The sequence below is a fragment of the Xenopus laevis genome, chromosome 4S (assembly GCF_017654675.1).
Source record: "Xenopus laevis strain J_2021 chromosome 4S, Xenopus_laevis_v10.1, whole genome shotgun sequence".
In the NCBI taxonomy this organism is placed as follows: domain Eukaryota; kingdom Metazoa; phylum Chordata; class Amphibia; order Anura; family Pipidae; genus Xenopus; species Xenopus laevis.
The window spans coordinates 102,179,937-102,252,025 of record NC_054378.1 but is presented as its reverse complement, the minus strand read 5'-3'; the positions used below and the strand labels follow the sequence as shown (position 1 = coordinate 102,252,025).

The following is a 72,089-nucleotide window of genomic DNA, read 5'->3' as shown; positions in this document are numbered from 1 at the left end:
GTAGAAGCAGAACCAGTCTTTTAATTGGATCATGTAACGTAACAAGTATAGTTTGTTTGCTATGTTTGTGTGCAGCATGAATCATACAATCACAGGGGGCGGCCCATATTTTTTAAAATTTCTGATTACCCAATGGCACATAATACTAAAAAAGTAGATTATTATGAAAATGGTTTATTTACATGAAGCAGGGTTTTACACTTGAGCTGTTTTATGCAATATCTTTTTATAGAGACCTACATTGTTTGAGGGGTATAGTTTTCCTTTAAAGGTTTCTTCACATTGCCTTGTTTGTCTGGACACTTTGGTTATTGACACCCTTAGTGGCTTTAGATTACATGCCCCTCCCTATAAACTAGAACTAGAAAATGCTAGTTTTATATTAAGGGATAATAGACTGAATATAGGGCTTAAAGAAGAAAAATACATATTTATTGGGGAAAAGGCAGACAAAAGCTTTTCTGAATCAACGGAAAGCAATGAATATCTCTGCTGGACAACCTTGTCTTCTGTAGCCCTAGTCTTAGTGGTCATTTTGTTTTGGGAAGCCTTTGAACATCATAGAACAACATAAAAGACAAAAGGGCTCATTTAGCAATGCAAGTGCAGTGTGCAAAGTACCGGTACATCTGAAGGCACCAATTTTTTTACCCACAATGTAGTATCCCCCCCCCACAATTCCAGTGTATTTGCAGCATCAAAACTACATCTGTGCTCAATTCTTTAGTCAAAGCTACACTTGTGGGTCGTAAATGACCCACAAATACTGTAAAAATGTACATAATTACGCTGTCTATAGGCTCACAGGCCCCCACAGGGCAAAATGCAACTGACCTGTTTTTGGCACTTCTGAGAATCATGCAGCTTTACATTTATTATATGGGACAAGGATTCTCAACCTTTGGCACTCCAGTGGTCACAGAATTGAAGGTCCTAACTGCATCCTGGATGCTGAGAAATATTCACTAAGATTCGTTGTTGCACCAGCGTCCGCTTCGCCGCACTTCGCCAGGCGTGTTTTCGCCAGCGCTACGCAAATTCACTAAAACCCGAAGTTGCGCTCAGGGGAAGCATAAGGTTGCGAAGTTGCTCTAGCGTTAATTAGCCAAGCAAAGCAAAGTTACGCTAGCGATGCTTAATTTGCATACGGCGCCAAATTGAAGTTACAATGGAGGTATATGTAGCAGCACTACACAAGCCTGGGAAACCTTCAAAACAACAAATAAAATTTTTATTTTGCCCTACACATGTGCCCACTGTATAGTTAAGGTGCCATGAGTTAGGAAATGTAGGGGGGGAAGGAGGGTAGCCCCAAAAAAAATTTCGATCTTTTTCAGCCTATCACCCATAAAAAAAGAAAAAACCCCAGCGTTTTTTGGGACTTAGAAAATGTTTTTACTTTTTTTAAAGCAATCCCTATCTACTCTATTGCAGTTCGCCTGGTCTGAGGTGGCGAAGTAAGTCTGGCGTAAAAGGTAGCGTTCACAATAATTTGCGCGTCAGTGAATTTGCATAGTTATGTCTGTTGCGCAAATTCGCCAGGCGTAAGGGTGAGAAGTAGCACTAGCGAATTTACACCATCGTCCGTTACTGAATCGGCGAATTAACGAAAATGCGTTACGGTGGCGCATTCACGCTAGCGTTAGCCGCTTCGTCGTTTAGTGAATTTGCCCCTGAGAGTGGTGGTTCTACAACTGCTAGGGGTAGCGATAGAAAATTAATAGTTATGGGCGAATTTCTCCTGTTTCGCTTCACCGAAAAATTCGCAAATTTCCCATAAAATTCCTGCAACTGCGAAAAATTTGTGAAACGCGAATTTTGACGCCGGCAACAATTCTGATGCCAGCGACAATTCCAACGCTGCCGACAATTCTGATGCCCATTACAGTCAATGGGTGTCTAGCATGAAAAAAAAATTAAAAAAAGTTGTCGCCGGTGTCAGAACATGGAAATTCGCCGTGAATTAGAGCCTCGCGAATAAATTCGGCCATCGCTAAAAATGAATTTTTCGGTCATACTGTAGCAAGCTGAGTTCTGCATGAGAATATCATGTATATACAGAGGATATTCTCTTAGTCAATGTGCCAATATAGTATACTGGTTGTGGGTGCGTGTTTGTGCTTGTGTGATGTATTTGTGGGAGATAAACTAATTCCTATTCTCTCTGGGCAATGGCACTTATTTGCGGATAATGAAGCAAAACCTCTGAAACAATGTGAGGAGAAACTGGTAGCTGGTTAGTGCAGCTCATTGCCTCCAACTTGGAGAAGTAGTGGATATTCAGTTATACCTGCGAGCAAAAATTAATTCAGTAGAAGATATATGATAAATCAAATACTATTTAACCTTTAGATGTAGAATGTAGAACAGCCAAAGATTCTTCATGTGACCTACAGTATATATTCATTTTCAAAATCTTAGCTCTACTTCTACTTAGTAATAGCATTCTCTGCAGTACCATTCAAATAATGTCCCACACTTTTCTGTTCAAAGCTCTTTATAGAGTGGGGGTATCTCAGTTTGAATCCTACTTGGGTCTTTTTCTGCAAACCTGTGTCGAGCATAGACCCACTTCTTCATCCTACATTTTCCATCTGCTGTCAGCCCCCTGGGGTCATTGCTGTCAGTCCTCCTCCCTCTCAATCCTAATGCTCTCCCTAACCCCAAAATTGTTTTAAATGGAGTTGGCTTGTAGCAGTGAAGAGACCAGACAACTGAAGATTACAGGCAGAATGGATGACAATATGAGTTCACATAAATATATTCCAATGTGGACAATGTGGAACAATGGAAATGCTGAAAGTCCTAATATTCACACCATGCCCCAAGAACAATCATTAACCTAAGATCCCGGGTCAGTGCTCTGAATTCTCCTTCAGTATTGTACTGGTCTAGATATCCTTTCTCCCAGTTGCTCAGGCCAGATCCCACTGGTTGATATGGAAGGCAAGGGAAGATAATGATGTATGCTTTTTTTTTTCTTTTTTTTTTACCACATGGTAAAATTCTGTTAAAATTCTAGCACAGATGTGAAAAATTTTCCAGAAAGACTGTAATGGACAAAATAGCTTGATCATCCGTCTTTAGGAACCATCCTCAAATCCACTAAAAATCAATTTTATTTTTTTAATTTTGCCTGCAATACGATTTTATGCTCAATGTACAGGGTTTGAGCAAAATGAATGTGTTTGACTCACTAACAAATTTCACAGTTACCATTTGGTTCTGGCCATACAGTCAGGACCTCTTGTCAAAGCGTGTCCAACCTGACCTCTCTATCCAGCCACTGAGCAAAGGGATAATAAATATCACTAGTGATTCACTAACACTGACAAGAGTGAATTGAGGAAGAGTAATGAAGAGATTTTATAAAGATACCTGGGAGGCGGTGGGGACTGCTGCATGCTGTCTTCTTCCGGGTGCGCATCCATTCGGTGTGCATGAAAATTTAAATATTTAAAGGGGCCACAACCTGATTTGTTTGCCCAGTGTAGGTTTATTTTCAGATAGTTCCTGGGTGTGTTTCTTGTCTAGTTTTCATATTCTTGACTTGTGCCTGACCTTTGCTATTTCACTGCCTGTACCAACCTTTGCCTGTTATAGACCATTCTTCTGGATTCTGACTTTGTACTGTGTTACTGTTTGGTTTGACCCCAGGCTTGTGTCCTAACTACTCTCCTAGTTCCTGATTCTGTACTTCACTGTCCCATAGGAATTGCCCCGGACCTGTTCCACGACTACTCTTATGCTTTCCCCATGCTTCCTGTCACACGTTGAAGTTCCCTTTTCTGCCCAGAACGCTCTCCTTGGTTCTCTCACATTAAAGAGGCCACAACCTGATTCCTTTGCCCAACATAGGTCTATTTTCAGATAGTTCCTGGGTGTGCTTCTTGTCTAGTTTTCCTGTTCTTGACTTGTACCTGACCCAGAACTCTCTCCTTGGTTCTCTCACATTAAGACCTGGCAGCATCCCAGTAGTGGAGGGCTGTTGTAGGCAGAAGCGTGAGCCGAGACCAGGGCATTAGGGTTATTTCTGTATTTTGGGATACCATAGGTAACATTACGTTGGGACAAGCAATCCTGCCAAGCCTCCTCCAGCATCTCTGAGAACAGATAACAACTGGTGGTTCCCACTCCAGCTTCTGCCCTGGGAAGAACACCGCTTCCTACACCCCTGAGTAACACTATGGTGGAACCCAAGGTCCCATTCCCTGACAAGTTCAATAGGGACTTGTAAGCTACATTTTGGGTTCGTACCCAACTCCTTTTCCATTGAGGAGTCTAGGGTAAATTTCATTATTACCCTACTCCAGGGGGACATTCAGCTATGGGCATTTAGCTAACCACCTTCAGATTCAGCCCGTTTTTCTCTCTCTCTGCCTTCTTCAAGTCCATGGCTACTACGTATCTATGTTGACCCTGATCATAACGCCTCTGTTAATTCTACAATCCATAATTTTAGGTAGGGCAAACAGTGGGTCGAGGAGTATTGTACTGAATTCCACTGATGGGTGGTAGATATGGGCTGGAATGATACTGCCTTACACAGCAAGTTCAGGGTGGTGCTTTCTAATATATGTCCCGTGTTTCTCTTTGATCTGCTGCATTAAACTGCCAGAAAAAGATACAAAGTTTCTAACTTAATTGTACAACTTAAAGGGTAATTAAAATTCATTAACAAAACTGTAATAACACATAAAAACCAAGAAATGTGTTCAAACGTTCATAATCTGCCAAATTTTGTAAAATGGGGATGGTAATTAGGTCACATTAGGTAATTCTGTGTGGTCACAAAAATGGGTGTGGTCAAAAAAATGTTTCGATGTGCTACACGCTGCAAATCTTTCTGTCCCTCTTTCTGTTTCCAACATGTTGGGAGGTATGAAAGCTTTACAGCCAAGAAAATCGAGCAATGGCTTTATACAAATACTTTTATACATTCTGTGTTGATTCGTACACATAGCAAATCATTGATGCACAGTTTTGGGTCTATCTTTCCTTGATTATTTTTTATAATGAACATTTTGTCTTTGCACAAAATGTCTTACAGTCTGGTGGACCCACATGGGTTGGAGGCAATGCATTACAGAACATATTTTCCCTACACTCACTACACAGTACTGACTACACACACACACAAGTTCATGTCTAGTTGTGAGAAATCTGATGCACACTTACAGCTGTACAGATGCTGATAGGCTGGTGTGAGAATGATGAGCAGCGTGTGGCAGGATCCAGGGAGTTCATTGATCTGTGGGTCTTTAATTAAATGCCTTTTAGGCAGAGAGCAGAAAGAGCAGTCAGGGAAGAGAGGAGACAATAAAGGGAGAGACTGTACGCAGTAAGAGAGACAAAAGAAAATAAAAACAATGTATAGGGAAACATGAGAAACACAAAATGAGAACATATGGACTGTACCTGGAGGGATAGTTAGAAACATAAAGACATGAATGGAATACAGAGAGGCAGAAGAACAACATTAATGAGAGTTTAGAGGAGGACTGGTAGTGAAAAGACAACATTGTAAATGTAGGAATATGTTAAAGAAAAAGAAGGAAAGGACTAAAAATGGGAAGCAATGTGCCACGCTGGAGAGGAAGGTGAACATACTGGGGGAAATAAGGAAAACCCCTATTTTTAAATGAGTCCAGAAACTGAAAAATAGCTAGCAGATGGCAAAGGGCATCTCTCACTAATTTTTTATTATATATGGTGTGTGTGTGTTTGCACAAGCTCACTGCTAACAAGGAACAAGGTAGAGGGTAGAGACAGCAAGACCACATCCATCAACTAACCCTATGCCATTAGGGTTATAATGTTCATGCAAATTCTGGTGTTAGGAAAGTGTTCTTTGATTTGTATTTAAACTTCATTCCTCTTGACACTATAAAGGTCTAAAAATGCCATGATTAGTAACAGTGATCCCCAACAAGTGGCTTGTGAGCAACATGTTGATCATCAACTCCTTGTCTGTTGCTCCCAGGGGTCTCAAAGCAGGTGCTTATTTTTTAATTTCAGATTTTAAGGCAAGTTTTGGTTGTATAAAAAACACCAGATGTACCGGATAAGTTAATGTCTCTGAAGACAGCACGAGTGGAGGAAATTTCTGAACCAAGGAACACTTTCCTAACACCAGAATTTGCATGAACGTAGGAGACTGTGTAAACATATTGTAAACAAATTGTTCCATGTGAGGCAGAGGGTAAACTTTCTCTACAAATCTGGCCTATGAGGCACCATGAAAAGGCACAACACAGCAAACTGACCTAGTGGAATCACAACTGAGGCTATTTATTCAGCTTTGCTGCTTGTCTTTTTTAGTACATTTCCAATACATCTTCAGAGATCTGATAACCCTACATAATAATGCAGAACAACTGTAAGGCAGAACAAAGGGAAACAGGAAATCTCAGCCATCTCTAAATAATGCCATCAGGAGAAGGAAAAAGAAAAAGTAGACAGAGGTACAGTGAAAATAAGATACAGATCTAGGGCCTCCAGAGACATTTATTTTATTTAGTGTTATAGATCTATACTTATCTCTCATTAGGCTGATGGCACATGAAGCGAGATAGAGCTTAACTATCTCAGTGGGACTTGGACCTACGGTTCAAATGATTGTCACTTGAAAATGCTGACTTCTGCCACTGAATTGAATAAGGGTCAATTCTGAGAGTTTGATCCCCCCTACCCTGCAAAGATGGAAATCACACGGGTGACAAAAAGACCCCAAATCCCCCCATTGTTGCCCATACACAGCTCTCCCTTTTCTGTTCACATTTCTACTGCACTTGCTTTTGTCCTTCAGCCTACCATTCCCTCTTCCCCCGCACTGTCTCTTTCTTCTCTTTAACAGTCTAACAGTTTCCTTCTCATTCACGGGAAAACGGGATTTTCCACCTAATCCTATTACCCCCTGTGATTCCACAGAGTATCATTAAAAGCGCTCAGCACATCAGGGGAGAGCAGGGGGCAAACCTGTCAGTGGATTTACAAGAACACAAGGAGCCCGGGGAGGGAGGGCTGTGGAAGAAGGGAGGGCTATTATTAATAATATGAACATATTAGCTGAACCTCAGAGCAGCACAGGACAAAGGGTTGGATATCAAGTATATCACAAATATACAATGCACAATATGTCCATGATCACAGACATATAATGTGTTAAAGACTGATGCGTGTGAAGCTGGCAAATCATTAGTATCCTTCTCACAATCTCCTGCTCCAAGGCCTCTGGCTTTGCTTTTCTAGCGAGTGAGCTGCCACCTCTGGGGGGTTTATTAATGGTATGATGTGATCCCCACATATGGAACAGCAACAGCACCCGTCACATCAGCGTCCAAGCCTGGAGCAACCACGCAGCTGCATATCAGATGCATATCAGCTGCATATAATGGGCTGCACAAAGAATTATACAGCTACTCCTGTCTCTGCATCATTAGCAATTGGGCATGTTTCATTCTGATGGGGTAGTAGCTATTTTTATCTCTTTTTCGTTGCCTGCAGATTGTATGCTGATGTCAAAAAGCCCTTTAGGGCTCTTACAGATGAGCGTTTTTACCTGTGCTCCCCTGCGTTCCGTTTTTCTGCGTTCAGCCGCAGGGGAGCGCAGGAATAGACGCATTACATTTTAAGAAGAGCTACCCTTCAAGTTGGGGGTCTGTGGGGTCACATTCTTTAAAATCCAGCCTGTCATTAAACTATAACTCCCCAAATCCATCTGATTCTTGGAGTTAACTGGGGATTGAATGCCCTTATCAAGAAAGGAACCAGTACAAGATTATAGGGGTCATTTACGATCACAAGTGCAATTGCTATTGTGCACAATTCCCTGCGGCATTTTGCCCTGCGTTCCCCTGTGCGTAATTTTCCTGCATTCAACCACTGGGGAGCCCAGGAAGAAATGCAGCTTGTTCTCTCTTAGCACACTACACTGACACAAGCGCATTCAAGCACTGAACGCAGGTGGAGCAAATCATGTTGGGTTCTATCTGCATTCAGGCCTGTAAGGAAGAGTCAGCTGCGTTTCATTCTGCACTCTCCTGTGGTGGAACATGGGAAAAATAAGTGCAGGGGAACAGAGGGCTAAATGTTCATGTGTAAAGGCCCTTATGGTTCTTGCATCATAAGGCGATCATTTTACTGCTGCCATATAGTTCCTTACTCCTTTTCCAAAAGGAGCTCAGCTGCCCCTATAGACACAGATGAACTGTGGAGCTATTGCCATCTCTGAACTCTGAGCATCCTGCACAATTATGCCAAAAGAATAGGGTGCACATTACTTGCTCCTTGAACCAAGCAGATTTAGAAAACTCTTTGCAATAAAGTGTGGGTGCAAATGGCCCAATTTGAATGCATCGGCTGCAATTGTGTCTGGCACATCTCCCCTTGGTGACTGCAAAGACATGATAAAATGCTGCATAGTGGACGTCCAGATGTAAATGATCCCTTATACTGTATGTGCCTCCCTCTATCCTACAGCTTCTGAAACCCAGTGCAGCTCGACAGCTGCATAGTGAATATACACTTGCCTGATACAATGTGATAAATAGCTGATACCTACCCGCTGCTCTCACGAACTTGCCTTCTGTCCTACAGTATCAATACTTTTAATTATTGCTTTACAATTCTGCGTTGTCGATTGTTCTTGTATAACACTGGAGAATATATTAGCACTTGGGGGAAAGAAGAAAATAATAACAGATAATAATGGCATGCAAGGCTGGGTAGGAGAAAGTGTGTGTGTGTCTGTGTGTGTCTGTGAGTGAGTGTGTGTGTCTGTGTAGAAGCACGAGAGAGGGAGAGAAATGACACATTTGGCAGAGGGAAAATGTGAAAGATACAGAGAGAGAAGGTGAGAAGGCAGAAATTAAAATAGGCAATAATTCACTCCCACCCACGCTTCTTACAGTTCCAAAGCACTGCATTCCATTATGCAGATTCTGACCTCAATAAATCCAGACCCCGTTGCTGTACCCCAAATACTACCAGATTCCCCGGGACCCCTAAACAGCCTGCCAGTGTGACTCAGACACAGAACATGATTCCCAGCCAGATGAGGGAAATTCTTCTATCGATCTGCATGCAAAGGCAGTTGTCAGAAGACTGAGGCAGCTTGTGTACTCTTCTCCTTAATGCCTGAACCCCAACCCTGGCCCTGAAAGGGTTCAAATGCTCATTCTGAAAAGCCTTTTCAACTGGGTGCCATTATGGGAGAGCGTCGCTGTGCAGCACTGCAGTGTTGGTTTTTTATTGTTCATTCCTCTTTTAACTCACTAACTATAATGGGCATAATGGTATATAATGCAGCTTGCGGCATTGTTACTCCACTTAGCACTATTGGCGCAAAAGGAATCACAGCCTCTCTGTAAAGAGAAAGCTGAGCAGGATGGATCCAACTGCAGGCAATCTGCACAGCTTTCTCTCTCTGTCTCTTTGCTTTATTAGAGCACACAGAACAGCTGCTACATGGAAATGTGTCTGACCTCTTGATGCAGCGGAATCCAGAAGGCTTCAGTGTGTGTAGATTCCCTGATGATGATGTCCATGTCCAGTGGCAGCCATTGGGGCTGTGAGCATCTGTAGTTTGGCAACAGCTGGGAGACCCAATATGATAGCAAGGCCAGTGGTGCAGACTGAATTGGGCTTCTTGCCAAAATCCTAGATAATCTCAGCATTTGCCAGATCTATAGCAAAATAAGACGTGTATCCATGCCCTTTGTATGTAACTGGTGACTTAGAGGGTAACCTTTCTGCACAGGGGCTTTTCTGCCATGAGGCGCATCAGGCAGAAGTTACCAGGCGCGGAAAAAAGCTTCTAGTGCAGAGAGCAATTTCACTCTCTGTGCTAACGATACAGCCCCGTCTGGACCCCCTCCAGTAATGTAAAGGTAGCAGCATCGTAAATGCCACATCAGGTGGCTTAAATACCAGAAACCCCCCTGCCTTGCAGTGCTGGGGTCCTGGGTGCTAATGGGCAAGGACTTCTGCATGTTCTCACCAAGTCCCCATGTCTACCGGGGGTTTAAAACTGATAAAACTGATAGAGAGACCTTTGATTGCAAGCTCCAGCAGGGCAGGAACTGATGTGAATGATAAATAATCTCTGTGAAGGGCTGCATAAGGGCAGAGACACGCTCAGAATCGGGGAGATTAGTCGCCCAGTAACAAATCTCCACTTCTTCGGGACGACTAATTCCCCAAACTGCCTCCCTCTGGTTAGAATGTAAATCACTGGCGGGATGGCAATCGGTGCTCTTCGTTTTCTGAAGTTGCCCGAAGTTGCCTCACGAAGAAACTTTAGGCGACTTCTGAGAATAAAGTCCTCCGAATAAATCGAAGAACCAGACAACTAAATCTCCCCAAATCTAAGGGTGTGTCTCTGCCCTAAATGTGTTGACGCTATATAAATTACACATAATAAAAATAATCTGTCACTGTAGTATGCACGCGGGCACTATGGGAAATGTAAACATTCAAAATAAGACAGGCTTTCATTAGGAAACCATACATAGCTTTACTGGCATTTAGAAACTAAAAGGGGTCATTTATGTCTGCAAATGCAGTTAACAAAGTGCAACTTCAAGCAAAATTGCCATGTTTTTTCCCCTAGAATGCAGAGTTTCTTTTCCCCAGAATTTCAGCCATGTTGCCATTGCCAAGGGTGTTTGACAGAGATTTGTAAAAATTAACCAAACTGTGCAAATCAGATGCAATTATTCGGAAGTTCACCTGGTTTGGTTTGGATTTGGTGTTCAGCGTGCGAGTGACGTCTGTGCCCAATTCTGTAGGCACAAATGCACTGCTCCTATTGATGATCAGCACAAAGGAAACTCTGGAGCTACCAGATTGTCAGTAGGTGTCAATAGCCCCTGGATTTTCCTAAATTTCAGTTTGGGATGGAAGGCAGGAAGGACTGAGCGCCCCTGAGTGCGACGTACGGAAATGAAAAGAACACATTTTTGTAAAGTATGCAAGGGTAACGAAGGGTGCCCGGGACTATGGGGAGGTACTGGGAGCAGAGGGAATCCTGGGAATTGCTACATGGGATGGAAGGATTGGTTGATGGCACTAAGGGGGGGCTGTTATAAAAAGGGAAAGCTGCTTACCCTCCTCCTCTTGTGACATCACGGGCACCTGGAGCGCTGTGCAGGCAGCAGCGTGTCTGGTCTCTGGTCCCTAATTGCTGATTATCCCACCCATTGCACTGTTACACTTATAATGTTACATTTATTTATAAAAAAAAAAACTGTATTGTCTTCCATATTGTTAAGAATATGTTATATTAAAATATATTATATTATATATTATTATTGTCACAGCTGTTGGCGGCTAATTGTTTTTGGTCCTTGCCATTTGGGTATGGCCAGTAGGTTTTTCACTTTACATGCCCCCGCAGCTGCGGTGGCTGGCATCTGTGGTAACCTGGGCTTGGTATAACATGGCAAGGACAGGGTTATCGTTTTTTTGGCAATATGGTTTTAATAAAAGCTGTGGCCGACCTTCACCCACGAAAAGGAAAAACGGAGTCTTGTGTTTTATTTAAATGTTAGCTCACAAGCGACTGCCTCCCACAGTCCCTTTAATGAATGTGGTTTAACGCATTACTCATTGTTAGGGCCGGCCTTATGCTGATTGGGCCGATTGAGTGCAATTGGGCCCAGCGCCAATGGGGGCTCCGCACCCTGGCTGGAACCCAGTACAGCCCCATTTATTTTTAAACATGGTTGATCCGATATGGTCCATGCTTGCGCACCGCGGTACGGACGTGATGCAGACTGCAGGAACAGCAGTGACTGAACTATCAGGGGTGCAGCTGTACCAGGGCCCATGCCCCTGCACCCCCGATGGGACACGCATCCCAGGAAAGTAGTTAGGTAATCAGATTCCGTGTTCTCTGTTCTCTGGGTGCCGGGCCCTGCGCTGCACCCCTGCCCCCACTAACTGTCAGCTTTGTAGAGGCAGAGAGAGCTGTTTCAACATGGCTCTTCTGCCAAATGGCGTTCCAGGATCCAGCCAAGAGGCGGCCATACCTGTACTTGCAGCAGCAAGCAGGTATTGGGGCTCAAGTGCTGTGCACATAAGGGATTTCTACAGAAATAGTGTCTTTAAAAACAGAATAGAAATAGTAAGTGTGGCAGTGTCTCCTTCCAGCTGCTTTTCATTTAGGTAACCCTCTCCTTGATTTGATGCCCATGCTCATATATTTAAAAATAGTTTTATCCCCCTTTTTACTGACTCTGCTGGATTTAGTTCTTTTTCTGAAAATCAATGTAAAAAGAGGTTGAAGAAACAGCGCCTTATATCCTATCTAAGCAGCACCTATATAATGTGGGTCCACTGGTCCACTTGTCAGGTAAAAATATTCAAAAGGGGGGGAATAGGTGCGCTAAAACATATAAAAAAGAAATCCCAATGATAATTTGTAGTTCCTTGTCAGGTCCACCTAGCAGACTAGCAGATGACATTTATATTAAGGCAGTACAGAAAGCAACTTTCAAAGAACACCCCTTCTATTTTTAGAAGTGTATATTGAAATGTCACATACAGGTATTCGTTTTTGCCTCATTTCCCTGTGTTAAATCCAGTGCAATGTATTTGAGATCTAGTTGTCTTTGATGCATACAACATTATACATTTACATATTTTTCATGGCTGCATAGTTACTAATTCTAATTCAAGTCTATTCATGTTATCCAAAAACGTGTATATATTTATGTGCTGTATTCATATACTGTTTCCTAATTAAGCAAATAGTTGTCCCCTGGAAATGCCCCCAAGTGAAAGAGCGCAAGTTGTTGTCAAATTGCTTGACAGTTTATGTATATATTTCTTATATTTCTGTGTATGTGGAAAATTGGCCCTACTTTTATGGATCCAGAGAACACTAACACAAATTCATGGATAATCGGATTATTAACATTTCCCTTCAGATATTTCACTCTCTGGCACAACTGTTTAATTCTGCAGGATTTGTCGGTGTCTGGGATAAGTAAGTACACAGTTAAACCTTTTTTTAAACAGGTGTTATGGTTTCAAATGCACACAAATGCCTCTTCAATCGTTATATGTATTTTGTATATCCTATATAATAAAGTTGAAGTGTCTCTGCGTCCAGTCCCTGTGTCCGTGGGATTGCGCTACTGCGCATGTGCCCCACGGACCGTCTTTGGCGAATGTTTGACTACATATGTTCTAGCGCCCATTAATTTAACGGGCTTAATGTCTAGTATATTTATATACTTTTATATAATAAAATGCAGGGCATGCACATTATTTACAGCCCTGAATATGATTATGATTGCAAAGTATGGTTATTATAGCTTTCATTTGTCCATATACAGGTATGGGTTCCCACTATCCATAAAGCTCTGAATTATGAAATGGCCCATATTTATCAAAATAATCCAAATTTTTGAAAAACAATTTCCTTTTTCTCTGTGATAATAAAACCGTAGCTTGTACTTGACCCAGACTACAATAGAATTAATCCTTATTGGAGACAAAAGCAGCCTAATGATAGACTTAAGGTAAGAAGGTCCAAATTGTGGAAAGATCCATTATCCAAAAACCCGCAGATCCCAAGTATTCTGGATAACAGGTCCATTACCTCTATTGCCATATAATAATCCATTAGTGGGGTATAAGATGTGGCATCCCAGGGAGCAAAGTTCCAGAGAGGTACAGACAGATGTGAATTGGCCAACAGTTGGCACTGTAAATGTGAATCCATGTTTTATTTACAAATGTGTTGACTGTAGATGATAGGCCACTTTCACAATCAGACCAAGCATCACTTCTGTGCCTCCCACTCACTTTCTCTCCCAGGGAGAAGTCTCTAAAAACACTTGGACAAGGAGAAATGACTGCCTGTTCATTCAAATGTTTAATTTCTTCATAGGAATAGCATCTGGTTTCTAGAATCGATAATCTAGGAAGGCAGAAAATATATTTATTGATGGAAAGTTATAAATGGCAGTGTCAGAGGCAACATTCAGCTCTAGCAAATGGAGAAATATCCCTTTCACTTGGTATTTAGAAGATTATAGATAAAAGGTGGCATATGGGAATGGGTGGCATATTTGTCCAAGAGATTTGGTGAAAGGCAACCGCTCTGGTTGCCTTTCACCAAATCTGTTATAAGGTGAATGGTAGTAAAACTAGGTGGCTTCGTTCACAGAATATTTTATAACTAATTCAATAGGGTGGAGAAACCTCAATGTGAATTTAGAAATTTGAATAAAGGATTCAAAAAATCCCACGGTGACGGGCATGATCATGCCACACACCTATGGCAGGACATTAACATACAAACACAAAGAAAGGAAAGAGGAAAGAAAAGACAAAGAATGATTCCTGAATTTCTTTAAGCAGCACTATATGAGTTCTTATTAACCAACCGATCAATAGATTTTCAGATAATTAATTCTGTCATAGAAGATCTTTTTCACGGCACATCAATGGACTCCTAATGTAGGCTATTGCCCGGGCAATTTTCCTTAATAGTGGTCTTAATAGTTTTAATTTATAAATGACTGTTTGGAATCATCTATTCTAAAGAACTATTTATCAGTGTGAAGCTTAAAATGTCAGAGAGTGCAATGCTGACCCCTATTTTTCCCCACAATGCTTCCAACAGAAAGCTGAATATTTAAAGTTTGTAGTGGTATTGGCAATAATTTATACATTCAATATGTTCATTTATTAGTGTTTAAATGTTAGTATTACATTTTAGGGGTATTTTCTCACTATTTTCTGAAAACCACTCTGACCAAACCCGCACGGATTTCACCCCTATTTATTAACACATTTTCACGAAAAATATCTTATGTGGAAAAAGACTCGATAAAATTGTGAAAAAAATAAAAAAATTCCAGATTTGTCTCCTAAAGCTGTGACTTTTTTGGATTTGACGCCTGGAAATTGTGACTTTTTCAGATTTGACACCCGAAAACTGCAACTTTTTCAGATTTGACACCCAAAAAAATCTTCAGATTATTGAACGAAACCCGACGCAGATCAGGATATCTTCAAAATGGGACACCTGCCATTGACTTCTACTGTACATGAACTTGGCAGGTCTGAGCTGGTGTTATTTTAACCATTGGGGTTTGATAAATCTTGAAAGATTATAAAGGTTTTTTTTCTTCGAAAAAATGGTGTTTTCACCTTTAAAAGTCTGACCAGGAAAAATCGGATTTAATAAATAATCCCCTTAGTTTTACATGCCACTGCACTGAGAGCAACAGTATTTTATTTTTCATGGAAGAGGGAGGTAAATTCAGGAAAGAGCTTGGGATCTGGCAGGATGGGGCTTTGGTAAAAAGTGGAGTAAATTCTTATTGCAATCTGTGATTGAGGAAGGGAGCACGTAAGTATATTATGATCAAATAAGGGCAGATTTTCATGTTATACAGACAGGAAAACCTGCTTCCAATATAAACTTGCTTGGGTGTAATCCATTGGTTTAAGGCAAATGTTAATTTAAAGATATTTAAAGTAGGTGTATCCAGATGAGAAGAAACGATTAACTAAGCCAAGCAACAAAGATAAAAATCCTTCAGACTCTTAGGGGCCTACTTCCTAAAATTCAATTTCTGTTTTTTTCATGAATCAATTTTTTTCTCTAGAACTTTGTTTTTTTTAATTTCTCTAAAACTCTAAAAAAATTAAATTTATTGAGTGGAAAAAGCATGAAAAACTCTAATACAAAAACTCGCCAAGTAAAAGCAGTTGAGGTCCTACAGAAGTCAATGGGATCTGCGTTGATCCTGCTGTTTTTGATTTGGATCAGGTGATAGATTACATGGCAATCATGGTTTTAGAGAAAATGAGTTTATTAAAACCTCTAAAATCACTTGAATGAGAATGATGAAGAAACACGTGGTGATTCATGATAAATGGGTCTCCCAGGAACCTTTTTTTTTTACATATATCATAACATTGTCTATACATGCTATTTATAATTTTGCCATAAAGGTATGTGCCTGATGCTTTTACATCACCTGTCTGATCACCTCCCCTGAGGCTGAGCAATTTAAAACAAAAAGTAGGGGAGCGCAGGTTTGAGTGCTCGTCAGGATGAGCCCTTAGACCTCCCACCTATTTCTTGAGCACTTTACGGGTATGTAGTAATTTTTTCCCTAGCTTTTACCATTTTACATTTAGTTCAGATTGATCACCAGTGGCAACTATTACATTTTATTTAAATAGAGAATTATCTCACCTTTTTCCACTGAAACCTATGCAGTGACATATGTTGCTATTTGCACCTTGCCCCTTTAATCTGATAAATGAGGCGTGAGATTTAGATATCTACATGCCAGTTCCACCTACAGAGAAGGGACATGGGTGGATGAATCTTTCATTTTGGAGTGATTGCAGTCTAAGGTCAGCTGATACAAATTAATTCTCTGCAATGATTACATTATTTTACAAGTTAGGGATGCTTTTAAATATGTCATTTGGTAGATTTAATAAATATTAAATATTTGTCCCTATATTACTTTGTATTTCATGTGTTATGTGGTTGCACTTGTGCATTTTGTTTTTTTCTGATTTCTTTCACATGTACTCACCTCTGAGACACTCCAAAAGGGAAAGCCCAACCTTACCATATCATTTGGTCAAAGTTTAAGGGCAATTTGGGAGTATTGATGCGTCTACACAGGGCTGAACAATAAACCCAACCTGTGCTAATATCAAGTCCATAAAGCAGAAAGCACAGGAGTAGGATAAGCAATAGAGAAAGACAGTGGAAAGTCTTGCCAGAAGGCTTAAAATATTTTTCTTTATAACATAGCAATATAATTGCCAGCAAACTTTTTATGACACCAATGGTGATCTCTGGGTTTTTGTCTTGTGAATTCCCAGGGAAGAATCTGTAGGGGATCAGACAAATCCTTCCCCTGTCTTTCTGTCTGTGACATCATCCAGCACAGTTACAGGCTGGAGAGCCATCCGACTGGCTGGGCACAATCTCCTGCCTGTGGATAACAAGAGAGCTGAGAGAAAGCAAACGAAGAGGCAGAACTTGCTGCTAAGTGCTCTTTATTGCACACAACATGTTTTGGGCCCAGAGCCCTTTATCAAGTGTACAAATCATTATGTGAACAAACTTTTAAGGTGTAAAACAGGAAGTGAGATCATAAAACATCGTATGTCAATCAACCGTGGTGCGGTTGATTGACGCCTTGCTGAGATTGAGAGCATAGCTGCCAGTCCCCCAGTCACTCTGTTACATTGTCCTGCCTGTGGATATTTTGGCTACTGTGTGTTTCCCCAGGGTGAGGACAGGTCTTGCTTGTGTACCTGCCACGTGGAAGCGGCTACTACTTTCAAAGGGAAAGGTACCTTGGGGCAGGTAGTGCTACCTAGGGACATAAGAGCTCTTGGGGAAGGGACATTGAACTGACCAAAGTGATTTTGCATTTATCCACCCAGTGTGGGACTGTGGCATTGAAAAACTGTGCCAGGGGTTGATAGTCCACACAGGTTCCCCAGACTAAAAGCTATATTGTGTGATTTGCATTTACAGTTTACCTAAAGTTTATATTTGTTTTATTGAAACTGTGAGATTTATTTTTCCTAGTGGAAATACCCTGAGGTGTGCTCCTTAGTGTTCCCTGGTGTAGGCACTGCACTGTAAATCCCAGTTCCCAGTACTTTTGATATGCAAAAAGGACTCAGGGCCCTGGATTGTCAAGGAATAATTGCTATTCAAAGGAGAAAGAAAGGCTTCGTGTACTTGGGGGTGCCAAATGTTAGGCACCCCCAAGTGATTGTGCTGACTTACCTGAAACCCCGGACCGGTGCTCCTATCAGCAGCAAAAACTGCACAGGCCCGGGGTTATACTGTGAAAACCACGGAGTGATCCTCTTCTGTCTATCTCTTTCTTTATGCGGTTGCGCATGCGCAGTAGAACGAAAAGTCGAACTTTAACTAAAAAGTCATCTATTTCGTTTAACTGTGCATGCGTTTGCCCTGGGAAATTTGAAGAAAGAAGCAGCCAGTGTTTTGGCTCATCTTTATTTTAAAGGGGTGGTTCACCTTTAAGATATCTTTTAAAATTGTATTGAATGGCTAACTTTAGCAACTTCAATTTAATTTTTATAGTTTTTTTTTAATTATTTGGCTTCTTCTTCTGACTCTTTCCAGCTTTCAAATGGGGGTCAATAACCCCATACTTTGTCAGCTCACTGCTAGTCTTAAAAAACTCAAATACCAAGTGTGATCACTTTCATAAGAAATTTATTGCAAATATAGAAATAGATTTTTTTCCATCCATCACTCTTTTTTTTTAATCGTCTGTAACAATTACGTGCCACTTAAACAAAATATGGAAAGACAGCAAACCAGAGGACTTTCCGATTCCTCATTGTCCTCACAGCACAGGGGACAACTGCTTTGGCTGATATCTATAAGGTCAGATATACAGATACAACAAGAATGGGGGGCATGCCACCCATTGCTGACACAGCTTTAGTATGATTTACCTCAAAGCCTAAGGCCTTTTTTCCTTTCTTGTGCACCTCAGAGACAGAACTTTTACCAATTATTTTTCATACATGCCTGCACCAGGCCAGAATGTTTGATCCTGATTTAACTAATGCTAATTCCAAATAATAAAAGAAAAAAGGATGAATAGTAGAATGTGTGCAATATGTACTACCACCTTAAAGTTTGTGATCATCACACATACATGATAAATAATATATCCAGAATGCTCAGGACCTGGGGTTTTCCGTATAATGGATCTTTCCATTAAGTCCAGGATCGGACTGGGCCAGACTCGATCCTTGACGGCTCTCCCCCAGGCCGCAGATCTCCCTCCCCTGACACGATGATGGCACTTTTAATTTATGCCCGTTTAGGGGAGGGGGTAGGGTGGGTGGAGGTTGCCCTATAGCAGAGTGCAGGCTGTGCAGTGGAGGCCCCATTGGGGGTGCAGGGACCCTTGGGATGGCAGCCCTGGTGGGCCCTGCACCCACCAGTCTGACCCTACTTAAGTCTACTAGAAAATTACGTAAACATTAAATAAACCCAATAGGCTGATTTTGCTTCCAAAAAGGATTAATTATATCTTAGTTTGGATCAAGTACAAGGTATTTTATTATTACAGAGTAAAAGGAAATTGGGATTATTTAGATCTACGGGAGATGGCCTGGAGCTTAATTGATTTCCGAATAATGTATCCCATATTTAGAAATTTCTTTAATAACCTAAACATGGTTTTCAAGTCATGTGATTGCCCAGACTAAATTCAGAAATATTAGTTAGTTGTGTTAAGCCCAAGAACACTGGCAAATATGGTATTGGTCAATGCACATTCCTGGCACTATGCTTTACCATATCCTCTGCAATTACATACATTTCAAAAACATGTCAAGGCTGTACTATATCCAGCACAATAGCACTGCCATTTAAAGCCAAATACTGTATATCCTTGTAGTAGGCTCACAGCCCCTCTATTTGGGTGTTTTAGCAGTAGAAGTCACATTGTTCTGCAGGGAGGCAGGCCAAATGTCTATAGATTTGTAAAACACTTTGCAGAGAAAAAAACTCATTAGTGGTATAACAGGGCCATGGTATGTGAATTGATCAATGCAATCCTGTTTTTTTGTGTGTTTGCAGAAATGTTGACCAGATCAATAGCAATTCCTTTATATTTAAATATTATTCCAAATGTTCCCACAACCTCCTTATTTAAGGATCACTGGAATAGTTTGGATAAAGTGATATAAAAATAGCATTACTAAATTACCATTGTCTCAGTATTATGCCTTTGTTCATTACAAACCGATGCTTTCAGTAACTCAGCAGTGCCTTAACCTTTTTCTTTGGAAGGTGGGGTTATTGGGACTGAAATAGCGTGTAAGATAACAATTACTCTTCTTTTACCGTAAGATAACAATTACTCTTGTTTTACCATGGGCTGTTTTTTTTGCTAGTTATATATAGGCCACGGGGGTACCAAACACAATATTTCTTTGACAAAGAACCTCAAGGTCTTGCTTGAGGATATCACTGCTTAGTTATTGTATAAGATTTCAAATTGGCTGCTCTAAAAATCATTGAACATTATAAATAATGTAATAGCACGTTGTGTCCTTGGCCTTATACACAGCCTCACAGGTATTTAGCTTGGACATAGTGGTTTTAAATTGTCCTTATCAACAAAAATTCTGTAAATTATCCAGAAAGCTTTAAATTACAGAATGGTCATCTCCCGTAGACTCCATTTTATCCAAACAATCCACATTTTTTAAATGATTTCCTTTTTCTCTGGAATAATAAAACAGTACCTTGTATTGATCCAAATTAACATATAATTAATTCTTATTGGAGGCAAAACCAGCCTATTGGGTTTATTTAATGTTTACATAATTTTCTAGTAGACTTAAGGTATGAAGATCCAAATTATGGAAAGATCTGTCATCTGGAAAACCCCAGGTCCCGAGCATTCTGGATAACAGGTCCTATACCTGTATATCATTTCAAGAGAGGTTGCTTAAGAGTCAGCATAACTACATGGAAAACCAGTAGTGATGGGTGAATCTGACCCGTGCGAAAACATTTTTCACCCATTGGTGTCTATGGACTTCTTTTTTGTGGTGAAAGCTGGCGAAAAATTTAGTTCATCAATGAAAAAAAAGTCTTTTGTACACAGTACTGTGAATGGTTTTATAATTCAGTATAGTTTGCTTCAGGTGGATCTCATGTGAAGAGTTACCAGAGCCTTTGGTATGAATAATACAGCAGCTAGTATGGCTCACTGGGTAAAGCAGTTATAGCTAGTATTGAGGTTCTTATTAATACAGCTAAAACCCCAAATTATGTTGGGGAACCAGTCATGTGACCCAAAGAACCTGTTTGCACTTCAATTCTAATTATCATTTATTTTCAGTAAAAAAGAAGATATAACAAAACTACCAAACCCAATGTTAGCCTATGGGGAAGGTCCCCATAGGCTTGGCTATGTTTTTTTGGTCGAAGGATAATCCTTCGATCGTTGGATTGAAATCCTTCGATCGTTCGATGGCAGTATTTGCGCAAAATCCTTCAACTTCGATATTCGAAGTCAAAGGATTTTCATTCCCAGTCGAATATCGAGGGTTAATTAACCCTCGATATTCGACCCTTGATGAATTTGCCCCTTGGTGTTTCTTTCCTATTTGTGTGGAACAAAAACTTTTGTCCCAACTGATAAAGACAACTGTGTATTTATCACTGTAAATCCTTGCCCTGTTCCCTATGTATTCGAGCCATGTCATATACTGTATATTACCCCTGACCCTACAGAAAACATCTAAATGCTTTAAATGGTAATTTGTACCAGTGTATACTATTGCATCTTGGCCCTGTAAATAACAGGCATGTTGTGCCAAATGCTACTTTTAATGAGTTTATTCCGGCATTCCTAGATACAAGAGATGAGAGCCTTGTTGTTTTAAACACTCATGGGTACTAATGACGCTATACATACCAGCTGGGTCATTGTGAATGCTGGCACAAACCAATCTATGGCAGTGCCCCTGACCCCATAGATACCAGCCAATGTTCAGCAGACAGGATATTTTCCACACTTTACATTTCAACAAGCTCTTTAAAAAGAGAACTCTGCCAAGTGCTTTTTTTTATCATTGTGTTTTGTTCGTTTCATTTTTTTTTTTTACACTAATGCATGCAAAAACAAAATACAATTTCTGCTTCCTCTCTTGAAAATCATTGGAAAAAAATATTGTGTACAGGTCCCATAAACGTTACCAGTCTCTCCCATCCCACCCTTACCACCCACAATAGGAGAAAACAAAACAAGAACTAGGAAACAGACCTTGTCTCCGAAAATCATAGCGTAAAAGAAAAAGTATCTTTGTAGCTTTCATAAACTAATTAAAAACTGAAATTGCTGTTAGTTACAGGGCTGTCTTTAGTGGTGGTGGGGTCCTAATATTTCTATAAAACATGACTACCCTACAGATCAACCTCCTGCCAGTAGGTGTACCTGCCAGAGAAACAGAGGGTGCAACTACAAGGTGGAGCCTTCAGGAAGACCTGCATTGTTGCAGTCAGAATCCATTGGAACCTGGCAGTACTTTGGGGTCCATGGCTCAGCTAATGGCCTAGGGGATAAGAGGTTGGCGCCTGCCTTCTGCCCTGCCTTCTACTGTTGTTTAACTAAGGTCTTTGGCTGATGTTAGATGCTGGGAGTTGATGGTCAAAAATAGATTGTAACTGCACATTGGTTATACTTAATACTAGTTGTTACTGCCACTATGCTGCAGTTACAACCGACTCCCCCAATACCATCCAATATAGACACTCGGATAATGGCATCCCATTTCCCTTGCCTCACTATTCACACTATTCACACTATTCCATACCTGCAGCTCCTTCTCCAAAAATCCTCTTGACTTACTCAGGTAACGCCCCTTCAAACATTATACTTGGGCCTCCTTTCTTTTCTGTTCTGGATCCCAAAAAAATTGGTCATGGGCCATTGCCTTATCTCAAAACCCTTAAAGACAGCTCTGATTTGTTAACCTCTACAACGTCCCTTTAGCTATATAGATTATTAATCAACAGACAATTCAGAGGTTGAAGTATTATACCCATGCACATAAATTTTATAGAGGATACACATCGCAAGCTGACTTCACACAGAGTCCTACAGTTTAGAAGTCTTTGTAGAGGACTGTGGGATAATAAAAAATGTTCTGAGTATTTTGACACTAAATATGCCTGCTGGTATCCAGGAGGCAGTCAACCTCTCAAGGTGCTTACTCTTTGCTAACTTGTACATGTCCCCTTACCAGGAGCATGGGGAGGGAAGCAATGTTAAGAGACCGACTTCTAAACATTAAATAAGAAAGGGATTTTGTTGTTAGGCAATAAGGCACAGATGAGATTGTGTTGTATTTATTCTATAATGGTTTGAAATATACGTTACAATATTAGTGTTGGTTGGTTTGGAAGATAAGCATTGATGCAACAGGATCATATTGGCAAACTCTAGAGTTTTAGAGGAAAAAAGGCCACACCGTAAATCTTAGAGACAGTTCTGAACTTCCTTCATTGCTGTATATTAATCACTATTTAACGTGGAACTGTTCAAAGGTTCAATTTCGAGTAACCCATGCCAACCAGGAAAAAGCATTTGCTACTCTGATTGCTATAGGTTGCTAGAAATGGAGAAACGTCTGCACATTATATGATTCTACTGCCAAGTAACTGACTGCAAACTCTTAAAAAACTAGAGGGTCCCTCGGCACAGTATCCCTACACTGAGAGCAATATGATGTTTAAGGTTACAAAGCAAAGAGTTAATACACTGTGAAGAACAGCATAATGTATTTTCTGTCCTTGTTCCATATTGGGAAGTTACACAAAAGCGATTGTCAATCTGTGGCTAAAAACACCCAAAATCCCAACAGCTACAGTTGAAAATCACTGTTGTGCAGTCCAGTACCATGGACAAGAGCAGATGGGTATAAAATGACTGCCCCCTCCCTTAATGCAATTAACACAATGTGGTGAGGATCTGGGCACATAAAGGCCCCTACTTGGCAGCAGCAGTGACATAAAGAACAGAAAGATGCATCTCTCCCAGTACCAAACTGGCAGAGCTCAAGCATTGTACTATAATTGTTCCTATCCCCCTGTGATTATTGTCGAAAGCACAGACAGCATATGAAGAATGTCAGATTCACTCTTTAGTTAGCTGGGAATACCTACAGATGTTGTCCGTGTGATAAATTGCTGGATCAGCTCTCTTTCCAAGCAGGCACAGAGAAGAGGCACGAGTTGCCATTTAAGGTAAAAGCCACATAATTGTATGTATAAAATGAAATTCAGAGGTTGCACTGTATCCTTTCTTGCCTCTGGCTCTTGTTTCTTTTTAGCTCATTTTTTTCCTTTTCTTTACCTTTTTCTGTTAGGTTTGGGAACAGAGCCACATCTGAGGTGGATCACAAGTTAATTCCCCTGCGGCAGCAGGATTTATAGTGAGTTCTTACAGGTAAAGTAAACTAACCTCTGCTTTAATGTGCAGCTCAGGCTACGGCTTTACTAACTATGGTGTTTCAGCTGTACATGCTGTTCGGCAAAATAAATATATATACCTTCAGCAGACGTGCACAAATTTAAAGGGCCATTACGCCTTCTTGGTTTATTGTCTTTGTGCCTTTGTCTAATGGAATATTTAGAGCTAAAAGCATATTTCCTTTCCTTTAGCTTTATATCCCCAATAGCTTCCTAAAAGGTGTTGCTGGCTCAGCTTTCAGTTTATTGCTGGTATGCTGTAAGCAAGCTCTGTATCACTTTGATTAGGCCTTGTATTTTTTAATCCCATTACAAGAAGCTAGAATAGGGAAGAGTTCTAGCAGTCCAGGCATATGGAAAGAGCCAATGACGCAGCCAGGGCTGTAGAGCAACTCCCTATGTATTTTTATAGGTAACACTGAGAGACAGCAGAAATCAACGGCAAAATAAGTATCCCCTTGTAGTAAGTATAATTCTGCAGGAGGATTTGAGGGTATACATTATTTAAAACAGGAATTATTACTGGAGCATGTTCAAGCTGCCTTAGCCCTTTCTCCAAATTATAAAGGGACTCTAAATGTACTGGCACCAATGATGCTCTTACTGTATGTAGTCACACATACATAAAGTCATCCCATAAAGAGCTGCAATAAAATTGATGTCTACTAACAGGGAATGTATAGTATGCTTTCATCCACTGTAAATGTGCAAAGGCTGGATTGGAAGTGTTTTTGAAAGATATTGGTAAACTAAACAGCCACAATTCATCCAAAAATAGTGACATTATTGGTCTCATATACTAACACTGGGCCAATTTGCACCAGCGCAGTTAACCCCTTGCAGCCAGTCAGCAGTCGGCTTCGTCATCTACAGTGGGTAAAATAAGAAAATCTGTGATTGGTAAAGGTTGCCTCACCTAATGAAAATGTCCTAGTGCAAATAACGTCCATTCATTAAAACTACAGCTTTTCTTTGATAAATGTATAAAATATAAAATCTCCCTAAACAAGGCTAGAGATAAACTTTTTATAGGGGTGAATTGGCTAATACCTATTACATTAGTGTTACAATTAATATTTATTCTCTGTATGTTTCACTTTTAATAAAAAATATACTGCAGATACTGTTGATTTACAGTAAGTGCTAAATTAATGGTAATCTCATACTCTAATTCAGGGGTCATAACAACTATGCTATACTTATGCCCTTAAAGAACTAGCGTTTATTACTTTATAAGGATTATTTATTTTAGCCTCTTTAAATGTAAGAAGGGCAGATGGATTTACAGAATTTCATAAATCCAAGTTCCACGACTCTCCTCTGTGTAGAAAAATCCCTGAATACAAGATTACCTGCTGTCTCTCTTTTTTGATTTTTTATTTGGAAGGTATCCCTATACATTTGCACCATTTGAACTGAACATCATCATGCTTTTCAAAATAATTACCCAAAATGGGTTTTTAAAGATATTTACAACCCTGAAGTGCCTTATTGCTGTGTGAATTCAGCTTACGACAGGTAAAAAATAAGAAGCATGGGGGCAAAAAGTATATAAATTAAATAGATTAATGGAGAGAAAGCCACTAGTACAGTGTGTGGAATAGAGGGGGTGGTGTTTTAAAGGGGGGAGAACTGTGCCTGAAAATGTCCTGTCCACAACCCGCAAGTCCATCTTTCTCCTCCCCACCTTTATGAGGTACAACCCCCCACCTCCAATGTAAACTTTAATTGCAAACTGTGGTACATCAGCACCACCATTCTCAACAAAAAATCTTTCAACATCCCTGACATCCTTTTGTACCTTTTACACTCTTTTAGGTGCTAGTCACAGTTTTTGTTGTGCGGATACCCCTTTCCAGTAATCCAAAATATCATGCAAGTCCTCCCCTTTAGCAAATTGGACTTTTTTGCGCAGAGCATGTCCAGCTGCTATATAGACCTCTTCCCGGGTGTGTTTTTTGTAAGGGCGGAAGCGCTCCCAGATCTTGTGGGTATTTTCAGTGGAGTACTCTGGGCTTGAGGAGTATCCAGAGAAATGGTGTCTAGGGGACAGTTGCGAGTAGCTGGAGTCTCTTTTAGAGCGGGAAAGAGGTTTTAAGAAGCTGACCCTCTGGCTTAGTGTATCAGCACTTTCCTCATAATAGAGGGCTGGGAAGGAATGGCGGTGCTCGTTGCAGTGATAGGAAGGTTTGACGTCGAGGTGTTGTACTCCAGAAGAAGACACTAGAGGAAGGCGATCCAGAGGGCTGTTAAGGGGACTGCTCTTTTCAATGTATTTGGAGTCACATTTTAAAGATTGGTCAGGAACATCCAGGCTGAAAACTCGGGCACTTTTGATGGAGCCACTAGATGAAATGCTGCAGCGTTTCTTGGTCACTGTGGCAGCATCTGCACTGAGTTGGCGCTGAAGAGGGTACACGCCCTCCTTGTATGCAGGAGAGAGGAAGCTCAGCCTCTCCAAGTGGCCTGATGAGATGGCTGGTACAGAGTGGCAGTCATAGCCTAGCTCCGGGTCCCCCCCTCCTAAAAAAGAGGAGGTGTCCAGCTTGAGGGCATCAATGCAGTTGTTAATGATCTGGTTCACTTTGTCTACCTCCTTGGCAATTGTGGATATTTCAGAAGCTGATCCCTCACCATTGTCCAGTTCACGAAAGTCATCTTCATCCTCTTCTTCTCCTGACATCCTCCTTTGACCTCTGTCTAACCCGTCACCACTCCGAACCTCCATGTAGTTTGTGCCTTTTGGTGTCCCCATTTGAGAGTTTATTGGTTTGGAGGATATTCCTTTCTCTCCTATACTCCCAAGCCCAGATACAGATGTAGGGAGTGAAGATATGCAAGAAATAGGAATGGGGTGCTCTGATAACTTCTGTGAAGAATGAGGCCCTAAGCAGGGATCAACATCTGAACCATATCTCATTTCTAGAATGGTTTTCTTAACATTCAGAGATTTCTTCTTTTCTTCCTGCATCCTCTTCTTCCTTAAACAGTAGTATACTACTCCCAGGATGATGACCATGCCAAAAAGACAACCCAATATTGTCATAATATAGTGAGTTGTAGTAGAAGTACTGGGAGCAAAGTCTTTCTCATCTCTGAAACGAGTGGCGAGGAATAGACATGTGTGGTTGTAGCGTTTTGAAAAGCGTATGGAAGTTACACAAAAGGTGTAGTTCACATGAGGTTTCAGTTTATCCAGAGTAATAAACTCCTTCTTGTGCTTCAGAGTTGTTACATCATATACAAAGCTGTTATTGTATTGCACTAGAACATAGAGTTTTTGATAGGGATAAGGAATCGTTACAATCAGAGTGGCTGAGTTTCCTGTTATGTGGTGAATGTCAATTGTGGGGTTACCTGTAGAGTCAGTGGTAGGAGTAGGTGTAGCCGTTTCTGCTGAAATATCCACACCAGTGAAGCCAGAGCCTTCATCTTTATCACTAATGGAGTCTGAATTTAGTGGTGTGGGACGCTCCCTTGGTAGAGACAGGTAACCTCCATTCCTACAGTGAGCTTGAAGAACAGTTATAGCATTTCTGCTGTGATGTGGTCTTGGGCTTAGCAGTGGATAACCATTAAATTCACGTGGGGTTTCACATTGTAGCCGATCAAAGTTGCGCGTGACGTTATTAAACATGAGCAACCATTCAAGAAAGCCATAGAGCTCACATCCACAATGGAAAGGGTTCCCAGCCAATTCACATACCATAAGACCCTGAAGACCAGCAAATGTGGAGCTATCTAGATGTTTTATTTTGTTTGAGGACAAATCAATACTGATAAGGCTCAAGCACTCAGAAAAGGCATTAGGTGTTACCACCTCTATCAGGTTATGCTGCACAAATAGAAACTGCAGCCTTGGCATTCCCCTTAACATCCCCTCTGACAGATTCGTTAGTTTATTATAGCCCAGATATAGGATCTGTAGGTTAGATTGCCCCATGAAGGAACCATCTTCTATATAGTAGATTTCGTTCTTGGTCAGGTTCAGATCTGTCAGGTTTCCAAAGCGGGATAGTGAGGAATAACCAATTATCTTTAGCTTGTTTTCATTGAGCCGAAGGTCATGAACTGTGCTATTGATGTGCTGAGGTATGGTCTCATAGGGGGGCTGGTTCTGGCTGCAGATTGCTAGCCAGACATATCCTTTTTCACCCTCAATCAGCCAGCAATCAGATCGTGTACCTGTTGGCAAGTGGCAAAAGAAAAAGATGGTTGTCAGCCAGAGCCACCAGCATGACATTGTGGTGATAAAATAATTATTTAGCTGGAGAAAATGAAGCGTAAGTTGGGGGAAAACTCAGTGCCGGAACTTAGCGAAGTCTGTGTATTACATTCCTGAACAAAATTTTGCACATTATCTTCTGAGAGGAGGATGCTCGTACAAACACTGTACACAGGTTATATAGCCACTTGGCCTGCACTTTGTTTGTAGTCAACAATAGTTTAATTGTGTACTCAGTTCTTCCTCTATAAAATCAAGGAAACTGAGCGTAGATGGAATTAATGAAGGGAGACAGAGGATAGAAAGTACATGTGTCTGTGCCAGCCGACTCTGTATCCCGTGGGTGGGAGTTTCAAGAGATGAATCCGTCTCTGTGTCTGTCCGTCTCCAGCTGCCACCAGCATCTGAACAAGAAAAGAGATGAGAATACGTCAGCATAGGAAGGGGGATGGGTTCATTATAGCAAATAGAGAGAGAGAGTGTGGAGGGTAAAAACAGAGGTAGCTAAGTAAATGAGACTCAGAAGAGAGTGTGAGAGTCATGGAAGAGAAGATAAAGGAGTCTGTAAATCTATTAGTTCATCAGTGTGTGGTTCTTTTTTGGCAGTCAGATGTGCTCCTGCTCCAGAATACGCTGGTTGTTTATAAATGTTTTTTTATTATGGAATACTATTGACCTTATATTTGCTGACATACTGTATATGCTGACATAATTGCATTGTATCTCTTTCTAGAGAGTCTATCAAAATGTAGTGGGTAGTCCCTGATGCAAAGAATGATACGTCCAGCCCTGTTTGGCTTCCCATGTCTTCTGTTCTACCAAACCATGCTCCTGGGTTACTAGACCATGCCCACCTGTGGCTTCTTCTGATGAGATTATCACACAATGCAAATGAAAAAAATAAGCCACACTCAAATGTAACAAATGTAAAAACTGTTGGAGAGCCACACAAGCAAGAAAAATTTTCAGGGATGTCAAACAAGGGCTGTGGTACGCTAAGAATCGTATCAAACTGGAATATATATATTTAAGTGAATATTGCCTTTATACATCTTTTCCCTTGAGCCACCATTCTAGGATATTCTCTGTGCTGTCTGAGAGCTGACCAGAAATACTGCAGCTCTAACTGTAACAGGAAGAAGTGTGGAAGCAAAATACAGAACTTTGTCCTAACATGTATGGTTTGTTTGTGTGCACTGTGAATCGTATGGTCCCTTCATACTTAAAGGGCTTTACTTTCTTTAATGAAAAAGAAACCTATCTCCAATAAACTTTAATAAAAAAATTTGTACTGTTTTTATAAGAAACCTGACTGTATGCAGTGAAATTCTCCCTTCATTTACTGCTGTGGATAGGAATTGTCAGACGGTCCCTAACTGCTGAGCAGGGAAACAATCATACTTATGAACAGCAGGGGCAGCCCCCGCCTTACATCCCAGCCGTGCAGAACTCAAGCAGCTTTGTTTATGACGATCCCTAAGCAGCCCAGACCACACTGAGCATGTGCACAGTCTTAGTCTTGCAAAGATGTTTAACAAAGTTACAAGATGGTGACCCCCTGTAGCCAACTTTGAAAGCATAAATTATTTGTTTGATTAGGCTTGTGGTGCAGTAAGTTCATGTTTATATTTAGTATACAAAATACTGCATTTCTAGCCTTATTCTTTTTTAGACTTTACATGCCCTTTAAAATGCCAATTTTCTATTTATGATTACCCAAATAATTACCGTTTATGAAAATGGTTTATTTACATGAAGCAGGGTTTTACTTGATGAAGATGAGCTGTTTTATACAATATATGTTTGTAGAAACCTACATTGTTCTGGAATTTCGGGAATTTCAAAGTGGGCACTTGCTGTGAGGCCACAGTGAGCAACCTCAATGGGAGTGGAGAGCAACATGTTGCTCATGGTCACTGGTTGGGGATCACTGTACTAGCGAGATTAATTGCTAAAGCCTCATACATGGGCCAACCACATATCTTCTCCATTAAATAAGCTTTAGGGCCAATAGGACAGAGAGCAGATGAGATGTCACATTTGTCCATTAAAGGAACAGTTCAGTGTGAAACTAAAAACTGTGTAAATAGATAGGCTGTGCAAAATAAAAAATGTTTCTAATATAGTTAGTTAGCCAAAAATGTAATGTATAAAGGCTGGAGTGAACAGATGTCTAATAAAACAGCCAGAATCCAACTTCCTGCTTTTCAGCTCTCTAACTCTGAGTTAGTCAGCGACTTGAAGGGGGGCCACATGGTACATTTCTGTTCAGTGAGTTTGTAATTGACCCTCAGCATTCAGCTCAGATTCAAAAGCAACAGATATGACCCAGGTGGGCCCCCCTCAAGTCTCTGTTTGGTTACTGTCTGGTAACCAGGGTAACCAGTCAGCGTAAGCCAAGAGAGCTGAAAAGCAGGAAGTAGTTTCTGACTGACATGTTATACATCAAATCATTCCAGCCTTTATACATCACATTTTTGGCTAACTAACTATATTAGAAACATTTTTTTATTTTGCACAGCCTATCTATTTACCCAGTTTTTATTTTTACACTGAACAATTCCTTTAATGATTGGAACAGAGAGAAGCAAAGAGGAACTCTGGTTTCTCTTAACTTTGTCATCTGCTGAAGTATAATGAACATCCCTGATTCAAAATCATACAAATGATATTATTGGTACAATTTAGGCTAGCTTTAGGCAAGGCTAAAACTGAGCCAAAACAATGTCAAAGAAAAACAAAACTATATTCAGTTCATAATAAAGGGCATAGCATTGGAGTCCAGATCATCACTGTTCTGACGTGAGACATGGGTCTCACCAATTATTCTCCAAACCATCCATTTTTGTCATCTCTTGAGATCTGTACCATTAGTATTCTCCACTCCTTGCTCCTCGCAGCGCATCTTGCCATTCTCTCAATAATCAAAACTGAAATAAGGATGGAAAGCAAACGGCAGCGGCGTGAGGTCCCAGCTGAGAAGCAGCAGACCATGATATTACTGATTTAAATGGCCTCCACTTGGAATGATATGTCTTAACCCCCTCTGTCCTGCGAGGCATGCTTCCACATGAAATACAGATGATAACAAGTATTTTAATGCTCAGCATAACTATTATGGATATTGTTATTTTATCCAGTGCCGTCTGCAGCTAATAAACCATATTGCATTCGCTATGACTCATTACTAATAGCTCCTCCCCAGTCTGCAATAACCTGACGCCAATTAATTGTTTCGTAGCTGCTCCCTATAATTCGTCCACTACATGTTACTGCATCATCCTTAAATTATTGCTAAATGCTACAACTGCTCATTTGAATTTCTTCCTAACTCCCTCTAGGATGCAGCTCTATAATCTCCGTTAACTGTTTCTATAACAAACCTCAATGTTTATCCTTCAGTTGCTCCTGTAAGTACTCTTTATAACAATGCCTTAAGTGCTCCCCTAATCACTCAAGATGGTTTATCCCTTAACTACACTTATAACATCTTGCTCCTAATATAGCCGCTCACACACTCATCTAAAACTACAGGAATGCAACCGTCAAGCATCTTTTTGCTCAAGTGTTTAACACAGACTCGGTGTGAGATAAGGGAAAAATAGTAATTTAGAAGGAAATAATGCTATCTCCACAGGGTTTGTGTTGGGGGAGAGATGCAGGAGGCAAGAAAGTACAAGTCAGCCCTAAAATAAAATATAGCAATTAAGTAACTAGTGATTTTTTTAAAACTATTTAAAAGTATATTGTTATTTTTTTGTATTTTTTTAATTCAGCTTTTTTTTTGATAATCAGAAATTGTGTTGCAAGTAAAGGTATCTATGAATCCTATGGATGCATAAGTGGACTATAGTTGGGTCGTAATTTTGGATGAAGTTGGAATTTTGGTACAATTTCACAATTTGTGATATATGACTTGGAATGGCTGACCTATTGGTTTTTAAGGGAATTGTCCTGCAACATAGGCAATTTGCTGTGGGGATGTTTGGTCTTAATTTGAAGGGTGATTTTTTTTATAGTGTATAAAACGTTATGTTTTAAATTACATCAATGCACTTATGATTAAATGGAGGCCCCAATACATGAGTTTGCCCACTATATGTGGTAGGGCAGTCTAATGTGGTTTGTGTTTAAGGTCATTGTCCTACAACATGGCAATTAGCTGTGGTGACGTTTGGTTTCAATTTGATGGATAGTTTTTAATAGTGTGAATAAAAGTTTTAAATGCCAGCAACACACTTTTGTTTATATGGAGGCACCAATACCTGAACTGGATCACTCAAGTTGGTAAGGCAGTCTAATGATGCTTGTTCTCATCAACATGTTATCTCCTCTAAGTTTGGAGCTAGAGAGCACAGAGGTTAATTCATAGACAATGCTCCCCCTTCATACCACACCTACAGTGCTCCCACTTTATACTGCCCTCTGTTTTCTGCCAGGTAAATTGGCAATAAATGCTATCAGTTAAATATCACCCCTCTTTATAAAGCCAGGTTTGACCTGTAGGGTTGCCTGTGGTCAGTAAAAATGATACTTGATGCCAATGTTATTAATAGGAAAGAATGATGAAAAAATATATAGGAGAGACTGTATCTTTTTACATAAAAAAGGCAACTCTACCTGGCAGGTTGTTCCACAAAACTATAAGCATATCATTATTACTTTAACCAAATTGTCCCCTTGATGATCTTTTTTAAACTAAAATGAGCATAAATATAAATATATCAAAGTGATAAGAATAATTCCATGGGTTTATACAAAGGGTAATTTTGGACTAGCACTCTACTAGGCTCAGAGAAGGGCCTTACCCTAGACCCTATGCAAGAAATGGGGCCCCTTGAGAGATTTTTATTGAAAGTGCAAAGGGCATATTGTATTCTGTAACAGCAGTTCCAGTGAAGCCAAAGTTGCAGCTCTCTAGCTTTTGTTGCTCTCCTTAGAAACATCAGATCACTCTTCTCTGCTAATATCTTGTTAGCTAGAAAACGTGTTTTTACACATTATGCATTAAACATTATACATTAAATTATTTTTGAGGGTTTAGATTGCTTTTAAAATGAAAAGTCTGGGAGTTAAACTGGAGAACTGCAAGTAGAATATCCTTATCCAAGATGGGGTTTCCACCTACCTGCATTGCCAAGGGCCACCTCTTCTATACAGTTAGCACTGATCCCCTTGTAACAAATGGATGGTTCCCAAAAGACAGGAACATGAGTAGAATTGCTGGGGATTAAGAAATAGAAGCAGAAGCCAGGCAGGAGCCGTCACTTGAAAGACCATGTCATCATGCCTGTTTTAATTTGATTCTGTTCCATATCTCTCTATAATATTCCTGATGCCTTTGTGCCAATTAATACATTGCAATCTCTTCACAATAGAGTACAACAGTTGCTTAATCCACGTTTTTATCCCGTATGAGGACAGATATCGATATTAAGGGATAAGAAGGAGTTAGGAGCTACTTGCATTGTGAAGCTGGCACCAAGTGGGTCCTGTGTGCTTTGCCACTGACGTGGCCCTGAATGACATGCCTTACTTTTCCCTTCTTTCCCCTCCAGTTTGCTCACACAATACCGATTTAATTAGCCCGTTATCTCGCCGTGCCAGCTGCTGCTTCTAACATTGTAACTCCACTGGAGAAAGGGATGAGGGGCCCGACAGTGAAAACAGACAGATATGGAGGGAAGGCAGGAGAGGAAGCGAAAAATTAAGAAAAGAGGCACAGACAGACAAAAATAGATACAGAAAGAAGAAAAAAATCATAAAAAAATTAAAGGCAAACTACATCTAGCATTTTATAGTTTATAAGATGTAGACTGAATTGAAGCTTAGTTTTCATAACATAGGGAGGAAGTGGGGGCTGGTAATATACAGGGGTCACTTCCATCTAGGAAGACAGTGTGTAAAGTTCAAGAAAACAGGTAAAATCCCTAGCAACCATGCATCTGGAATATAAATAGGAGAGGGACTGAATAGATAGATGAGTGATAAAAAGTAGCAATAACAAATACATTTGTAGCCTTAAAGAGCATTTGTTTTTTTAAGATGGGGGTTAGTGACCCCCATTTGAAAGCAGGAAAGTGTCATAAGAAAAGAATAAATAATTTAAAAGAATTGTTCAATATAAAAATAAAAACTGGGTAAATAGATAGGCTGTGCAAATGTTTTCAAAATAGTTAGTTAGGCAAAAATGTAATGTATAAAGGCTGGAGTGACTGGATGTCTAACATAATAGCCAGAACACTACTTCCTGCTTTTCAGCTCTCTTGGTTTCCACTGATTGGTTACCAGGCAGTAACCAATCAGAGACTTGAGGGGGCGCACATGGGTCATAACTGTTGCTTTTGAATCTGAGCTGAATGCTAAGGATCAATTGCAAACTCACTGGACAGTTATGTCCCATGTGCCCCACCCCTTAAAGTCGCTGACTAACTCAGACTTAGAGAGCTGAAAAGCACTCAGTAGTGTTCTAGTATTATGATACACATCCAGTCACTCCTTTATACAAATACATTTTTGGCTAACTACATTAAAAACATTTTTTATTTTAGAAGACCAATTGCAAATTGACTATCACTCTCTACATCAGGCATGTCCAAAGTGTGGCCCGGGGGCCAATTATGGCCCGTTTTCAAATTTACACCAGTCCTCAGCCTCCATCATGAAATTAATAAAAATGAGGCCCCCCAGCACAGTGCGATCAGGAATCCCATAGCAGTAATATTTGGGCAAATTAGTGAAATGATCTGCCACTTGGTCTATACTGCTGCCTGTGCGCTGAAGGTGTTAGTAATAGACGTACTGGCACGTCGAGACGCGCTGTTTTCACATACTTCTTTAGGGCTGAAGGTGTCAATAGAGGTACTGACGTGCCAGTACAGTAAACTATAGTATTGCTTCACTTAGTTCCAGTAGTGTCTATTGCTAACACATTCAGCACACAGGCAGCAGTATAGACCAAGTGGCAGATCATTTCACTAATTTGCCCAAATATTACTGCTACAATTACTCCATTCCTATAATTTAATGTTAATGGTTCAAAGAATGTCGGGCTGAATGGTCGGCCCCCACACATTTTCACCTCACCAAATCTGGCCCTCGTTGCAAAAAGTTCAGACACCCCTGCTCTACATCATACCAAAAGTTGATTTACCAGGATTTTCCCCAATATCCCTGCAGGACAGTTCAGAGCTGTGATCATAAAATCTGTGCTTGTGAACTATTGGTCTGAATCTAGCTGTGGTCATGCATTCATGGTGCATTCACCTTCCATCCACCATTGTAAATTGCCAAGTGTATGTTGGATGATAAAACTGTAATGCTGTGCATCAGGCAAGCAAGGGTAAAGATACCCATACTCAGTGCCAACATTAATCCCTGCCTGTCTTGTTCATTATAACTGCACTGCTCCCTGTGCTCCTTCTTACCTACACTGGGATTGCAAACTACCTTTTTTTCTGCATGGGAATAGCAGAGCATGAACTACATACCTAACTAGTGCCTCCCAATAATAATGGTTTGATTTATACAGAGCTTTTCTCCCAGAGGACTCAAAGAGATTCCCATTATTTGTGCCTTGCGCCTCTGTGCCGACCACATTAATCATGTTGATTTTAACGTTGATCTTCTTGCTGCCTCTCTCACTTTTTAATGAAAGTGATGTTCCAGCTCCCTGACATTTACAAGTTGGGTTAAACTTTACAAATTGCACCAGGGTTGGGCCTAATTGGATTCAGAGGAGGTAAGGAATCCCCTGCAGGTATGATGAGGGGATAGAATGCAAGTTTCAAGCAAAGCAAGTTGGCTCAGAAATGTTTAAGAGGCTCACAAATTTAACCAATGGACCTCTGCCAAAGATGCAAGTAGTCTATAGTGTCCTCAGGGAGGAAGATGATGCTAAGTACTGTCAATACGACTTTGGGGAAATGCAATTGAAGGCACACTGTTTAATGTTTGCTCCTAGTGCCTCTAGGAAGCTATTTAAAATGACTAATTGTAAACCATTACACAGAGGTTTTTAAGGACATCTGACTTGTTTAATAAGAGGTATGAATATTGCAAGGGAAGCTTCAAACTTCAAATTTAATTAAAGTTGCTTCCTATTTTTATTCCTGTGCTGTTGCAGTGCACTGATGTATGATGGCTGGGAAAAAAATTGCACCTAGGCAGTAACCCAATGGCAATCGATCACATTTTTGTTTATTTGTGTTCTAGCCTCTGCTGTCTGACCCCCTAACTGATTGTTATAGGTTACTCTCCAGAGGCAAGTGCCATTAAATGCCATGTTTATGCCAATAATGATTTATTTTTCCCAAAACAGTGGTATAGCAATGTCCACAAACTAGTGTGCACTGCAACTTGTGCAAGATATACCATGCAGGTGCAAAATAAAATTCAAGTTGCTAAACTGCATGAATGCTGCAGTTTTTTGTCATTTTGAATTAATTTTTTTTTGCATATGAATTGTGTAATTATTTTATGCAAAAGTGCTTGTAATGTTCGAAAGGACTCCTTTGCTTGTTTCAGCAAAGTGCAATAAACTAAAGTTTTCACAATGAAAACTTTCTAAACTTTTCTTCTCTGGGGCAGTGAGGGCAGAGGTCAAGCTGACTTCCATAAGGACTGGTGAAAGGAAGGTTTCACTGATACCACTGGGAGGGTTTCTTTCCAGTAGTAGTGAACTCTGATTTATCAGTTGGGTTTGAAAGGGTTGGTCATCTTAGTTTCTGTTGTATTTCTGTTTGCGAAAAAGCCTTTGTGCATGTCATTTTGCTGAGGATTGGTTGACTGTGTGTAATGCATTTCACATGAGACAGGAGCATGTGAAATAATCGCTATATGAAATTTAACTCATATTTGTCACAATGGGTATGGGTGCTACTGGCTGTTTCTTATTGCGTGATTCTCATCATCTCCTTCCAGAAGTCTCCTATTTGTCTGATAAGAATGCATGGCCTCTATTTGTGGATTGACCTAAAATCATTGGAGTAGGTCCATTCCTATCAATAGCAAAATTTTCATTATTATACATTTTACAGAATAAATAGGGATTGTAAGAATAGGTATAAAAAAACCTGTACCAAATATGTAGAAAAAAAACACAAGTACGCTGCCAAGATTGAGAACTCCAGCACTATATCTGCCTACATGAAACATAATAAAAGAATTAATGATGAAAAAAATACAGAAATAATTACATCAGTATTATTCTAGAGCAGTGATCCCCAACCAGTATCTCATGAGCAACATTTTGCTCTCCAACCCCTTGGATGTTGCTCCCAGTTGCATTACAGCAGGTGCTTATTTTTGAATTCCAGGCTTGGAGACAAGTTTTGGTTGCTTAAAAACCAGATGTACTGCCAAACAGAGTCTCCTGTAGGCTGTCAGTCCACAAAGGGGCTACCAATAGCCAATCATAGCCCTTATTTTGCACCCAGGAACATTTTCATGCTTGTGTTGCTCCCCAGCTCTTTTTAAATCTGAATGTTGCTAATGGGGTTAAAAGGTTGGGGACCCCTGTTCTAGAGATAGATACTGTATTGTAGTGGATGTACTTTACTAAATGTTTTTGATGCTGACAGCATTGAGCTTAATGGAACTTGCAGTGTTTATGAGCAATAACCACTTTGCAAAGGAAGCTCTGCAAAACAGACATGGCTTTTAAATCAATGGGTTTACATCACACCTGATCATTTTTAATATTTAAAATTGTGGAAATTGTGGTTTATGGGCCTGAAGCCCAATCAGATTAATAAAGAATTCATTACACGCAAAGGAGATTGGTTACAAGAAAAATGTGTCAAAGGAGAACTAAAACATAATTAAAGAAGTAGCTAGAAATATTGTACATTCTGATTTGGGCTCATGTACCAGCCCAAGGCAACCACAGCCCTTTAGCAGTAAAAATCAGTGACTCCAAAGATGCCCCAGTAGCTCCCCATCTTCTTTTCTGCTAATTCACTGCACATGCTCTGTGCTGCTGTCACTTACTGAGCTTAGGGACCAAATTAAAATATAAAGTACAAACAGAATATAAATGTCACAATATATAAGGCTGATTAGTAATTAATACAGATAATAACTATATAGTAGCACAGAAACCAGTACAATTAGCATCAGAATTTAAAAATCAGCCCTGTAGCATCACCTTTTATTACAGGCCAACCTAATTTTCTGTTTGATAATTTGCAACAACCCTTAAATTTAGCTTCTCAACAGCTGCTCAGAGCCCACTGAGCATGTGAGTGTCGCAGACACTTTCCAAGATGGTGACCCCCTGTGACAAGTTTGAAGTCCTGGATCATTGTTGCTATTGAGAATCTGAAACTTTAGGCTGGTACAATAAGTTCAGTATATAAAATATGGCACTTGTAGCCACATTCATTTTTAGGGTTTAGTTCTCCTTTAAAAAAGCCAGAGAGGGGAAAGAATGTACAATTATACATAAGACAATATGTGCCGCCTAGGGGCGGCCGGCATGGAAATCCGGTCCTGTTCAGCACTCATTTCTTGCATGTTCTGAATGGCTCACAATGTAGGGGCATTCCAGAAAATGCCCATGTCCAGCCTAAGTGACACACCTTATGTTGTTCCATTAAAAAAGCCAACTGTAGAATGCATAGTAATAACCCAGCGGTTCATCTTTCAATGTGCAACCCGAAAATTTTTCCACATTACCATGCCCTTGAGCTTTATTTGAGTGAGCAGTTGTACAAACCAAGGTTGCACTGAGCCCCATTACCTTTGAAAACTGCAATTTCAGTGATTTTGCCACATCTTCATCTTCAAATGTACAATTTTGATTACCATATAGGCAGCCTATTGCAGTCTTCCCACATGCCTGTTAATAGGGTCTCCCTAAAATGCATGTCCGCCCCTTCACAGACACGCATTCTCTCCCTTGCACCCACACAGACTAAAACAAACAGTGGATCGTGTTTTCATATGCTAATGCCTCTCCATCTCTTAACAAAGCCGTTAATTAGAGCTGTGTGCAGCACGGCAGAGGGAGGGGCTGTGGGAATGTAATTATAACATATTGCTGTGGATTATTCCACTGCAAAGGGGGCCACAGAGATGTACATAAGATGAGAACATAGGGGGGCCCTTGTGTGGATGAGAGTGATGGAGGGAGTGGGAAAATGTGTCATATATATATATTATATATATAAGATGCTGAAAAAGAGAACATTTTACTGCTAAAAAGAGGGGGTGCTTAATGATGGTAAACACTGAAGGATAAAGATATGAGGGGAATACAGATATTCTATTTTACCATTTTATGGTGAAATGTATTAATTTGTAGCATGTTATTTTAGTTTTTACACCAGAAAAAGACACACAGTTCTTATAAGAATAAGAGCTGCCTTTAGTTGGGTGCATGAAGTCTGCTGTAGGTCCTGCATTTTATGGGGCCATGCAGAGCAGTAGCAGAAGGGAACTGGACTGGGAAATTACAGGTATAGTATAGCAGGGTGCAACAGAAGAACAGGATCTTGATTAATGGTAAAAGTGACCCTTTATATCAGTTTTGATGTGCATCCCTTCAGCCGTAATAGTGCAATTCCCAACATCCACTCATATTATACAAGTCCTTATTTAATAGAAATAATGGATAATGATTTGCCCCGGGGCCCTGCCACAGAAAAACACTGTTCTGATATGGATCCAGAGATAGTATAGATTGGAATAAAATGGAATGATAAAAGGTAGGCGTTTTCTCATTTTAGCAGGCGCAGAGTGAGGGAAGGTGTTTGGGGAGATTGGTCGCCGCAAAGACGAGGCGATTAGTCGCCAGGCGACCAAATCTCCCCAAAACGCGCAATGTGGACTTACCCTAATTGTTAAAAAAAAAAACTTTTATCATATGAAAGGAACCTGCTTTCTTCTAATCTCAGTGGATGTCCTTATGTCTGCTGGAAAGATCTAATGGCCAATAACACATTAGGGCAGGGGCACGAAGACAGATTCGGGGAGATTTAGTCGTCTGGCGACTAATCGCCTCTTCTGCGGGGCAACGGTCTTCCCGAACTGCCTTCTTCCTGCATACCACCTGCTTGAATAAGAAAACGCCAGCAAATTCACTCGCAGCACTTCGATTGAAATCGAAGTGCCATGTCATTCAAGCAGACGGAAGGCAGAAAGAAGCCAGCTCGGGTAGATTGTCGCCCAGCAGAAGAGGGCGAATCTGCCCGTCTGACATTAGCCATAGGGCAGAGACACAGGCTCAGACAAGGGGTGATTAGTTGCCCGGCGATAAATCTCCTCCTCTTCGGGACGACTAATCTCCACAAACTGCCTTACCCTGCCTAAATGCCGGTTAGAATGTAAATCACCGGTGGGATGACACTCAGATTGCTTCATTTTCAGAAGTGGCTCAAAGTTTCCTCGTGAGGCAACTTCGGGCGACTTTGGAAAACAAAGTGCTCCTAGTGCCATCCAGCCGGCAATTTACATTTTAGCCGGCTGGAAGGCAGGGGAGGCAGTTCAGGGAGATTAGTCATCCGAAGAGGAGGAGATTTGTCGCCGGGCGACTGATCTCCCCGAATCTGAGCGTGTCTCTGCACTAAGAGAGTTGTTCTTTGTATGGTCCCTTCCCTTTATATATTCATGCATAGTTATCATATATTTCCTTAAGTGCCTCTTCCTCAGTTTAAACATTAATAATCTTTTCCTCATAGTTGAGACCTTATGTTCCCTTCATCAACTTAGCTGTTCTTTTAATTGCTGGAGACCAGTGATGGGCGACTTTATTTGCCAGGTGCAAATTCGCGGCGAACAAGGCATGAATTTTTTTGACGCCGGCGACAGTTCGGAGGTCCATTGACTTTAATGGCCCTTGTCTAATTGAATCGGAGCCAATAAATGTCACGAATATAAACACATTCATCTTGTCAGTGTGTCGCAGTGCTTTGGACTTTGCATTGACTTTAATGGGACTTTTGACGCCGGCGCCCATATTGACGCTGGCGAATTATCACCGGCATCAGAATCAGCAAAACCTGCGTTTCGTGAAATTTTCACCAGTTTTGCGAATTTCACAGGAAATACGCCTTGTCCCATTTCGTTTCAAGGCAAAACGAAACGGGACAAATTCAACCATCACTACTGGAGACCAATACTGCATGACATAATCTAGATGGGCCTTAAAAAGAAGGAATGTCCCTCTCCTCCTCTGATTCTATGCCCCTTTTAATACAGGGCAATAACTTGCTGGCCCTTGCTTCTGCTGACTGCCATTTATTTCCTCCAGGCCCTTCAGGTCCTTCTCCTCCAAAATAACCCCTTCCCTCCCAAGTTCTTCAGGTCCTTCTCTACCAACGATTTTCTTAACTCATAGTGGCCATACGTGTTAGATTAAAGCTGCCAATAACGGTCCTTTAGACCAATTCGGCAGCTTATTTGCCTTTGTATGGGGCCTTCCAATGGGTCTTCCCAATCGATATCGGGAAGGTTATTAGTTTATTATTAGGCCAATGGCTGAAATTAGGTTTCCTAATAATACTGAAATGTTCTTATATATAGCAAACTTTATAAATCGTAGTGATCCAGATCTAAAATATCAAATGATTCAGCTACTGGTTATGATAAAGGACAGTTACAATATCAAAAGGAAAGAGGGGATATCCCAAACATTAAATATTTAAAAACTTTTAACAGTCCCTTAAATTACAAAAAAAAAAACCCAAAGCATCCAGTCTTTGGTCTACGACACAGAATGACCAAATTATCTTGATTCCCTAACAGATAAAAATTGGAAAAAGGAAAAATGAATCAGAATTTCAGTGAGTTCCTATGAAGAAATGCTTTATATAAACTAAACTGTGTGCTAAATACATAACATTACTGGGCCACGCTCTAGAGATATACACTTAACAGGCTTTATAGACTAGCAGAACAATAAGCATTTTAAAAGCAATTCAGAAATTGCATTTTATGCCTGAATGGTCCTTTACATCTAAAAACATCCACTCTACACAAAAAGTGCATTAGCCCCAAGAATATTCTTGATCTGCATGTTTAATACAGCCATTTATATTATATGAGAAATATCTACTATTTATAAGGAAATGGTTCCTTTCTACTTTTTTCCCTATAAATGTTTTATCAGCATCTTTTTTTTTTTTTTTTTTTTTAATTATTTTTAATTAGTGGGTACTGCCATGGTACAATATCATTTGTAGAGGCACCATAATAAAAACTTGTTTAGAAACGACATGCTAGTGCCCAGGGGCAACATGACCATAAAACAAATGATAGAATTCATGTTTAGTTTAGCAGCAGATCATATGAAGGAAAATCTCTCAGACATGGGAAAGTCATAAAGTACGAGTCACCCCAGGGCCCAGCTGCGACTGGCGTACAACTTAGGCTTTCTATTTGCAAAAAGAAAACACTGGAATTCATTTATGACGACGGGGCATGTTGTTGCAATTTGCACCTTTCGTCTCTGTAATTCGGGGCAGGCACCCATAGGTGCAAGCAACTCTCTTTACTACAGAATGGAGCTTGTTTTATTATGCAGTATGGCCATATAAACATAAAGGCAGGAGGTAGGTGGGTTGTAGATATGCACTTAGGTTTAGAATGTGGAGGAACCAGAGGACATAATATTATAGGGACTGTTAGCCTTCACAACTTTTTCCAGTTCAGTTGGTTTTAGATAGTTCACCAGAAATAAAGACTTTTCTCAATTACTTTCTATTTTCTATTTGTGACTGTATTTTCTAATATTGAAGTGTAAAGTTTCATTAAAGGCAACAGTTAGAACTGATACAATATTTGCTAATATTCCACAGCTACTGCCAAGAAATGTATCGACTAATTGTATCAATTAATTGCTGCAAATTGTAACAGTTCAGATGCTCCTGGATCACTGAGCTGCCAGACGGAGACACTAAAGACAGGAACATTAAACTTTATACTTAAAGGGGAACTCCACACAAACATGACTTAAGCTTTTTGAAAAGTAAATATAAATTCAAGCAACTTTGCAATATGCATACATTTTTTAATGGTTTGGAACAGTTCCCTAAGCCTAGCCCCCTGCTCTTCTGCTGATCTGTCTGACTACTTTGCTGATCTGTCTGACTACTTTGTTGAGCTGGCTGACTACTTTGCTGATCTGTCTGACTACTTTGCTGAGCGGGCTGACTACTGTTGCTTTGTATCAGCAGCCACCTGTCCTCTGCCAGGATTTCAAATTATGCAGAAAGAGAAAAACTGCTGGATTTCAGCATAGAAAATGGCATTTATTCATACTTTTGAAGAAAACAAGTAATTGTGATTGGTATATTAGGGGTTTCTGTGTTATGTGGGCCTCTTTATCAAATTTTGGTTTGGAAGCCAAAGTTCCCCTATAAATTCTGGAAAAACGGTAAAAAATAAAAGTTGGAAAGCAATTGAAAAAAAGTCTTTATTTATAGTGAACAATCTGAAAACAACTCAACTGAAAAAAAGTGTTTGGAAGGTGGACAACCCCTTTAAATGGAAGATGAGCAGGAGTGCAAATGCATGAGTGAAAATGTGCACCTCTTATTTCTCCGTGATTGCATCCCTGCTCATCAAAATTGAACCCTCCTGATGACTGGAGGCACTGACCCATTGTGCCCAATCTCCAATAAAACATGTTTATCTCTTTGGCACAGATAACCTTGCAAATTCTCTAAACACAGTGGCCCCATAAAGCTAAGAACTCTGCAAAAATGGTCCATTAATTGTCCTAAATATCAGAAACACTGATGGAGAAATACTTTTAGATGAAAAAAAAAATCAAAAATCTATCCCCCTTATGTATTGAAAGTTTACCCAGTAACCCAAACCAACCAATAAAAAAACAGGAAATGCTACCTGCTGATTGGTTGCTACAGGTGATTATTCATGCACAACTTTGCACCTTTTATTATATTTTGCCAGGGTTATGAATTCCTTATATGAGGCAAATGAAAATGTACATTTATATAACTGTTTTTGCCATGAGTAAAGTGATTTGTTTAATATGCATATAGAGAACAAATTTCCATAGCGTGGAGATCATCTTTAAAATACATTTAAACACATTTAACATAAAAATCAATAGGATTGTTATGCCTTCAACATGGGTATTTTGCTGGGTTAGTTACCATCAATTACAAAGCAAGTAGAGAAACAAAGCCTACCGGCCAAGAACGAAGAAGTGTTTAAATAATATCCTGCAAGCTTTTGAGATCACTTTAGGTTTCTCTTTGCCTTTGTTACAGTAGGTTTATCTCCAAACCTAAAATCCTGCAGATCTCCCAAATTAGCTATCAAAACTGAGTTTCAAAACTGTGTTTGAGATGAAGATAAACTGAACTAGGAGAGCAGCGCCGCAAATCTAAAACGTAGTGTTCTGGAACTGTATCTGCAACAAGCAAAGCTGGATACATGAATTTCATTTTGCAGAGCCTGTTGTTTCACACATACAGCATATTTTCTTCAGTTTCAATTGCATTTGGCAGTTGTTTCGATTAACCTTTGAGCTGCAAACATTCCCTGGGCTCTTAAGCCATGAGGTTGGCGTTGTTATGAGGGTCAAAGAGACTACACTGGCACCCAGACTTCATATGAGAGAATGCTAATTTAATGAATATTACCCAAAGGACTTCTATAGCAGGGTGACAGTCACAACTGTTATTTAATAAATCTATGAAGATGGTTATAAACAGCAAAATCTGCTCATCTGACTGAGTCCAATTGAGTGGATCCTTGCCTTGCATAACAACACAAGTAGTGGGACAAATCGGACTGATCTGGTCATTCAGTGATAGCAAACTCATCATTTACGAACATTATCAACAGCCCTGCTGATGTTTATGCTTGATGGAGGGACAAAAACATATATTGGTTACATTAATAGATATACCAAAAGCCTGAGCTATAGAAGTCCTGCCCATGCAGTAGCTCCAGGTTTCCCTTTAGCTTCGGTGTCAAAGGGCGCATTAAAGTCTCAGTCACAGACATCACTTTCATGCAAAACACCACGTCAGGTGTACTTCCGCAAATTTGTGTATGATTTGCATTGAAACGTTCATGCAGTTGCATTAATTTTGCCAAATAAGACTGAATAGCATCAGACTCACTGAACTTGCAGATTCCTCACATACAAGTGGATCTGAATGCCTATTTGTAATTCCCCAAATGATCTGATTGACTAATGGTTGGACTATATCATCAAACACTTCCAAACAGATCGCCTGAAGACCATGGTTGGACTGGGCCATGAGGCAGTGGGGAAAAAAACAGGTGGGCCCCAGCTCTTATGGATCCTGGCGGCCCACACCCACTTTCTAAAGCCGGTAGCTCCTATGACTCTCCTGGTGACCTGGCAGGGGGTAGTAAGCGCAACAGAGGGGGATTTGCAGCTTTGGCAGGAGACCCCTGGGGGTGGCGAGGGTCCTGATGCGGTAGCCCCGTGGGCCCAGCACCCCCAGTCCGACACTGCTCCAGACTGGCATTATTAGTTTAAAATACACAAAAGCCATGAATATCTTGTAAATTATATCCTTATAAATGGTGAGTACTGATGTCATCAGTTAGAAATGGTGAGTAGTGATGTCATTTCTGTCACATGACTCACTGAAAATTATGAGGATATTAGAAGTTACCTCGGAGTTCCATGACCTGTATAAAAACACTCGGCCTTCTGCCTCGTGTTTTAATATGGTCATGAAACTCATTTGTAACTTATAATATCATTATAATTTACAAGAGGGGGTACTTTATTCACCATATAATAGGTTCTCATGTCCTCTTGAAATTTACATAAAATCTCAATATGCAAGAATAGCATTGCTCAATCACGAGGCTTCCATATGAGCACTATGGAGTTTACTCATCTTAAATGTTTTAGACTGTACTCAATACCAAACTACATTATACTGTACATTAAATACATTGGTGTTCTTTGTACTGTGGTGACATGTCTACAAATGTCTTGCTGTAATATCCTTCTACACAAAACGAAGTTTAGAAAAAGTGAGAAATAACTAAGCAATAACAAGATAATCCAAATTTCCCCCATTTTACTTTGAAAGGAAATACCAGGTATTATTTCATTCAGTCAAATATGTTTGGATTTATATAGACTCCTCTGTCCTCCCTAATGATTTTCTTTATTTTATTGGATGAGAATGACCTGGGATAGAAATTTGGGACACCATTTGCTCAAGATGATCAATTCCAAGTTATAAATGAGTCAGTGGACTGATTAAACACGTATTAAGTACTTTCTTTTGTTTCACATGGGACCTTGGGGGACCTTTTGCATATTATTTGGCATACTTAAATTCATGACAAGAATAGTGTCAAGAATTATTAAGGTTTGTAAAGCAGAACCGCCCCGAATTGGTATCCTTCCCAAATGTCATTCTTCTCCCCTGCTTGGTTTCCAGAGACTGCAGATGCAGTTTTACTACTATAGCTTAAATGCTTAAATGAAGGGTTACATGTTATGCTCAAGAACTTTCTGATATTGTGACGGATTACTATTATTGAAAAATTGGTACTAGAGCTCAGTGCAGCAAAGTGTGACGTTAGCTGTAAACCATCAGTAATACAGGTTTAGGTCATATGCATTTGCCATGCTATTTGCCTCTGCTAAAAATATAAATTCAACTCACCATGGTTTAATGTTTCTCCAGCTTAAAGGGGAACTCCAGAAAAACATTACTTGAGCTTTTCGAAAAGTAAACATAATTTCAAGCAACTTTAAACTATACATCATTTAAAAAAATATGATTTTTAATGATTTCTGACAGTTTCTTAAGCCTAGCCCCCTGCTGATCTGTCTGACTACTTTGCTGAGCTGGCTGACTACTGTTACTTTGTATCAGTAAGCTGTGTAAACTGTGGAGCAGTTTAGTAAAATCAGTGTTCAGTCCCTCCTTCCCTGCCAGGATTTCAAATGATGCAGAACGAGAAGAACTGTTAAGCAGCTGGATTTCAGCATAGAAAATGGCATTTATTTATACTTTTTGAAGAAACAGGTAATGGTGATGGATTTATTAGGGGTTTCTGTGTGTTATGTGGGCCTCTTTATCAAATTTTGGTTTGGAAGCCAAAGTTCCCCTTTAAATTCTGCATACATGGTCCATTAATTGTCCTAAATATCAGAAACACTGATGGAGAAATACTTTTAGATGAAAAAAAAATCAAAAATCTATCCTCCTTATGTAGTGAAAGTTTACCCAGTAACCCAAACCAACCAATAAAAAAACAGGACATGCTACCTGCTGATTGGTTGCTACAGGTGATTAGTCATGTACAACTTTGTACCTTTTATTATATTTTGCCACGGTTATGAATTCCATATATGAGGCAAATGAAAATGTATAACATGTATACTGTTTTTGCCATGAGAAAAAGTGATTTGTTTAATAATCACATAGAGAATAAATTTCCTTAGCGTGGAGATCATCCCTAAAATACAATTAAACATAAAAATCAATAGGATCGTTATGCCTTCAACATGGGTATTTTGCTGGGTTAGTTACCATCAATTACAAAGCAAGTAGAGAAGCAAAGCAAGAAGTGTTTAAATAATATCCTGCAAGCTTTTGAGATCACTTTAGGTTTGTCTTTGCCTTTGTTACAGTAGGTTTATCTCCAAACCTAAAATCCTGCAGATCTCCCAAATTAGCTATCAAAACTGAGTTTCAAAACTGTGTTTGAGATGAAGATAAACGGAACTAGGAGAGCAGCGCCGCAAATCTAAAACGTAGTGTTCTGGAACTGTATCTGCAAACAAGCAAGCTGGATACGGCGAATCCGGCCTCTTTATCAAATTTTGGTTTGGAAGCTGGAGTTCCCCTTTAAGGTTGAGACACCCAAAGTTTTCTTTGAAATCTGACAGAAATCATACATTTACTGGGTACTAATCCATATCATTTGAGCAGTAACGGTGCCAATGAAACTGACTGCTGTCTTCACACCTTTGTAACATTCAACCAATAAATAAGAACATTCCCTATATAACAGCTAGTAATGGGAGACTTTCGTGGGCATGCATAAAAATGTAATCCCTTTCATTGCCAACACACAGTTGGTCTCATTTATCAAGACTGGGCAAATTTGCCCATGGGCAGTTATCTATAGCAGCCAATCAGTGATTAGCTTGTTAAAGCCAGCTGCAAGTAGAACAATGAATGCAGAAATCCGATTGGTCGCCATGGGTTACTGCCCATGGGCAAATTTGCCCAGTGTTGATAAATGATCCTCATTTGTTTCATAGAGCATTCCTTGTCAGTTTGGTTCTTATGGAATTGTGCAAAGTGTCCCATAAATGTCTAGGTTTTGTACAGAGTTACACAATAAAACATATTAGAGACCCTGCCACTGATACCAAGACCTCTATAGTTTTGTGGACCTCTGGTAAGTTTCCATGGAACACTGTCAAGTTTGAAGCTCAAAGGGTATTCTGTCCCTACAATAAGGTACACCCTAATAGTTTAATAACTATTCTGAGGATAATAGATCATTCTAAACCTAATCCATAAATACTCTAAATACACTTGGTATTCTTTGCCTCAGAGTCAGGTCATGCTTTATAATGGCAGTTGTAACTGGCAAATGAGAGCAAATGCGGTAGATCTAAAATCTTACCTGACTCATACACCTAATCTAATGAAATGTGCCGGAAAGTACCATACTCTAATGGAAAATAAAGAATTAATACCCTACAATGTGGCTCTTATAAATTCAGCAACAGATCCCCTCAGGAATATATACATGTATGTATAATCGTGTTTCCATGGGAACTGGAAAATCCTCCACCCTAGCTAACAAGACCCCCAAAAGCAGTGTGAGGCTCTTGTTGCCTGGCAACATATTTGTTAGAGTATTTCTAATGTGGAAGGAATCAGTGATTTAATGTACAGTGACCTTAATGTGGTGTCAGCAAAAGTATAGCGCTCATGTGCACTGAAATTGCACTGCTTGTTGAGTAATACACTGTGTGATCTCAAAGCTCCATCAATGAGATTTAGCAGAGTGAATATAACAATGTGATAGAGAGATTCAGCGTTATGCTATGACAAGGTCTCTCTGTTACTAAATGTATGTACAGTGAGCTCAACGCACAGCCAGAAAGTTAATGGATGGAAGTGTCTATTAGCTCACTGAACTGTGACTGCTCATACCTGTATATGGAAATTGTATTGTTCTGGATTCTGGATCAGAGATTAGAAATGAATCTGATTATCCTGTACCCACGCTAACAATATTCTGTGAGAGTATTTTAAGATCTTAAAGATTAAAGGGAGGGAAATGGCAACTTTTTCCTTTTGTGTAAAGTAAATACTAGTAGGTGTAGGTACATCATATTAATAGAAATACTTATAAACATGTTGCTAGCAATGCTTGTAGGTTTTGCCTTTACTCCTGGCTTTTGTTTTGATCTTAATATTTCCATTTATCTACTCCCAGAGTCCATTTATCAGTTTCATATTGTGTTTAAGGCAGGGCCGGATTTACCCTGAGGGCGCCCGGAGGCCAGCGTCCTTCATCGTCCCCTCCCGGGCGTTTGAGGCCAATGGGCATTAACCTGTGGCAACCAATGAAACCCGTGCATTCATAGCTAAACCAGCAGCTGGTTGAAAAAAGACAATCACTGATTGGTTGCTATGGATAGTGCACATGTGCATCCTGTCAGCCTGATTCTGGAGCATTAGCCTTTCGGCGCTAGTGCTCCGGCAAGAACATTGCTCGTGCGGCTGGACGACATGCCGTCCCTTAATTGATGTCGCCCTAGGCCCGGGCGTTTGAGGCCTCGCCGCAAATCCGGGCCTTGTTTTACGAAATACTATACCCCCCAAACAATGTAAAAACTGCATCATGCAAATGAACAATTTTCATAATAATATACTTTTTTTTAGTAGTATGTGTCAATGGGTAATTCTAAACAGAATATTGCCACTTTAAAAAATAAGGGTCATCCACCTAACTGACAGGGGTTTATTTATAAACACTGGGCAAATTTCCCCATGGGCATTAACCTGTGGCAACCAATCAAACCCCTGCATTCATAGCTAAAATAACAGCTGGTTGAAAAAGGCCAATCACTGATTGGTTGCTACGGGTTACTGCCCACAAACAAATATGCCCAGTGTTTATAAATGAGCCCCTCAGAGTTCTGTCTTTTGCTTCCACACTTCTTCCTGTTACAGTTAGAGCTGCAGTCAGGTGATTTCTGAGGCACCACACGGACCATCAGGAAATGGTGGGTCAAGGCAAGAGATGTAAAAGGGTAATATTTAAGTATTCATTTTTTAGGGCATAGTTTATGGGACAGAGAGTCTCTTCTTTCAATATAAGCAGCACTGTGTGTAATTTGTATGACATTTAGGGTTGCCACCTTTTCTAAAAAAAAACATCTAACGGCTGGTGGGGGGCGGGAACAAAAGGGGGTGGAGCAACACACAATGATGCAAAAGGGGCCAGAATCCTGAAAAAAAATGTAAGTTCTTTCAAGTGCTTTTTTTAAGGGTATTACAAATTACTGGCCTTGGCAGGTGTTTTACCAGCTAGGCTTGGGGCCTATTTATTACAGTCAGACAAGAACAGGAACCAGTTATTGAACCAGTTATTGTCAACAGTGGAGGTAAGTCTGGCCTGACCTGACACAGGAATATGAATCATAACACAATGGCAAAGCAACAAGAATGTCCTTAATCAAAATGTACACACAAGCAGGTCAGCTGCCTGTCTGCACTCCAATTTGCATAAATTTCATGCAGGATCAAAAATTAAATGTAAATTAAATGTAAATTGGAAGAGGGATCCGCGCTTTGTAAATGATATCCTTATAAACAGTTCTAAGTGATGTCATCAGTTATGAACATAGCTTAGTGATGTCATTTTTGTCTCGATAAAGCTAGTGTATAATAAATAAAGTACTCCTTGTTGGAAAATATGTGGATATTAGAACCCTCGGAGTATGTATGTATGTATGCCTTCAGCCTCGTGCTTTTATATGGTCATGGAACTCCTCGGTGACTTGAGTTCCTCAACCAAACATTTTTTTGGCAGTTGCAAAACACTCATATTGTGAGTCACTGACACAGTTCACCTGCTTTAACTGGCTGATTCCAGCATGAATCAGCAATTTACACTGCACCACTGATGGTTAAAAAGATTGCACACAGCATGGTTAAAAAGATTGCAATTAGGTTGACAAACTACATTAATAACCCATTTATATTCCAACTATACGTTGTGCATTTGTTTCGGAAATTAATAATGCTCTTGGTCAAATCAGATTTACACTGAATTCTAGTCAAACCGAGATCCCCTTTCTAGACACGCTCGTGTATAAACAAAACAACAGATTACTCACTGATTTATATGTAAAACCAACAGATCGTAACCTTTTACTACATTTCAACTCTTTTCACCCGCCGCAGCTGAAAAAGGCTCTACCCAAATCACAGTTGGCAAGGGTCAAACGGATAGTTACGGCGGATGATAAAGTAGAAGTGAGACTATCAGAAATGTGCCAGAAATTTCAAGTAAGGGGATATCCAAAAGACCTCTTGAAAAAACAATGTGCTGATATGAAAACAAGAAGTAGGGTGGATATGTTTGAAAAGAAAGAGAAAAAAACTGGCAATCATGTAGCATTTGTGACACGCTACAATGTCTTAAGTAGACATATAGCAAAAATTTTAAGAGGCCATTGGTCTCTTTTAAAAGACAATTTTCCTCAAATTGAAGCCTTTAAGAGACCCCCAGTTATTGCCTATAAGAAAGGGAGGAATCTAGGTTCAGTACTAGTTAAATCTGACTTGAGCACGAAAAATGTAGATTTGAAATATGGGAATAAAAAAGGAACTTTTCCATGTCTTGACTGCAACTGCTGCTCCAATGTCCAAAAAGGCGAATTTCTATACCATCCAAGGAAGGGTAATCCAATTCAGATTCCCGGGCGGTTCACTTGTAGTTCCACCTACGCGGTGTATGTTATCAAATGCCCATGTGGGCTTGCGTATGTGGGCCAGACAACTAGAACCGTCCGGGAACGTATTCGTGAACATAAGTCGGCGATTAGGACTGGCAAAAAGGAGCAGGCAGTTGCGGGTCATTTTAATGCATTGGGACATAATGTGAACCAATTGCGGTTTCAGATCATTGAGGTAGTAGAACCAAAACGTAGAGGGGGTGATAGACTCAAGGAGTTACTATTCAAGGAGGCTTCCTGGATTAGGAAACTCGAAACATTAGCCCCTCTAGGTTTAAACAAAGAATATGATCTGAAACCTATTTTTAGATAAAACTATCTTTATACAAAATATTTTAATAATTTTTATGTCTCTACTTTGTATTTTTTTCACAGATTTGCTACACATGAATCGTGTTATCTTTTGCATTATTGGAAACAGTGTTGGATATTTAAAAAGGTTAATATGTTGGAAACATTGTTAGATATTTAAAAGGTTAATATGTTACCTATCACATGTTATGTATCAACCACTAGGTGGAGAGGTGGGGGTATAAATTGGTGTGTTGTAAAATGTCAGTTAAGCTTGACAAAGGGTCAGGTGTGACCCGAAACGTTGCTGTAATGCCCTAAAGGGTTCCAATAAAGGCGTTTTAATTTCTAAAAAGAAGGTGGTGCTGTTTCGTCTTGTACTACTTAATCAAAATGTACACACAAGCAGGTCAGCTGCCTGTCTGCACTCCAATTTGCATAAATTTCATGCAGGATCAAAAATTAAATGTAAATTAAATGTAAATTGGAAGAGGGATCCACGCTTTGTAAATGATATCCTTATAAACAGTTCTAAGTGATGTCATCAGTTATGAACATAGCTTAGTGATGTCATTTTTGTCTCGATAAAGCTAGTGTATAATAAATAAAGTACTCCTTGTTGGAAAATATGTGGATATTAGAACCCTCGGAGTATGTATGTATGTATGCCTTCAGCCTCGTGCTTTTATATGGTCATGGAACTCCTCGGTGACTTGAGTTCCTCAACCAAACATTTTTTTGGCAGTTGCAAAACACTCATATTGTGAGTCACTGACACAGTTCACCTGCTTTAACTGGCTGATTCCAGCATGAATCAGCAATTTACACTGCACCACTGATGGTTAAAAAGATTGCACACAGCATGGTTAAAAAGATTGCAATTAGGTTGACAAACTACATTAATAACCCATTTATATTCCAACTATACGTTGTGCAAAAAAAATAAATCTATTTGTCAGGAAGTAAGTCTCCACTACAATTTAGTGGATTTATTATAACAGTGACAGTTTCGGTTCAAGCTAATACTACTCCTGTGAGATTATCACCATATGTTAACGAGTGCTTAACCCTCCTCCCCATTAACTTGCATTTCTTTCAGAGCTTATTAACATACGACCATAGAATTAAGGTCATTGCACATTAAAGGATCAGTGACAGCAAAAAAAAAATGATTATAATGTAATGTTATCCTGCTCTTCTCAACATTGTCCATGTTTACTTTAAGAGCTTACATAAATACTATGGATTTACTAAGTAAACAGGGGGTTGTGCAGTAGGGGTATAGGGCTCTCATGTTACAGCCGATAAACACAACAACTATTTAGAATACAATGGATTAAGTTCTTAAGTGGAAATAAACAGACGTCAGATGTCATTCATGACTTTCAACATACGGTGAAAATGTCTCTTATATGAAATAAGACTTGCTACCAAGAAATATATAAGTTGCAGACGATCGGCAAAAGATATACCATTTAAATGCAAATCAAATATTTTAAATGTACCATTTTGCTGATGGATTAATATTATAACACAAATTATACTCACATTGTGTGCTTCTGGAACAGGGTGAAGATTACTGTGCATTTACTCACTAGCGCTGCTCCCTGCACATTATTATGAGAATAAAGCTTTATTTCTTATGTTCAATGATAATGATTTCATTGTAGAGGCAACTGTAATTGATACTGCTATGTGCAAGAGTAGTAATAGCGTCCCTGGTGCTGAGCATGCAAAAGTACAATTTAATCTACTTTCTTTACAGTAACATGACAGCTCTATACAGCCTGTCAACTAATAGGAACTTAAAGGAGAAGAGGTCAGAAATAGAACCCTGCAGCTGTCAGCTCAAGCCCATACTTTCAAATGAGCCCCTCAGGCTTTATTTTATCGCACCTGGTTTGGCAGTGCTTCCTTACAACTAATAACAACAGTTATTTCGCCAAAGAGATCAAATCTCAATATATAGGACATATTCAATGTCAGAAGAATATACGGTATAAGCTTCATCTTATAGAAAATGACCGGGTAAGACTATATGGTGTGTTCGGTAAAATTCACAAAATATGATTAAACGCTTAGGGCGGATGGAGATGCAAATATACATTTTTTACTTTGTATACATAAAAGATATTTTTTAACTAATCTTTATTGGTCCTGTGGATTCGTTTGAGTGCTGGTCAGCCGTGCTTCTTCTTCAAATCCTGTGCCATACCGCTCCCTAAAGCTGGGGGTCTGGGGCTGGTGCACCTGGACCACAGTTACTATTTGGTGAGTTATTCACAATATATTCTGGGTAGGGATGCACCGAAGCCAGGATTCGGTTCGGGATTCGGCCAGGATTCAGCCTTTTTCAGCTAGACTGAATCCTTCTGCCAAGCTGAACCGAATCCAAATCCTAATTTGCATATGCAAATTTGGTGCGGGTTGGGAAATCACTTGACTATTTGTTACAAAAAAAGGAGGTACATTTTTTTCCCCTTCCCATCCCTAAATTGCATATGCAAACTAGGATTCGGTTCTGTATTCGGCCGAATCTTTCAGAAGGATTCAGGGGTTCGGCTGAATCCAAAATAGTGGATTCGGTGCATCCGTAATTCTGGGGCACCTTGTTTTTCCCAAACTACTGCAATTGCAATATCAATTTTTTTGAGCCACATTCTTCTTCTCTTCTTCTTGATCCGAAAGAGTAAAGTCAAATAAAACAGAAGCCCAGTAGCGTCACTAGAGGGGGTGGGCCCTGGTGCGTGACGCGCAGCTGGGCCCCGCCCCCCTCCGTACGGCCGCCTTTGTCAGTGGCTGCCGGAGGGGCCCTGAGGGGGTGCGGGCTCTGGCCCGCTCGCACCCCCTGCTCCCCCGGTAGTTCCGCCACTGCAGAAGCCCACAGAGAAGCCCTCTGCACAATGAGTTGCTCTTTATCTAAATACAGAAAAGGCTGTAGCTGGGCGAAGAGAGGGGTTTATTTACTGTATATGGAGGAATGTATGGAGGAATGCTGGTGTTTTTTGGCTTTGCTCTTTGGGATCAGGAAGTAGAATATGGATTTAGCTTCTGCTGACCGGGGGTTCACATTTAAAAAAAAATGACAGGCTGCTTGGCTTGGTTTTGGCACTTCTCCACTGGTAGAAAAATGCTTGTAGAGAATATGAAGTGTGCAGTAGGCCTGAGGTTATGTTGAGAGATGATTAGAATAATTAAGCATGGATCATAATTTGAACTTGGAGTGAAAACCTGTTTGTTGACCTTTGTATAAATGTGTATTTTCAAATATTTGAATTGGACTTTGAACCTCTCTAAAGTGTAAAACTTCATGCAGATATGTTGGTACTGGGCATGAATCATGAGACACTCTATAATTAGCTGTTAGTTGGTTGAAGCCATTAAAACAGTTTAAAGCCCTATGGGGGTGACAAAATGTTGTTCCTACAGGGGGAAATGATTCTTCTCTGTTGAGATCCTCATCATTTCTAGAGCCCTGAAAGCATTATTTGAATATGTTGGGGTGTGGTTGGGTACATATGCTGCCTGTGTAAACCCAGAAAATCATTTGGGTTTGTCATTTGGAAGTATGACTAGTGATGAGCGATTTTTTTCACCAGGCATAGATTCCCGGTGAAATTACGCATTTTGCCATCTGCAAATTTGTTCGCAAACTTTCCGCAAATTGTCACTGAAACATAAAAGTGGCCCATTGACTTTAATGCATTTGGAGTGAGAAAACAATTTTGGATGCCCATTGGCTCAATACGTTTTGCGAATTTTTTTTTACAGATTCATGCATTTTTTCGTTGGGTCAGATTCACTCATCACTATTTATGACCTTTCCCCCTCCTAAATAATATTCTCATTTTAATGTAATTGTCATCATGCTATGTAGTTTTGATAAAATATTTTCAATACTAGTTTACAGATAGAATACATTACAATATGGTGCTGTCTTGGTTTTTTAGATGGAGACAGGGTTGCCACCTAAACTGAAAAAAATTCCACCCTTCCTAATTTTCTAAGATGTCTTTCCTATTAATAACAAGGTCCTCATTACTGGGCAGGTGACAACCCCAGCTGCTGTGAAATACCTGTGCTAGCACAGGTAACCATGGAAGTAGGGTTGCCACCTTTTCCTTCCTTAGAATCTGGACAGGGGGTGGCACCAGTGATGTCAGAGACTGGGTTGATGATGTAAGGGGCATGTCGGTAATGTGGAGGGGTGGGCCAGTGGCACAGAGGGGCGGGTCAGTGAGACAGCAGCTCATGAGTGGCCAAATCGCTCCAGAAGCAGGAAACAGGCTTGCTTGGTTTTCAGACTTTTGAAAACCGGGCAGACATTTTCCAATGGGATGGCGGGTGTAAAAACCTGGACAGGTGGCAACCCTACATGGAAGCCCCTTTTATGAACATCAAGCTGTGTGAGCTATAGTGAGTGAATCACGTTCTATGTGACAGTTAAGAATAGTCAATACAATGCTTATCTTTCTATTTCCATTCTCTGTACTAAGTTTTGCATACATGTAAGAACTGCAAACTACAACAACCAAGACCATCCATAGCCATAAAGGGCCAGATTCAATTTAGTGAAAAAAGGTTAAAATGTTTATCACATGAAAACTTATGGACAAGATTCAATTTGAGATGCAATTCAATTCAAACTTGTCTCACCGTTTATCAAGTGAAAACTCTATTGGGGGAAAAACCTGGAACTGAATTTGGAGAAAAGTTGTTTCTCCCTGAAATGAATCTTGTCCAGGAGTTTTTGCATGATAATCCATGTGATAACTCTTATTGAATTAAATCTGGCCATAGCCTTCTTCATGACTTGCAAGTCAGGAGGGTTCTGAGCAAGACTCTGAGCCACAGGCATGGGTCTAGGGAGGTGGAGGGTCAGACTTAGAGCCTCCTCTTTTGTGTTGCACTCACAACAACTCTCCCCTCTGGTGACATAATCATGCCAAACACTCCTATTTGTGACATCACTGGAAAGCATCAGGTGTAGGTTAAAACATTGAGGAGGACTTGCAGGATTTGGGAGCTGATATAAAGGCAGTGGCTTAGGTTTATAAGCAGGGCTCTGACCTGCCCATCACTATTACTGATTCCAGATTCTCACAGGAAGTCCCCCTTTACTCACATTGACCAGCGACACTTATTCTGCTACTAATGTTACCAGTAGATTTTGGGCTGGAAGGGGGGGGGGCAGGGCAAAAACTTGATAGGCTGAGGCATTACATTAAATTCTTCCTCAAGACCATCACGTCTTGTGCCTCGTAAGCCAGGTGTCACTATTGGGTTAATGCTGGAAGAAGAGATGTTGCTAGTTGAGATGAGTAAGCAACCAGGGGGCTGGGGAGACATGGTGTTAGTTTGAGGATATTAAAGGAAAACTATACCCCTGAACAGTATGTAACACTATAAAAATATATTACATAAAACAGCTCATTTATAAAACCCTTCTTCACCTAAATAGATTTTTTTCATAAAAAATACTTAAATTGTATGTGCCATTGGGTAATCCTAAATTGTCATTTTAAAGCCACCATTTTCAGGAAGAGAGAAGCGTAACAGCGCATGCTCAGTTGTAGCAATCTTCTGTTTCGCAACAACTTTGCATCCGCCAAAAGTCATAGAAATTGCAGAAGCACCCGAAAAATTACAGAAGAGAAGAAGATGGCGTCTGTGAACTTCGATGCCCTGAATCTGGATAATTAAGGAGTTAGGTGTATTAACCAAAGGTACCACCTAGGCTGGGGGGAGCAGGGAGGGGGTTTATGTAGAGTAGGGGTTTTTATTAGCAAGGGTTTGGGTCTCCTTTAAGAAATAAGGGCCGTCCCCTGGGATACTGTGATTCACGGTACACACAAATAAACCATACATGTTAGGTCACATGAGCCAATAATGGACAAAGTCCTGCCCTTTACTCCCACACTTCTTCCTGTTACCTGGTCAGGGGATCTCTGAGGCAGCACAGGGAATATCAGGGAATAAAATGGTGGCTTAGTTAAAAGATGTAAAAGAGTAGTATTTATTGATATCTTTATGCCGGTTTGGTAAGGTTATTTAATAGGCCACTTAATATGATATTGCTGTCTCTTGGTTAAATATTCATTTTAGGAGCATAGTTTTCCTTTAAATTAGTGGCAGGTAGATTTTCAAAGTCATATTGGCTTGTTCCAAGAAATATCTGTAATGCGCCACTATCCCTTTAAAGTGTAGCTCTAGTCGAACATATGCTTAATAACTGAAATGTGTTTGGGTTATTTTTAATGATTTCCTTTTTAATATATTTATCTTTTACATATGTAAGTACCTGTTTGTGTGAGTTCTGTGTGTACTGGCATTTAGAATGCCTGTTCTTTGTTTGTATCTATTTTTAGTGTACATTACCCATTATGCAGTTAGTGACATCAACCTCCATTACGTTGTTAGGGATATAGCTCAGCCCTAGCCTGCTGCGAGACATCTATATTCAACACTAAGAAAGTCAACCTCCAGTGGAGTTTAAACAATATCTCGCCTCTGAGACAACATCTGCCTGAATATTATTATTCGACTATTAGACTTCCCTGGCATGTTCCAAAGTACTGTACAAAAAGGGATCAATACAAATAAACATATGGAAACAGACAAAAACAGTGATAATATGAATACTAGAGGGTCTCCTAATAATAAACACGAGGAACCCATTGTTTGCTACTGTAATCACAATTGGAAGCATCAGCACTTTAAATGCCATAAAATCTAGAATTTATGGCACCTGCATAAAAAGACCATTAGTGCTGGTTGCTTAGATTCTTACTTTGAGCACTAATACTTGAATTATGTGGCCCTTCTTGGTTAATTCTTTGCAGAACCGCAGATACACTACTAACAATTTACACTAAAGCTTAGGCGTTTGCTTAGGGACAATTTTTACCTCCAAAATTGCGCCAGCGACGGCTTCGCTCACATCGACCTCACTTCACCAGACGAAAATTTGCCAGGACAATGCTAATTCACTTAAATGCGAAGTTGTGTCCAGCACACCGAACGATGGCGATGGAAGTTTTTCTAGAGTTAATTTGGCAAGCAAAGCAAAGTTGTGCTAGCGTTAATTTGGCAAGCAAATCGAAGTTGGATTAGCGTTAATTCGGCAACCAAAGTGAAGTTGTGCTAGCGTTGGCTAATTTGCATACGGCAGGAAGTTAAAGTTGAATGGACATATATGTTTCAGCAAATACATTACACTACACAAGCCCAGGGAACCTTAATAAAATAAAGTTGTTATAATGCCCTACACATGTGCCCAGTGTATAGTTTATGTGCCATATGTAAGGAAATGTTGGGGGGAAGCCGGGTACCCTAAAAAAAAGTTACGATCTTTTGCAGCCTATCACCCTGAAAAACTGAAAAGTCGCCAGCGTTTTTTGGGACTTAGAAAAATGTTTAATTTTTTTTTGAGGAACTCCTATCTACTCTATTGCACTTTGCCTGGTCTGAGGTGGCGAAGGCAAGTCTGGCACAAGAGGTTCGCCAGCGTTAGTCAATTCGCCCTTTAGTAAATTTGCCCCTTAGTGTGGAGGAATGGCATGCATACTTGGTTTTGTGCAACATCAATCAGATGGGTGTTGGTGGTTCTTGACCAATTAATTAACAATATATTATCAGGAATAAACAAATGCAGGCATCACAATCAGGCCCGGATTTGTGGAAAGGCCACCATGGCCTGGGCATTGATGATGAAAATTTGTGCATGTGCCTGAATGAAGGGGAGGGGACAGAGGTGACAAATGGCAGTGGGCCTTGGGGCACCCGCTATGTAAATTCTGGCTCTGTTCACAATAGAATCAATCTTCAGAATCAATAGCAGCAGTATACGCAGCAGCTTTTTGGTTACAGTTGGGTTACATCAATAGTAAATTATAGGGCACCTCCTTAGCTGATTTTCCAGGAGAAGTCTATGCACCTTAGTATGCAGGTGAATGATTCACCCAGGGTAATAAAAAGTTTACTGTCTTCAGTGGATCCAAGGCTGTTCACTAAATAATTTTAATGTCCTATGTTTCTTGAACATCTATTCTTAATATATAACCCTCATCTAGTTAAATACATCAGGGGGTGCCCTTGCCAGACTTGAGCTTTCTTTGAGTTCTCCCACAAGACACAACTTTCACTGTTGCTTCCTCAGGCTCTGGACAAATACCTTCTTGTGTTACATGGGAAAAGACTAAAACTCAGGCCGTTTACACTGCCTTAGGAATCACCAGAAATTAGCTTGCTGTCCTAGCAGTCCTGCCCCTAGGGAAACAATCATTTGGCAACACTGTACTTTTCCATAGTTAACACAGAAGAACATACAGTATATACATTTCAGGTGAGTTTTCAGGTTGTTCTCCATAAACAATGGCTTTTTTTCAATAGCTTTCCATCTTTTTGCAGCTCAGTAGAGATGTGCAGGCCAACCCGAGGTCAGGTTTAGCCCGACCCCTGGACAAAATGCGCAGGCCGCGGGTGGTTGCGGGTCGAGCTCTTCTCCTGCTCTTCCCGCCCGCGACCTAGTACTGCCGGCTTCCAGTGCCGGAATTTCTAGACTTCTGCCTGCCCGCCCCTTTTGTGACATCACTGCGGGGACGGGTCGAATGCGGGTCTATAAATAAAGGGGAGCAGCAGGCCCGGGTCAGATGCGGTTAGGGAGCGGGCGGGTTAGGGGACGGGTGCAGATCGAGAAATTCTCGACCCGCACATGACTACAGCTCAGTGATCCAAGAGCAGATTCTGAACTGTTACAATTTGATACATTTAATTAATACATTTAGTTGATACATTGCTCAGCAGCATCTCTGGAATATTAGCGACGATTGTGTTAGTTCTAACAGCTGTCTTTAAAGTGGACCTGTCACCCAGACATAAAACGCTGTATGATAAATTATTAATTCACAGAAGGAAGGAAACAAGATTAAAAAATTTTTTACAGTGTAATTAAAGTTTATTTTGCTTGACTAACATGATAAAATAGGATTTAGATTTGCTACGTTTTGCTTCAAATATGATGCCCATAGACTTCAATGGGGAAAAAATTGTCACACAACCAAAAAAATTGACGTGCTGCATCGAACGACAAATAGATTTTAATGCAAATTTTCTGCAAAATCGGTCAGATTCACCCATCACTACTCAGCAGGGCTAAAGATAACAAGTGTATCAACTAAATGTAGAGTTGGTGACCCCTCCTCCCCAGAGCTGGTTTAGAAAGGGAAAAATTAAACTTTACACATCAATATTAGAAAAACTTTACAAATACAAATAGAAATACAATAAAGAAAATAGGAGTAATTGGGAAAAGTCTTTATTTCTGGTGAACAATCTGAAACCAACTGAACTGAAAAAAGCGTTTGACGGTGAACAACCCCTTTTAGGGTAATACCGTCACTAACATCCAATCACAACAACCATTTCTAAACAGAGTAGAGTGACAGCGACACAGCTAGTAAGCAACATAATTCTGCTATGACATCCTTATCCCAGTGCTTTCACAACAATTCACACTATCAGTCATGTACGTTGAAAAATGAGCACATGCCTCAATGAGAATCATAATACTCATACTTATAATGTGACTGGTTCGCATTTTCACACCTCTATGAATTCAACCAACACCTAACTGAATAAGTTTAATAGATCCATTGTGATTGGATGTTAGAGGCTGTATTGCCCTTAAGGGTTTTAAAGGAGAACTAAACCCCCCCTGAACAGAGTCCCCATCTAATAGCCCCCATTCAGCCCCCGACCCGCTTGCTCCCTGCATAGTCCACTATATAAAAAAAGTGTTGCAGAAGGCGCACAGACCTCCCCATGCAGAGTAATGCAGTGGAGCTCATGGGCGCCACTTTCAGATCTTCTTCTTCCCTTTGGCTATTTCCAGTGCGCAGTAGACATGTATAGCAAACAGCTCCAAATGCGAATGCATGAAAACGTTGGTCCTTTAGCCAACATATCGGCAGATACCGAAGATGGCACCTTTGAGCTCCACTGCGCTACTCTGCATGGGGAGGTCTGTGAGACTTTCTGCAACACTTATTTAAATAGTGGACTAAGCAGGGAGGAATTGGGTAGGAGGGTCAATGGGGGCTATTAGATGGGGACTCTCTTTAGCAGGGGGGTTTAGTTCTCCTTTAATGCCAGAGAATTCCCTACTACTCAGTTGAACTGACGAAACATCTTGAGTGGTGAAACGTTTTCAAGAAAGTCCAGTTGCTGTAGACTTATTTCTAATAGATACTGTATTCCTATAGTTACATAAATTTTCTATTGGTACTACATCCCTACAGCATTATATGATAATTTTCCTTAGCCACTGTTAAAGGAGAACTAAACCCTAAAAATGAATATGGTTAAGAATGCTATATTTTACATAATGAACTTATTGTACCAGCCTAAAGTTCCAGCTTGTTAATAGCTGCAATGATTCAGGACTTCAAACTTGTGGCAGGGGGTCACCATCTTAGAAAGTGTCTGCGACACTCACATGCTCAGTGGGCTCTGAACAGCTGTTGAGAAGCTAAGCTTAGGGGTTGTTGAACATTTCCAAGCAGAAAATGAGATTGGCCTGTAATATAAGATGATTAGATGGCTCTTGCCAAACTCTACACTGCTTTACAGAACAAGGCAGGGGAAACAGTTGCATTTAGGGGGTCCTAAGTGATGCAGTTTGGTAAGAGGGATGGAAGGCTCTGTAGGATGATTCAGTTATTACTAAGGGTTTCATTCTCCTTTAATACAATCTACTACTAAGATGCGCATGAGAGATGTTGACTTCTCACAATATATAAAATATTCAGTACAGTATGAAATGCCTGCATAGCTTATGATTAAGTCTAGCAAAGTGTTCTGGCCACAGAACAGAAAACCCATCTTCAACACACACACACATTTAACATCAGTAAGTTGATTACCCAAAAATAAAGTGGAATAAAATATATCTGTAATACTATTTTGGATTGTACGGACAACAAATAATGAGTAGCAGTGGATTTTGTTAACTAGGGCAGATCTACTGTAGCAGTGTTTGACATAACAAGACAACTTGCTGTGAGAATGTTTCATTATCAACAGTGTGTACATCCAATAAACAAGGGCAAGAGAATTTTTGACATAATTTAGAAAATATAATCATAGGCATTGTGCTGGTGACCTGAATATCACTAACTAGTGTGGCATGAAGGAAGGACTTTTTTGTCTATCTATCTGCACACAAGTGTATGTATTGTCATCATGATGGATTAGAGTTGTATATCTCCATTGCATTATTTGAGACTCTAGGTACCTGTATAGTATGATGGACAAAGTATAAATTGTATGAGTTACACATACTTCGGTGGAATACACACACTGAAAACCAGCAAAAGTAAATTTCAGAAAAATCTAGTCTGAAGAACATCTATCCCCAGGAAAATGTTGAGGGGTTTACAGCCCTATTATTCCAGCAGCTCAGAAGCTTTTCAGCCTTTAGCAGAATTATAAGGTAAAGGCATCAATAGAAAACTACAAGGAACAACTCTCTTCAGGAAAGTGTGAGAAACATCCTTCTTTAGGAGTAATGAGAGACATTCATCTTCAGTAAACACAAGAAAGACCCGCACTTATCGATTCAGGAGGAGCACCAGATCACACCAAACTGCGATGGATGCCCATATCCAGTTTTAAGAACAAGATGCCATTATTGAATTACAAAAAAGCTGAACAAAAGTAAATACAATTATTTGAAAGAACAATCATAAAAAAAACTAACCTCAATAAAAAATAAAAAAATTATGCAAAATTGGCATTGAAAGCAATCATTGCAAACATTGTCCACACCAATGGTTAGACATAAGAGCAAGAAGATTTAATGGATGAATTCCCATTGTAGTCATTAAAGGAGAACTAAACCCCCCACAATGTTAAGTCGCCACTGCCCCCCCCCCACACGGCCCTCCTCCCTGCCTCCCCTCTGCACAGTTTTACCACAGAATTCTGTCCTCTCCTGAAATAGTGACCCCCACATGCAGAATGAGCGCAGCGGAGCTCACGAACGCCATCTTCATCAAATGAGCAGCGTATTGGCACATGCACAGTTGGAACAATCTTCCAGCTCATAACAACTACGCATGTGCTGAAAAAGACACAAATATTACCGAAGAGAAGAAGATGTTGCCCGTGGGCTCTGTCACTAGTTCTAGAGGGGTCAGAATTCTAGGGTAAGACTGTGCAGGGGGGAGGCAGGGAGTGGGGAAAACAGAGGGGGCCAAGTGGGGACTTAACATTGTGGGGGGTTTAGTTCTCATTTAAAGGAGAACTAAAGCTTAACTAAGAAGAAGGCCAGAAATGCTGCACATAATGTTTTTGGATTCTGTACCAGCCCAAGGCAACCACAGTTGTTTAGCAGTGAAGATCTGTGGATCTGAAGATCCCCCCCCCCAGTACCTCCCTATTTTATTTTCTGCTGATTCACAGCAAATGCTCTGTGCTGCTATCAGTTACCAGAGCTTAGGGAAAAACTCACAACATACAGTATATGTATATATAGAATATAAAATCCACAGTGCAGAACTGATAGTAGCAGTAGTTAATTCAAATTTTCATTTCAGCCCTATAGCATCAGTTTATACAGGCGATGATGATTTGCGAGGACCCCTAAGCTTAGCTTCTCAACAGCTGCTCAAAGCCCACTGAGCATGTGCCGTGTCACTGACACTCTTAATAAAACTCAATAACACTAATAAAACTTGTGGACAATTTTGAAGGCCTGAATTGCTACTGTTATAGAGATTCTGAAACTATAGGTTGGTGCTGTAAGTAAGCAATTTATAATACAAGCTTTTCTACCCATATGTGCTTAATATGTTCTGCTGGAGCAATCACAAAAAATATTGTAATATTAAGAATGGACTAAGTAAGCACGCTAGTAAGTGTAAAGGCCACAATAAGCCAATGAGGTCCCATATTGCAGATGTGATGAGACACTTCAAGTCAGTAACAGAGTGCATAACATAATCTCCGGCGGTATTTTATGGGCGATTTGCAGATTACATTTTGTCTATAGGAAGACTCTATGTTGACATGTTTTCATGCACATTTTAGCCCTTTATTATATGTTGCCTGTTATGTTATATTACACACATTAGGGATCCAGATTCAGACCTTATTCATTAACCATATTACAAATCAAAAGATCCACAATGGTTACAATGGTAAAAAATAACAAAAACTAGGGAATGAATGGCTATAAAAAATCTGCTACTTGTCTCTCAATGGAAAAGGAAGGATAGTAGTGATGCATGGACTGATGCATTTAGCAGTGGACCAATGGTAGTAACCATGATCTAAAGCAAAGAAACTGAGGGACTTCATGTATCAAGGAATGCAGGACATGATGTACTATCCCAGACTGAATTAGCAAACCATTCATAACCTCAGTCCTGTGTACAATACATTCTACAACACTTTATAGAAATTACTCCAGACAAAGCAGAGAAACAAGAAATGTATTTAAGCCTAAAATGCAAGCAACAATCGCTACTCAATACAACGAAAGGACCGATTGGAAATTGGAACATGTAAAATGCACATTATTTGATAATTTGTTGTTTTCATTGTTGTAACAGTATGAAGGAACAGCTCTAAGGAAGAAGATCCTATGAACAATATAAAGGAGATATGAGAACATGTAGTGGATAGGACCTCTGCAGCTCATACATATTCACATTTCTCCAGGCTTCAATCAGTCTACTTAGTTCTAAAATATGAAAAGTATTCACACAGTACATACACACATTCAACCATAAAACTGGTCAGGCAAAGATTTACAATGCAAATTCAACAGTGTATAAACAGACTAAAACGAACAGATGCAGAATTACTTAATGCAGATGAAATCTGGCTTCTGGCACATGTTCCAGCAAAACACGTGGTGATACACACAAACACATAACATACACAAAAGTACACACATGCATCAAATACATGGATATGTTCATGCATTCACAAATCAATACTAGAACAGCACTAACGTGCAGACACCCCAGAACACCTAACTGACTCCCACTCACAGTACTGCACATATACTGTATGTACTGAGTACACAAACTTTCACATATGTAAGGACCAAGAAATATTTTTTAGAAGAACACACACATATTGTATGAACAAGAGTGTTAAATAGTCTAGGTGCCCTTTGTACACTGTATATACATACATGCTCTGGCATAACTAATGCAACACATATGCATAGGCATTTAAACCTACAGATTTTCAATATCTGCTGCTATACAAATAAAAAGACTACTTCTATATATTGCTGGCATACAGAGAGTAACAGGCATAAAGCTCACAAATCTGCAGATCCTGTCCCATGTAAACCAAAGGAAATATTTAGACATGGACATTTCTACCCAGCACATAACAAGTGACCGACCCAGTAATTGCACACATTCTCTATGAAACCTTAAAACAATGAAGTCTTCTACATATCAGCGCACACAGACCCACATTCATTACCAAGGCTATTATATAAATGAACGGCATATGGCAACATGATATACAGATGAAAGCGTTGCCAATAACATATGCACACACACACAATCACACACACCATGCAAGATTAATGCACAATGACATGTATAGGCACACACAAATGGAACTACATGCTCTTCGGTTTTCCAAGCTTATACAATATCTCCATATGTTCTAAGATTTTTTTTTTTTCTTTTGGACAAATGCTGCATATTGGGAGATGGATGCATAAACACTGGCATACGTATTACTGGATACTCGTGTATTTAGGTGGCACATGTAAGAACTATGGCATAAGGCAGAGCTATATAAAGATAGATGATGGATTGATGGATAGATAGAATGATAGAACGATACAGTAGATGAAAGATTGCTAGAGAGATCAATAGATAGACAACAAGATGAATCACAGAATATTTTTCAACCAGACATATCTGTACAATGTGCCAAACACGCATGCAGTTTACCAGTGTCTGTATCAGATGGTTCTTCCTCTCATGATCTTCTCTGGTGTGAAGGATCTGCTGGTCCGCTTTGCAACCGGTGTCCCTGTCACTTTCCTTGCTCTTCTTGTCACCAATTCTCCCCCTATATGGTGTCACCAGCAGAGCTGCATCCCTTGCGGCGCCAGAGACAGGCACCCAGACAGAAATCTTTCCAGATCTCCCCAGCTGTCTTACTCCAACAGATAGGCACCCACACAGCGAGTCAGAGGAGATAACAGGGAGGGGGAACAAGCAAAGGAGGAGGAGGAGGACGGAGGAGAGAATATAGGGAAACAGTGAGAGAGTGGCAGAGCACGGAGAGGAGGAATGAAGAGAGGCAGGGGATGGGGAAAGCTGGTGAAAAGACAGAATGAGAAAGCAGAAAAAGAAGGGTGGGAAGTAGGATTAATAAAACAGGATGAAATGTAAAAATGACATGATTACAGTCTATTCATTTACAAGTAAAGGAGACTACACAGGAGATGCATGGGAGAGACTAGGGTATTCTGAAGAGAGAATGAGCTGTAAAATGGGAGACATAGAGGAATAAAAAGAATGAAGAGGCTTAGGCAGTGCTCTACAAGACTGACGGAGAGCAGAGGAAAGAGATTATTGTGGGTCAGACCTGACTGAAAAGCCAGAGAGACAGAGATTGAGAGAGAGAGGGGGGGAGAGGGATTGGGAGGGAGGTGTGAGGAATGAGAGAGAGAGGAAACAAAGTGGTGAGTGTGGAGTTAAGGACATAGACTGTTGGGGAGACAAAATTAATGAAATTCATTGGATGAATGCAGTGATGACAGGAAAGGTATAAACCAGGAGCAAAGGGAAGGAAAGAGAATCAGGATTGTGTGTATAGGTGGAAACCAGAGATGTGTCCCTCAACAGACAAGCTACAAACCCCAGAACCCACCATTAACTTGCGGCACAATATCCCCTTCTTCACTTATGGAATTGAACTGCTTGGGGTTTTGTTTTTCAGTGCAGGGGGTTCTGGGAAATGTAGTTTAACAACAGCTTGAAGTGCAGATTTCATATTCGGAGAGCGAACTTGGATAATACAAACTATTACACACTATAGTAATATCCATATTATATCTTGTCCAAAGAAAGACCTGGACAATGAGGCTTGGCGCCTGGGGCATATGCCTGGTCTTAAATAACCTAAAACCCTGCAAGGACATGGGAAAGAATATATATATATATATATATATATATATATATATATATATATAATATATATATATATATATATATATATATATATATATATATATATATATATATATATATATATATACACAAGGTATATGTATATATATATATATATATATATATATATATATAGACAAATACAAGATTCCTCTGCACTCAACCCATTATCAATATATTTAAGACAGCGACATTTTGTGCATACTGCTACTGAAAAATGCCTTACCCTTTATACAAAACAGGGATTGTTTGTCCATATATTGCAATATATTTAAGCTGGCCAACTACGTCAAAGTCATCCCATATCTGGCCAGTCCTATGCTCAATTTTCATCTGATTCATTAAGAATTCTATGGTTTAATTATACATTTATAAAAGGGACGAATACGTTTTACCTGCAACTTACTTGCTGCTTTCAAAGTAAAACTCCCAAACTTGGCTGCCCTTTTATTAGACACCAGTGGGATCACCTGACTCTAGCTGGGAAGGGTGGGAGCTACAACATGGAGCTGGTCACTGCTTCTGTATAACTATAACAAACAAGGGAAAGTTGTGCTCACCACTAGTTTTTAAAATCATTAGGCGCGGGTGCAATGAGGGTGTGATATATATATATATATATATATATATAAGGACCCAACATGGTGTGTCTGTGTGATATTACTATGGTCACACTCCCAGCACAAATGCAACCATCTAATTTTGACATGTGAAACAACATGAAAACCATTTAGAGAAGGAAAAAAATAGCCTTTGGGCATTGCACAACCTGAGGGTAAAAGAACATGCAACGATCTGCTTATGAGGGGCCAGTGAGTTGTCACCCAGATTTTCCATGACACTGGGAGAGCCAGTTTGCTGAATGATGAGCTTTCTCCATTCTACCAAGTGTTCGTTTCCCTCCAGTCGTATGAATCACCCAGGTGTCAGGAGGATTATGATTATGATCTCCTCAACATGCCCATGTGACAGGCAGATCAATCCATCAAAATTAAATTAGAGAAGCCCCCGAGACAGAAATGTGTAATGGGACATTATCTTGTGATACCAAATTAAATCCATAGCAGTGACAGATGGGTCTCCCATTTTGTGTCAGACTTGGACCTGCAGCAAGTTCAAGAGCCTTAAATAATCTGTCTGCCATGTCTGTGTCAACACGTCAAAGATATTGCGTCAGATAAACAGTGGGTGGACCCAAAATAGCAGGATCCTGTGTCCTGATGATTTAGCCAGTGTCCCAGGCTTTAAAATCTCCTCCAAATAAATTGTCTGTATTTAAACTCTTCTGGAAGTAGGTTAGATTTATCCTGATTGTGTTATCAATCTGAAGAATGTTGAAATGATTCATCCTGAATGTTTTCATTTTTTATGCCTAGCCCTAGTTACAACCTTGTGCCCAGTGTATTTTGAGAAAATGCAGATAATGGGTACAATAAATCCACAAAACAACATTTTGCAGATTTAAAAGGGAACTAAACCTTTAAAATGAATGTGGCTAAAAATACCGTATTTTATACAATGAACTTATTGCAGCAGCCTAAAGTTTCAGCTTGTCAATAGCAGCAATGATCCAGGACTTCAAACTTGTCACTGGGGGTCACCATCTTGGAAAGTGTCTGTGACACTCACATGCTCAGTGGGCTCTGAGCAGCTGTTGAGAAGCTAAGCTTAGGGGTTGTTGCAAATTATCAAGCAGAAAATGAGGTTGGCCTGTAATATAAGCTGATGCTACAGGGCAGATTCTGATGCTAGTAGCACTGGTCTCTGTGCTGCCATGTAGTGATTATATGTATTTATTAATTCTATGAGTACTGTATATTGTGAGTGGGTCTCTAAGTTCAGTAAGTTACAGCAGCACAAAGCATGTGCAGTGAATCAGCAGAAAAGAAGATGGGGAGCTACTGGGGCATCTTTGGAGACACAGATCTTAACTGCGATCTGTGGTTACTATGGGCTGGTACAGAGGCCTAAAACATATAACATTTCTAGTCTACTTCTTTAGTTAGACTTTAGTTCTCCTTTAATTCTGTTCCCTGTTACTTCCATGGTTTTATTTTGGAACCATCATTTATTGTAAGACCCCTGTCTGTTAGGGTAATGTCACAAAGGGCTGCATAACTTGCTGGAGCTGTAAAATAATGATGACTGACAATGACTGCAAGCACTGCCACCTCACAAACTGGGCACAATGAACTGCATCACATATGTCTACATATCCATAAGAAACTTATTAGATGTCTGGCTTGGCTTATACTCAAAAACATATAGTAGGATAAATCCAGTGCGGATGCACCGAATCCACTATTTGGTGAAAGATTCGGCCGAATCCCGAACAGAATCCGAACCCTAATTTGCATATGCAAATTAGGGGCAGGAAAGGAAAAAGTGGGGAAAAAAGTCACGTGATTTCGCAACCTGCCCCTAATTTAGATATGCAAATTAGGATTCGGTTCGGCCAGGCACAAGGATTCGGCCGAATCCGAATCCTGCTGAAAAAGGCTGAATCCTGGCTAAATCCCAAACCGAATCCTGGATTCGGTGCATCCCTAAAATCCAGTGCCAGTTTCATATATAATATCCCAGGAAAACATCACAAGATAAAAACCGTGCCAATTTCATACATTCCAGAACACATGGCAGGATAAATACTGTGCCAATTATACTGTATAGAATGACACCAAAACACATATAGGCTGTGTCAGGTGCATATTTAATAACCCTAAAACGCATGGCAAGATAAATTCCATGGCAACTTCATGTAAAATAACTCTATTCTATTGTATTGATGTTGGCTTTAGGAGGTTTAGCCCCCATGCCCCCCACTTTCATTTAACCCACACTACTAGATATGAATGCATGTGGCTAGGAAGCAGAGATGCCCCCAGTTGTGCATGCTATTTATTCTGGAGGTAAGATCAAAATATGCCCCATTAATTCAGCACCTGAGGAAATAAAGTAGATGCAAAGGAATAAAATCTCTAAAAAGTTTTATAAACTGGCATTTCTTTTTATTGTTGCTCTTGCAGACTTCCTCCTACATTGCCTGCTGTTTGCTACCAAATTTCTACCAAATTGCTACCAGATTTTTTTGCACCTAGGCTTTGCCACAAAAAAAACCCAAAAACCCAAAAATTGCAAGTTTTCGCCATGGCATAGAAAACCAGGGCAGATTTGTTCATTACTATTTGCTGCCTGCCCTGACTTTGAACCGCTGTTTCTACTGCATTCACCTGTTGAACTTAAAAATATACATATGTACACAGATAATGAATTCAGATAGTGGTCTTATAGGGGTCATTTACCATTGCCACAGGTGAAAGGACACCAGGGGGCATATTTATCAAGGAT

The 72,089-nt window shown here is 40.0% G+C and overlaps 1 protein-coding gene across 1 annotated transcript; it reads right to left on the bottom strand.

Moving 5' to 3' along the window:
• Nucleotides 1-21,271: 21,271 nt before the first annotated feature.
• elfn2.S (extracellular leucine-rich repeat and fibronectin type III domain containing 2 S homeolog) lies at nucleotides 21,272-68,188 on the bottom strand. Its single transcript, XM_018261265.2, has 2 exons — nucleotides 67,515-68,188; nucleotides 21,272-28,669 (listed from the first exon to the last, which is right to left on the bottom strand). Exon 2 carries the CDS (start codon nucleotides 28,281-28,283, stop codon nucleotides 25,866-25,868), a length of 2,418 nt encoding a protein of 805 aa, XP_018116754.1. The 5' UTR covers nucleotides 28,284-28,669; nucleotides 67,515-68,188; the 3' UTR covers nucleotides 21,272-25,865.
• Between the last annotated feature and the right edge of the window lie 3,901 nt (nucleotides 68,189-72,089).

What these genes read in the sequence shown, in the direction of transcription:
- elfn2.S (XM_018261265.2), bottom strand. Translation starts at nt 28,283, where the DNA reads ATGTCATGCTGGTGGCTCTGGCTGACAACCATCTTTTTCTTTTGCCAC.